At 48.2% G+C, this 72,089-nt stretch overlaps 2 protein-coding genes across 2 annotated transcripts; one reads left to right on the forward strand and one right to left on the reverse strand.

Moving 5' to 3' along the window:
* The first annotated feature begins 20,490 nt into the window (after positions 1–20,490).
* On the forward strand, positions 20,491–21,757 carry LOC128298064 (zinc finger protein 239-like). Its single transcript, XM_053033796.1, has 3 exons — positions 20,491–20,648; positions 20,728–21,416; positions 21,492–21,757. The coding sequence occupies exons 1-3, from the start codon at positions 20,505–20,507 to the stop codon at positions 21,619–21,621; spliced, it is 963 nt and encodes a 320-aa protein (XP_052889756.1). The 5' UTR covers positions 20,491–20,504; the 3' UTR covers positions 21,622–21,757.
* Positions 21,758–24,627: 2,870 nt separating this feature from the next.
* On the reverse strand, positions 24,628–59,312 carry LOC128299679 (disco-interacting protein 2). Its single transcript, XM_053035702.1, has 17 exons — positions 55,676–59,312; positions 46,116–46,193; positions 41,180–41,524; positions 38,816–39,373; positions 35,108–35,236; positions 33,535–34,492; positions 32,510–33,468; positions 32,302–32,438; positions 31,679–32,234; positions 28,957–29,066; positions 28,370–28,835; positions 27,946–28,036; positions 27,378–27,540; positions 26,786–27,283; positions 26,404–26,640; positions 25,986–26,337; positions 24,628–25,899 (listed from the first exon to the last, which is right to left on the reverse strand). Exons 1-17 carry the CDS (start codon positions 59,310–59,312, stop codon positions 25,796–25,798), a joined length of 9,378 nt encoding a protein of 3,125 aa, XP_052891662.1. The 3' UTR covers positions 24,628–25,795.
* Between the last annotated feature and the right edge of the window lie 12,777 nt (positions 59,313–72,089).

Consider the following 72,089-nt stretch of genomic DNA (forward strand, 5'->3'; position numbering starts at 1 on the left):
ATGGCGGACAAAATGGCGGACAAGAAGGCGGACAAGATGGCGGACAAGATGGCGGACAAGATGGTGGACACAAGATGGCGGACACAAGATGGCGGACAAGATGGCGGACACAAGATGGCGGACAAGATGGCGGACAAGATGGCGGACAAGATGGCGGCCAAGATAGCGGCCAAGATGGCGGATAAGATGGCGGACAAGATGGTGGACAAGATGGCGGACAAGATGGTGGACACAAGATGGCGGACACAAGATGGCGGACTAGATGGCGGACAAAATGGCGGACAAGATGGCGGACAAGATGGCGGACAAGATGGCGGACAACATGGCGGCCAAGATGGCGGACAAGATGGCGGACAAGATGGCGGCGAAGATGGCGGACAAGATGGCTGCCAAGATGGCGGATAAGATGGCGGACAAGATGGCGGACAAGATGGCGGACAAGATTGTGGACACAAGATGGCGGACACAAGATGGCGGACTAGATGGCGGACAAAATGGCGGACAAGATGGCGGACAAGATGGCGGACAAGATGGCGGACAACATGGCGGCCAAGATGGCGGACAAGATGGCGGACAAGATGGCGGACAAGATGGCGGCCAAGATAGCGGCCAAGATGGCGGATAAGATGGCGGACAAGATGGCGGACAAGATGGCGGACAAGATGGTGGACACAAGATGGCGGACACAAGATGGCGGACTAGATGGCGGACAAAATGGCGGACAAGATGGCGGACAAGATGGCGGACAAGATGGCGGACAACATGGCGGCCAAGATGGCGGACAAGATGGCGGACAAGATGGCGGCGAAGATGGCGGACAAGATGGCTGCCAAGATGGCGGATAAGATGGCGGACAAGATGGTGGACAAGATGGCGGACAAGATGGCGGACAAGATGGCGGACAAGATGGTGGACACAAGATGGCGGACACAAGATGGCGGACTAGATGGCGGACAAAATGGCGGACAAGATGGCGGACAAGATGGCGGACAAGATGGCGGACAACATGGCGGCCAAGATGGCGGACAAGATGGCGGACAAGATGGCGGACAAGATGGCGGCGAAGATGGCGGACAAGATGGCGGACAAGATGGCGGACAAGATGGCGGACAAGATGGCGGACACAAGATGGCGGACAAGATGGCGGACAAGATGGCGGACAAGATGGCTGCCAAGATGGCGGATAAGATGGCGGACAAGATGGCGGACAAGATGGCGGACAAGATGGCGGACAAGATGGCGGACAAGATGGCGGACAAGATGGCAGACAAGATGGCGGCGAAGATGGCGGACAAGATGGCGGACACAAGATGGCGGACAAGATGGCGGCCAAGATGGCGGACAACATGGCGGACAAGATGGCGGACAAAATGGCGGACAAGATGGCGGCCAAGATGGCGAACAACATGGCGGACAAGATGGCGGACAAGATGGCGGACACAAGATGGCGGATAAGATGGCGGCCAAGATGGCGGACAAGATGGCGGACAAGATGGCGGACCAAGATGGCGGACAACATGGCGGACAAGATGGCGGACAAGATGGCGGACAAGATGGCGGACAAGATGGCGGACAAGATGGCGGACAAGATGGCGGACAAGATGGCTGCCAAGATGGCGGATAAGATGGCGGACAAGATGGCGGACAAGGTGGCGGACAAGATGGCGGACAAGATGGCGGACAAGATGGCGGACAAGATGGCGGACAAGATGGCAGACAAGATGGCGGCGAAGATGGCGGACACAAGATGGCGGACAACATGGCGGACAAGATGGCGGACACAAGATGGCGGACAAGATGGCGGACAAGATGGCGGACAAGATGGCGGCGAAGATGGTGGACAAGATAGCGGACACAAGATGAAGGACAAGATGGCGGACAAGATGGCGGACACAAGATGGCGGATAAGATGGCGGCCAAGATGGCGGACAAGATGGCGGACAAGATGGCGGACCAAGATGGCGGACAAGATGGCGGACAAGATGGCGGACAAGATGGCGGACAAGATGGCGGACAAGATGGCGCACAAGATGGTGGACACAAGATGGCGGACACAAGATGGCGGACACAAGAGGGCGGACAAGATGGCGGACAAGATGGCGGACAAGATGGCGGACAAGATGGTGGACAAGATGGCAGACAAGATGGCGGCGAAGATGGCGGACAAGATGGCGGACAAGATGGCGGCCAAGATGGCGGACAAGATGGCGGACAAGATGGCGGACAAGATGGCGGACAAGATGGCGGACAACATGGCGGACTAGATGGCGGACAAGATGGTGGACTAGATGGCGGACAAGATGGCGGACAAGATGGCGGACAAGATGGCGGACAAGATGGCGGACAAGATGGCGGACAAGATGGCGAACAAGATGGCGGACAAGATGGCGGACACAAGATGGCGGACAAGATGGCGGACAAGATGGCGAACAAGATGGCGGACAAGATGGCGGACAAGATGGCGGACAAGATGGCGGACAAGATGGCGGACACAAAATGGCGGACAAGATGGCGGACATGATGGCGGACACAAGATGGCGGACAAGATGGCGAACAAGATGGCGGACAAGATGGCGGACACAAAATGGCGGACAAGATGGCGGACATGATGGCGGACACAAGATGGCGGACAAGATGGCAGCCATGATGACGGACAAGATGGCGGACAAGATGGCGGCCAAGATGGCGAACAAGATGGCGAACAAGATGGCGGACAAGATGGCGGACACAAGATGGCGGATAAGATGGCGGCCAAGATGGCGGACAAGATGGCGGACAAGATGGCGGACCAAGATGGCGGACAAGATGGCGGACAAGATGGCGGACAAGATGGCGGACAAGATGGCGGACAAGATGGCGGACAAGATGGCGGACAAGATGGCGGACAAGATGGCGGACAAGATGGCGGACAAGATGGTGGACACAAGATGGCGGACACAAGATGGCGGACTAGATGGCGGACAAAATGGCGGACAAGAAGGCGGACAAGATGGCGGACATGATGGCGGACAAGATGGCGGACAAGATGGCGAACACAAGATGGTGGACAAGATGGCGGACACAAGATGGCGGACAAGATGGCGGACAAGAAGGCGAACAAGATGGCGGACAAGATGGTGGACAAAATGGCGGACAAGATGGCGGACAAGATGGCGGACAAGATGGCGGCCAAGATGGCGGACAACATGGCGGACAAGATGGCGGACAACATGGCGGACAAGATGGTGGACAAGATGGCGGACAAGATGGCGGACAAGATGGCGGACAAGATGGCGGACACAAGATGGCGGACAAGATGGCGGACACAAGATGGTGGACAAGATGGCGGACAAGATGGCGGACAAGATGGCGGGCAAGATGGCGGACAAGATGGCGGACATGATGGCGGACCAAGATGGCGGACAAGATGGCGGCCAAGATGGCGGACAACATGGCGGACAACATGGCGGCCAAGATGGCGGACAAGATGGCGGACAAGATGGCGGACAAGATGGTGGCCAAGATGGCGGCCAAGATGGCGGCCAAGATGGCGGACAAGATGGCGGACAAGATGGCGGACAAGATGGCGGACAAGATGGCGGACAAGATGGCGGACAAGATGGCGGCGAAGATGGCGGACAAGATGGCGGCGAAGATGGCGGACAAGATGGCGGACAAGATGGCGGACAAGATGGCTGCCAAGATGGCGGATAAGATGGCGGACAAGATGGCGGACAAGATGGCGGACAAGATGGCGGACACAAGATGGCGGACAAGATGGCGGACAAGATGGCGGACAAGATGGTGGACATGATGGCGGACACAAGATGGCGGACAAGATGGCGGACAAGATGGCGGACACAAGATGGCGGACAAGATGGCGGACAACATGGCGGCCAAGATGGCGGACAAAATGGCGGACAAGATGGCGGCCAAGATGGCGAACAAGATGGCGGCCAAGATGGCGGACAAGATGGCGGACACAAGATGGCGGACAAGATGGCAGACAAGATGGCGGCGAAGATGGCGGACAAGATGGTGGACACAAGATGGCGGACAAGATGGCGGACAAGATGGCGGACAAGATGGCGGACAAGATGGCGGACAAGATGGCGGACAAGATGGCGGACAAGATGGCGGACAAGATGGCGGACAAGATGGCGGCGAAGATGGCGGACAAGATGGCGGCGAAGATGGCGGACAAGATGGCGGACAAGATGGCGGACAAGATGGCTGCCAAGATGGCGGACAAGATGGCGGACACAAGATGGCGGACAAGATGGCGGACAAGATGGCGGCGAAGATGGCGGACAAGATAGCGGACACAAGATGGCGGACAAGATGGCGGACAAGATGGTGGACAACATGGCGGATAAGATGGTGGACAAGATGGCGGACAAGATGGCGGACAAAATGGCGGCCAAGATGGCGGACAAGATGGCGGACAAGATGGCGGACAAGATGGCGGACAAGATGGCGGACAAGATGGCGGACCAAGATGGCGGACAAGATGGCGGACAAGATGGCAGACAAGATGGCGGCGAAGATGGCGGACAAGATGGCGGACACAAGATGGCGGACAAGATGGCGGACAAGATGGCGGACAAGATGGCGGACAAGATGGCGGACAACATGGCGGCCAAGATGGCGGACAAGATGGCGGCCAAGATAGCGGACAAGATGACGGACAAGATGGCGGACAAGATGGCGGACACAAGATGGCGGACAAGATGGCGGACAAGATGGCGGACAAGATGGCGGACAAGATGGCGGCGAAGATGGCGGACAAGATAGCGGACACAAGATGGCGGACAAGATGGCGGACAAGATGGTGGACAACATGGCGGATAAGATGGTGGACAAGATGGCGGACAAGATGGCGGCGAAGATGGCGGACAAGATGGCGGACAAGATGGCGGACAAGATGGCGGACACAAGATGGCGGACAAGATGGCGGACAAGATGGCGGACAAGATGGCTGCCAAGATGGCGGATAAGATGGCGGACAAGATGGCGGACAAGATGGCGGACAAGATGGCGGACAAGATGGCGGACAAGATGGCGGACAAGATGGCAGACAAGATGGCGGCGAAGATCGCGGACAAGATGGCGGACACAAGATGGCGGACAAGATGGCGGCCAAGATGGCGGACAACATGGCGGCCAAGATGGCGGACAAAATGGCGGACAAGATGGCGGCCAAGATGGCGAACAAGATGGCGAACAAGATGGCGGACAAGATGACGGACAAGATGGCGGACAAGATGACGGACACAAGATGGCGGTCAAGATGGCGGACAAGATGGCGGACCAAGATGGCGGACAACATGGCGGACAAGATGGCGGACAAGATGGCGGACAACATGGCGGACAAGATGGCGGACAAGATGGCGGACAAGATGGCGGACAAGATGGCTGCCAAGATGGCGGATAAGATGGCGGACAAGATGGCGGACAAGATGGCGGACACAAGATGGCGGACAAGATGGCGGACAAGATGGCGGACAAAATGGCAGACAAGATGGCGGCGAAGATGGCGGACACAAGATGGCGGACAAGATGGCGGACAACATGGCGGACAAGATGGCGGACACAAGATGGTGGACAAGATGGCGGACAAGATGGCGGACAAGATGGCGGCGAAGATGGTGGACAAGATAGCGGACACAAGATGAAGGACAAGATGGCGGACAAGATGGTGGACAAGATGGCGGATAAGATGGTGGACAAGATGGCGGACAAGATGGCGGACAAAATGGCGGCCAAGATGGCGGACAAGATGGCGGCGAAGATGGTGGACAAGATGGCGGACAAGATGGCGGACCAAGATGGCGGACAACATGGCGGACAAGATGGCTGCCAAGATGGCGGACACAAGAGGGCGGACAAGATGGCGGACAAGATGGCGGACAAGATGGCGGACAAGATGGCGGACAACATGGCGGACTAGATGGCGGACAAGATGGTGGACTAGATGGCGGACAAGATGGCGGACAAGATGGCGGACAAGATGGCGGACAAGATGGCGGACAAGATGGCGGACAAGATGGCGAACAAGATGGCGGACAAGATGGCGGACACAAGATGGCGGACAAGATGGCGGACAAGATGGCGAACAAGATGGCGGACAAGATGGCGGACAAGATGGCGGACAAGATGGCGGACAAGATGGCGGACAAGATGGCAGACAAGATGGCGGACAAGATGGCGAACAAGATGGCGGACAAGATGGCGGACAAGATGGCGGACAAGATGGCGGACATGATGGCGGACACAAGATGGCGGACAAGATGGCAGCCATGATGACGGACAAGATGGCGGACAAGATGGCGGCCAAGATGGCGAACAAGATGGCGAACAAGATGGCGGACAAGATGGCGGACACAAGATGGCGGATAAGATGGCGGCCAAGATGGCGGACAAGATGGCGGACAAGATGGCGGACCAAGATGGCGGACAAGATGGCGGACAAGATGGCGGACAAGATGGCGGACAAGATGGCGGACAAGATGGCGCACAAGATGGTGGACACAAGATGGCGGACACAAGATGGCGGACTAGATGGCGGACAAAATGGCGGACAAGAAGGCGGACAAGATGGCGGACATGATGGCGGACAAGATGGCGGACAAGATGGCGAACACAAGATGGTGGACAAGATGGCGGACACAAGATGGCGGACAAGATGGCGGACAAGAAGGCGAACAAGATGGCGGACAAGATGGTGGACAAAATGGCGGACAAGATGGCGGACAAGATGGCGGACAAGATGGCGGCCAAGATGGCGGACAACATGGCGGACAAGATGGCGGACAACATGGCGGACAAGATGGTGGACAAGATGGCGGACAAGATGGCGGACAAGATGGCGGACAAGATGGCGGACACAAGATGGCGGACAAGATGGCGGACACAAGATGGTGGACAAGATGGCGGACAAGATGGCGGACAACATGGAGGACAAGATGGCGGACATGATGGCGGACAAGATGGCGGACAAGATGGCGGACAAGATGGTGGACACAAGATGGCGGACACAAGATGGCGGACACAAGATGGCGGACTAGATGGCGGACAAAATGGCGGACAAGAAGGCGGACAAGATGGCGGACATGATGGCGGACAAGATGGCGGACAAGATGGCGGACACGAGATGGCGGCCAAGATGGCGGACAAGATGGCAGACAAGATGGCGGACAAGATGGCGAACAAGATGGCGGACAAGATGGTGGACAAAATGGCGGACAAGATGGCGGACAAGATGGCGGCCAAGATGGCGGACAACATGGCGGACAAGATGGCGGACAACATGGCGGACAAGATGGTGGACAAGATGGCGGACAAGATGGCGGACAAGATGGCGGACAAGATGGCGGACACAAGATGGCGGATAAGATGGCGGACACAAGATGGTGGACAAGATGGCGGACAAGATGGCGGACAACATGGAGGACAAGATGGCAGACATGATGGCGGACAAGATGGCGGACAAGATGGCGGACATAAGATGGCGGACAAGATGGCGGACACAAGATGGCGGACAAGATGGCGGACACAAGATGGCGGACAAGATGGCGGACAAGAAGGCGAACAAGATGGCGGACAAGATGGTGGACAAAATGGCGGACAAGATGGCGGACAAGATGGCGGACAAGATGGCGGCCAAGATGGCGGACAACATGGCGGACAAGATGGCGGACAACATGGCGGACAAGATGGTGGACAAGATGGCGGACAAGATGGCGGACAAGATGGCGGACAAGATGGCGGACACAAGATGGCGGACAAGATGGCGGACACAAGATGGTGGACAAGATGGCGGACAAGATGGCGGACAACATGGAGGACAAGATGGCGGACATGATGGCGGACAAGATGGCGGACAAGATGGCGGACAAGATGGTGGACACAAGATGGCGGACACAAGATGGCGGACTAGATGGCGGACAAAATGGCGGACAAGAAGGCGGACAAGATGGCGGACAAGATGGCGGACAAGATGGCGGACAAGATGGCGGACACGAGATGGCGGCCAAGATGGCGGACAAGATGGCAGACAAGATGGCGGACAAGATGGCGGACAAGATGGCGAACAAGATGGCGGACAAGATGGTGGACAAAATGGCGGACAAGATGGCGGGCAAGATGGCGGACAAGATGGCGGCCAAGATGGCGGACAACATGGCGGACAAGATGGCGGACAACATGGCGGACAAGATGGCGGACAAGATGGCGGACAAGATGGCGGACAAGATGGCGGACACAAGATGGCGGATAAGATGGCGGACACAAGATGGTGGACAAGATGGCGGACAAGATGGCGGACAACATGGAGGACAAGATGGCGGACATGATGGCGGACAAGATGGCGGACAAGATGGCGGACATAAGATGGCGGACAAGATGGCGGACAAAATGGCGGACAAGATGGCGGACAAGATGGTGGATAAGATGGCGGACAAGATGGCGGACAAAATGGCGGACAAGATGGCGGACAAGATGGTGGATAAGATGGCGGACAAGATGGCGGCCAAGATGGCGGACAAGATGGCGGACAAGATGGCGGACAAGATGGCGGACAAGATGGCGGACAAGATGGCGGACAAGATGGCGGACAAGACGATGGACAAGATGGCGTACAAGATGGCGGACAAGATGGCGGACAAGATGGTGGACAAAATGGCGGACAAGATGGCGGACACAAGATGGCGGACAAGATGGCAAACAAGATGGCGGACAAGATGGCGGACAAGATGGCGGCCAAGATGGCGGAGAAGATGGCGGACAAGATGGCGGACAAGATGGTGGACGAGATGGCGGACAAGATGGCGGACAAGATGGCGGACAAGATGGCGGACAAGATGGCGGACACGAGATGGCGGCCAAGATGGCGGACAAGATGGCAGACAAGATGGCGGACAAGATGGCGAACAAGATGGCGGACAAGATGGCGGACACAAAATGGCGGACAAGATGGCGGACAAGATGGCGGACATGATGGCGGACACAAGATGGCGGACAAGATGGCGGACAAGATGGCGGACAAGATGGCGGCCAAGATGGCGAACAAGATGGCGAACAAGATGGCGGACAAGATGGCGGACACAAGATGGCGGACAAGATGGCGGATAAGATGGCGGCCAAGATGGCGGACAAGATGGCGGACACAAGATGGCGGACAAGATGGCGGACAAGATGGCGGACACAAGATGGCGGACAAGATGGCGGACAAGATGGCGGACAAGATGGCGGACACAAGATGGCGGACAAGATGGCGGACAAGATGGCGGACAAGATGGCGGACAAGATGGCGGACAAGATGGCGGACACGAGATGGCGGCCAAGATGGCGGACAAGATGGCAGACAAGATGGCGGACAAGATGGCGAACAAGATGGCGGACAAGATGGCGGACACAAAATGGCGGACAAGATGGCGGACAAGATGGCGGACAAGATGGCGGACACAAGATGGCGGACAAGATGGCGGACAAGATGGCGGACAAGATGGCGGACACAAGATGGCGAACAAGATGGCGAACAAGATGGCGGACAAGATGGCGGACACAAGATGGCGGACAAGATCGCGGATAAGATGGCGGCCAAGATGGCGGACAAGATGGCGAACACAAGATGGTGGACAAGATGGCGGACACAAGATGGCGGACAAGATGGCGGACAAGATGGCGGACAAGATGGCGGACAAGATGGTGGACAAGATGGTGGACAAGATGGCGGACAAGATGGCGGACAAGATGGCGGACAAGATGGCGGACAAGATGGTGGACACAAGATGGCGGACACAAGATGGCGGACAAGATGGCGGACAAGATGGCGGACAAGATGGCGGACAAGATGGCGGACAAGATGGTGGACAAAATGGCGGACAAGATGGCGGTCACAAGATGGCGGACAAGATGGCAAACAAGATGGCGGACAAGATGGCGGACAAGATGGCGGCCAAGATGGCGGAGAAGATGGCGGACAAGATGGCGGACAAGATGGTGGACAAGATGGCGGACAAGATGGCGGACAAGATGGCGGACAAGATGGCGGACAAGATGGCGGACACGAGATGGCGGCCAAGATGGCGGACAAGATGGCAGACAAGATGGCGGACAAGATGGCGAACAAGATGGCGGACAAGATGGCGGACACAAAATGGCGGACAAGATGGCGGACAAGATGGCGGACATGATGGCGGACACAAGATGGCGGACAAGATGGCGGACAAGATGGCGGCCAAGATGGCGAACAAGATGGCGAACAAGATGGCGGACAAGATGGCGGACACAAGATGGCGGACAAGATGGCGGATAAGATGGCGGCCAAGATGGCGGACAAGATGGCGGACACAAGATGGCGGACAAGATGGCGGACAAGATGGCGGACAAGATGGCACACACAAGATGGCGGACAAGATGGCGGACACAAGATGGCGGACAAGATGGCGGACAAGATGGCGGACAAGATGGCGGACAAGATGGCGGCGAAGATGGCGGACAAGATGGCGGACAAGATGGCGGACAACATGGCGGACAACATGGCGGACAAGATGGCGGACAAGATGGCGGACAACATGGAGGACAAGATGGCGGACATGATGGCGGACAAGATGGCGGACAAGATGGCGGACAAGATGGTGGACACAAGATGGCGGACACAAGATGGCGGACTAGATGGCGGACAAAATGGCGGACAAGATGGCGGACAAGATGGTGGACAAGATGGCGGACAAGATGGCGGACAAGATGGCGGACAAGATGGCGGACAAGATGGTGGACACAAGATGGCGGACACAAGATGGCGGACAAGATGGCGGACAAGATGGCGGACAAGATGGCGGACAAGATGGCGGACAAGATGGTGGACAAAATGGCGGACAAGATGGCGGACACAAGATGGCGGACAAGATGGCAAACAAGATGGCGGACAAGATGGCGGACAAGATGGCGGCCAAGATGGCGGAGAAGATGGCGGACAAGATGGCGGACAAGATGGTGGACAAGATGGCGGACAAGATGGCGGACAAGATGGCGGACAAGATGGCGGACAAGATGGCGGACACGAGATGGCGGCCAAGATGGCGGACAAGATGGCAGACAAGATGGCGGACAAGATGGCGAACAAGATGACAAACAAGATGGCGGACACAAAATGGCGGACAAGATGGCGGACAAGATGGCGGACATGATGGCGGACACAAGATGGCGGACAAGATGGCGGACAAGATGGCGGACAAGATGGCGGCCAAGATGGCGAACAAGATGGCGAACAAGATGGCGGACAAGATGGCGGACACAAGATGGCGGACAAGATGGCGGACAAGATGGCGGCCAAGATGGCGGACAAGATGGCGAACACAAGATGGTGGACAAGATGGCGGACACAAGATGGCGGACAAGATGGCGGACAAGATGGCGGACAAGATGGCGGACAAGATGGCGGACAAGATGGTGGACAAGATGGCGGACAAGATGGCGGACAAGATGGCGGACAAGATGGTGGACACAAGATGGCGGACACAAGATGGCGGACTAGATGGCGGACAAAATGGCGGACAAGATGGCGGACAAGATGGCGGACAAGATGGCGGACAAGATGGCGGACAAGATGGCGGACAAGATGGCGAACAAGATGGCGGACAAGATGGCGGACAAGATGGCGGACAAGATGGCGGACAAGATGGCGGACACAAGATGGCGGACAAGATGGCGGACAAGATGGCGGACAAGATGGCGGACAAGATGGCGGACAAGATGGCGGACAAGATGGCGGCCAAGATTGCGGACACGAGATGGCGGCCAAGATGGCGGACAAGATGGCAGACAAGATGGCGGACAAGATGGCGAACAAGATGGCGGACAAGATGGCGGACAAGATGGCGGACAAGATGGCGGACATGATGGCGGACACAAGATGGCGGACAAGATGGCGGACAAGATGGCGGACAAGATGGCGGCCAAGATGGCGAACAAGATGGCGAACAAGATGGCGGACAAGATGGCGGACACAAGATGGCGGACAAGATGGCGGATAAGATGGCGGCCAAGATGGCGGACAAGATGGCGGACAAGATGGCGGACCAAGATGGCGGACAACATGGCGGACAAGATGGCGGACAAGATGGCGGACAAGATGGCGGACAAGATGGCGGACAAGATGGCGGACAAGATGGCGGACAAGATGGCGGACAAGATGGCGGACAAGATGGCGGACAAGATGGCGGCCAAGATGGCGGACAAGATGGCGGACAAGATGGCGGACAAGATGGCGGACAAGATGGTGGACACAAGATGGCGGACACAAGATGGCGGACTAGATGGCGGACAAGATGGCGGACAAGATGGAGGACAAGATGGCGGACACAAGATGGCGGACAAGATGGCGGACAAGATGGCAGACACAGGATGGCAGACAAGATGGCGGACAAGATGGCGGACAAGATGGCGGACAAGATGGTGGACAAGATGGCAGACAAGATGGCGGCGAAGATGGCGGACAAGATGGCGGACAAGATGGCGGACAACATGGCGGACAACATGGCGGACAAGATGGCGGACAAGATGGCGGACAACATGGCGGACTAGATGGTGGCCAAGATGGCGGACAAGATGGCGGACAAGATGGCGGACAAGATGTAGGACAAGATGGCGGACAAGATGGCGGACAACATGGCGGACAAGATGGCGGACAAGATTACGGGCAAGTTCGCCATCCTGTGTCCGCCATCTTGTCCGCCATCTTGGCCGTCATCTTGGCCGCCATCTTGTTCGCCATCTTGTCCGCCATCTTGTGTCCGCCATCTTGGCCGCCATCTTGTGTCCGCTATCATCTTCGCCATTTTGGCCGCCATCTTGTCCGCCATCTTGTCCACCATCTTGGCCACCATCTTGTCCGCCATCTTGTCCGCCATCTTGTCCGCCATCGTGGCCGCCATCTTGTGTCCGCCATCTTGTCCGCCATCTTGGCCGCAATCGTGGCCGCCATCTTGGCCGCCATCTTGTCCACCATCTTGTCCATCATCTTGTCCGCCATCTTGTCCGCCATCTTGTCCGCCATCTTGTCCGCCATCATGGCCGCCATATTGTCCGCCATCTTGTCCGCCATCTTGTTTCCGCCATCTTGTCCGCCATCTTGTCCATCATCTTATCCACCATCTTGTCCGTCATCTTGTGTCCGCCATCTTGTTCGCCATCTTGTCCGCCATCTTGTCCGCCATCTTGTGTCCGCCATCTTGTCCGCCATCTTGTCTGCCATCCTGTGTCTGCCATCTTGTTCGCCATCTTGTCCACCATCTTGTCCGCCATCTTGTGTCCGCCATCTTGTCCGCCATCTTGTCTGCCATCCTGTGTCTGCCATCTTGTCCGCCATCTTGTTCGCCATCTTGTGTCCGCCATCTTGTCCGCCATCTTGTCCGCCATCCTGTGTCCATCATCTTGTCCGCCATCTTGTCCATCGTCTTGTCCGCCATCTTGTCCGCCATCTTGTCCGCCATCTTGTCCGCCATCTTGTCCACCATCTTGTGTCCATCATCTTGTCCGCCATCTTGTCCATCATCTTGTCCGCCATCTTGTTAGCCATCTTGTCCGCCATCTTGTCCGCCATCATGGCTGCCATCTTGTCCGCCATCTTGTCCGCTATCTTGTCCGCCATCTTGTCCACCATCTTGTTCACCATCTTGTCCGCCATCTTGTGTCCGCCATCTTGTTCGCCATCTTGTCCGCCATCTTGTCCACCATCTTATGTCCGCCATCTTGTCCGCCATCTTGTCTGCCATCCTGTGTCTGCCATCTTGTCCGCCATCTTGTCTGCCATATTGTCCGCCATCTTGTCCGCCATCTTGTCCGCCATCTTGTCCGCCATCTTGTTCGCCATCTTGTCCGCCATCTTGTCCATCATCTTGTCCGCCATCTTGTCCATCGTCTTGTCCGCCATCTTGTCCACCATCTTGTTCGCTATCTTGTGTACACCATCTTGTTCGCCATCTTGTCCGCCATGTTGTGTCCGTCATCTTGAGTCCGACATCTTGTCCGCCATCTTGTCTGCCATCTTGTCTGCCATCTTGTTCGCCATCTTGTCCGCCATCTTGTGTCCGCCATCTTGTCCGCCATCTTGTGTCCGCCATCTTGTCCGCCATCTTGTCCGCCATCTTGTCCGCCATCTTGTCCGCCATCTTATCCGCCATCTTGGCAGCCATCTTGTCCGCCATCTTGTCCGCCATCTTGTCCGCCATCTTGTGTCCGCCATCTTGTCCGCCATCTTGTCCGCCATCTTGTCCGCCATCTTGTCCGCCATCTTCGCCGCCATCTTGTCCGCCATCTTGGCCGCCATTTTGTCCGCCATCTTGTCCACCATCTTATCCGCCATGTTGTCCACCATCTTGTCCGCCATCTTGCCCGCCATCTTGTGTCCGCTATCTTGTCCGCCATCTTCGCCGCCATCTTGTCCGCCATCTTGTCCGCCATCTTGTCCGCCATCTTGTGTCCGCCATCTTGTCCGCCATCTTGGACGCCATCTTGTCCGCCATCTTGTCCGCCATCTTGTGTCCGCCATCTTGTTCGCCATCTTGTCCGCCATCTTGTCCGCCATCTTGTCCGCCATCTTGTTCGCCATCTTGTGTCCGCCATCTTGTTCGCCATCTTGTCCGCCATCTTGGCCGCCATCTCGTGTCCGCCATCATGGCCGCCATCTTGTCCGCCATCTTGTTCGCCATTTTGTGTCCGCAATCTTGTATCCGCCATCTTGTCCGCCATCTTGTCCGCCATGTTGTCCTCCATCTTGTCCGCCATTTTGTGTCCGCCATCTTGTCCGCCATCTTGTCCGCCATCTTGTGTCCGCCATCTTGGTCGCCATCTTGTCCGCCATCTTGTCCGCCATCTTGGCCGCCATCTTGTCCGCCATCTTGTGTCCGCCATCTTGTCCGCCATCTTCGCCGCCATCTTGTCTGCCATCTTGTCCACCATCTTGTCCGCCATCTTGTCCGCCATCTTGTCCGCCATCTTGTGTCCGCCATCTTGTCCGCCATCTTGTCCGCCATCTTGTCCGCCATCTTGTCCGCCATCTTATCCGCCATCTTGGCAGCCATCTTGTCCGCCATCTTGTCCGCCATCTTGTCCGCCATCTTGTGTCCGCCATCTTGTCCGCCATCTTGTCCGCCATCTTGTCCGCCATCTTGTCCGCCATCTTCGCCGCCATCTTGTCCGCCATCTTGGCCGCCATTTTGTCCGCCATCTTGTCCACCATCTTATCCGCCATGTTGTCCACCATCTTGTCCGCCATCTTGCCCGCCATCTTGTGTCCGCTATCTTGTCCGCCATCTTCGCCGCCATCTTGTCCGCCATCTTGTCCGCCATCTTGTCCGCCATCTTGTCCGCCATCTTGTCCGCCATCTTGTCCGCCATCTTGTGTCCGCCATCTTGTCCGCCATCTTGTCCGTCATCTTGTCCGCCATCTTGGCCGCCATCTTGTCCGCCATCTTGGCCGCCATGTTGTCCGCCATCTTGTCCGCCATCTTGTCCGCCATCTTGTCCGCCATCTTGTCCGCCATCTTGTGTCCGCCATCTTGTCCGCCATCTTGTCCGCCATCTTGTCTGCCATCTTGTCCGCCATCTTGTCCGCCATCTTGTCCGCCATCTTGTGTCCGCCATCTTGTCCGCCATCTTGTCCATCATCTTATCCACCATCTTGTCCGTCATCTTGTGTCCGCCATCTTGTTCGCCATCTTGTCCGCCATCTTGTCCGCCATCTTGTGTCCGCCATCTTGTCCGCCATCTTGTCTGCCATCCTGTGTCTGCCATCTTGTTCGCCATCTTGTCCACCATCTTGTCCGCCATCTTGTGTCCGCCATCTTGTCCGCCATCTTGTCTGCCATCCTGTGTCTGCCATCTTGTCCGCCATCTTGTTCGCCATCTTGTGTCCGCCATCTTGTCCGCCATCTTGTCCGCCATCCTGTGTCCATCATCTTGTCCGCCATCTTGTCCATCGTCTTGTCCGCCATCTTGTCCGCCATCTTGTCCGCCATCTTGTCCGCCATCTTGTCCACCATCTTGTGTCCATCATCTTGTCCGCCATCTTGTCTATCATCTTGTCCGCCATCTTGTTCGCCATCTTGTCCGCCATCTTGTCCGCCATCATGGCTGCCATCTTGTCCGCCATCTTGTCCGCTATCTTGTACGCCATCTTGTCCACCATCTTGTTCACCATCTTGTCCGCCATCTTGTGTCCGCCATCTTGTTCGCCATCTTGTCCGCCATCTTGTCCACCATCTTATGTCCGCCATCTTGTCCGCCATCTTGTCTGCCATCCTGTGTCTGCCATCTTGTCCGCCATCTTGTCTGCCATTTTGTCCGCCATCTTGTCCGCCATCTTGTCCGCCATCTTGTCCGCCATCTTGTTCGCCATCTTGTCCGCCATCTTGTCCATCATCTTGTCCGCCATCTTGTCCATCGTCTTGTCCGCCATCTTGTCCACCATCTTGTTCGCCATCTTGTGTACACCATCTTGTTCGCCATCTTGTCCGCCATCTTGTCCGCCATCTTGTGTCCGTCATCTTGAGTCCGACATCTTGTCCGCCATCTTGTCTGCCATCTTGTCTGCCATCTTGTCCGCCATCTTGTCCGCCATCTTGTGTCCGCCATCTTGTCCACCATCTTGTGTTCGCCATCTTGTCCGCCATCTTGTTCGCCATCTTGTGTCCGCCATCTTGTTCGCCATCTTGTCCGCCATCTTGGCCGCCATCTCGTGTCCGCCATCTTGGCTGCCATCTTGTCCGCCATCTTGTTCGCCATTTTGTGTCCGCCATCTGTGTCCGCCATCTTGTCCGCCATCTTGTCCGCCATCTTGTCCGCCATCTTGTCCGCCATCTTGTCCGCCATCTTGTCCGCCATGTTGTCCGCCATCTTGTCCGCCATTTTGTGTCCGCCATCTTGTCCGCCATCTTGTCCGCCATCTTGTCCGCCATCTTGTCCGTCATCTTGTGTCCGCCATCTTGTGTCCGCCATCTTGTCCGCCATCTTGTCCGCCATCTTGTCCGCCATCTTGTCCGCCATCTTGTCCGCCATCTTGTCCGCCATCTTGTGTTCGCCATCTTGTCCGCCATCTTGTCCGCCATCTTGTCCGCCATCTTGTCCGCCATCTTGATCGCCATCTTGTCCGCCATCTTGTCTGCCATCCTGTGTCCATCATCTTGTCCGCCATCTTGTCCATCGTCTTGTCCGCCATCTGGTCCGCCATCTTGTCCGCCATCTTGTCCGCCATCTTGTCCGCCATCTTGTCCGCCATCTTGTGTCCATCATCTTGTCCGCCATCTTGTCCATCATCTTGTCCGCCATCTTGTCCGCCATCTTGTCCGCCATCTTGTCCGCCATCTTGTCCGCCATCTTGTCCGCCATCTTGTCCACCATCTTGTCCACCATCTTGTCCGCCATCTTGTGTCCGCCATCTTGTTCGCCATCTTGTCCGCCATCTTGTCCACCATCTTGTGTCCGCCATCTTGTCCGCCATCTTGTCTGCCATTCTGTGTCTGCCATCTTGTCCGCCATCTTGTTCGCCATCTTGTGTCCATCATCTTGTCCGCCATCTTGTCCGCCATCTTGTCCGCCATCTTGTCCGCCATCCTGTGTCCATCATCTTGTCCGCCATCTTGTCCATCGTCTTGTCCGCCATCTTGTGTCCACCATCTTGTTCGCCATCTTGTCCGCCATCTTGTCCGCCATCTTGTGTCCGCCATCTTGTGTCCGCCATCTTGTCCGCCATCTTGGACGCCATTTTGTCCGCCATCTAGTCCGCCATCTTGTGTCCGCCATCTTGTCCGCCATCTTGTCCGTCATCTTGTCCGCCATCTTGGCCGCCATCTTGTCCGCCATCTTGGCCGCCATGTTGTCCGCCATCTTGTCCGCCATCTTGTCCGCCATCTTGTCCGCCATCTTGTCCGCCATCTTGTGTCCGCCATCTTGGTCGCCATCTTGTCCGCCATCTTGTCCGCCATCTTGGCCGCCATCTTGTCCGCCATCTTGTGTCCGCCATCTTGTCCGCCATCTTCGCCGCCATCTTGTCTGCCATCTTGTCCACCATCTTGTCCGCCATCTTGTCCGCCATCTTGTCCGCCATCTTGTGTCCGCCATCTTGTCCGCCATCTTGTCCGCCATCTTGTCCGCCATCTTGTCCGCCATCTTATCCGCCATCTTGGCAGCCATCTTGTCCGCCATCTTGTCCGCCATCTTGTCCGCCATCTTGTGTCCGCCATCTTGTCCGCCATCTTGTCCGCCATCTTGTCCGCCATCTTGTCCGCCATCTTCGCCGCCATCTTGTCCGCCATCTTGGCCGCCATTTTGTCCGCCATCTTGTCCACCATCTTATCCGCCATGTTGTCCACCATCTTGTCCGCCATCTTGCCCGCCATCTTGTGTCCGCTATCTTGTCCGCCATCTTCGCCGCCATCTTGTCCGCCATCTTGTCCGCCATCTTGTCCGCCATCTTGTCCGCCATCTTGTCCGCCATCTTCGCCGCCATCTTGTCCGCCATCTTGGCCGCCATTTTGTCCGCCATCTTGTCCACCATCTTATCCGCCATGTTGTCCACCATCTTGTCCGCCATCTTGCCCGCCATCTTGTGTCCGCTATCTTGTCCGCCATCTTCGCCGCCATCTTGTCCGCCATCATGTCCGCCATCTTGTCCGCCTTCTTGTCCGCCATTTTGTCCGCCATCTAGTCCGCCATCTTGTGTCCGCCATCTTGTCCGCCATCTTGTCCGTCATCTTGTCCGCCATCTTGGCCGCCATCTTGTCCGCCATCTTGGCCGCCATGTTGTCCGCCATCTTGTCCGCCATCTTGTCCGCCATCTTGTCCGCCATCTTGTCCGCCATCTTGTGTCCGCCATCTTGTCCGCCATCTTGTCCGCCATCTTGTCTGCCATCTTGTCCGCCATCTTGTCCGCCATCTTGTCCGCCATCTTGTGTCCGCCATCTTGTCCGCCATCTTGTCCGCCATCTTGTCCGCCATCTTGTCCGCCATCTTGTGTCCGCCATCTTGTCCGCCATCTTGTCCGCCATCTTGTCCGCCATCTTGGCCGCCATCTTGTCCGCCATCTTGTCCGCCATCTTGTCCGCCATCTTGTCCGCCATCTTGTGTCCGCCATCTTGTCCGCCATATTGGCCGCCATCTTGTCCGCCATTTTGGCCGCCATCTTGTCCGCCATCTTGTCCGCCATCTTGTCCACCATCTTGTGTCCGCCATCTTGACCGCCATCTTGTCCGCCATCTTGTCCGCCATCTTGTCCGCCATCTTGTCCGCCATCTTGTCCGCCATCTTGTGTTCGCCATCTTGGCCGCCATCTTGTCCGCCATCTTGGCCGCTATCTTGGTCGCCATCTTGACCACCATTTTTTAATGGGAAGTGGGGGAGGGGGATGGAAGATGTTACCTCTTGAACAACATGCTCTCCTGGTATCGGAAATCTGAAAACAGCTGGTTTGTATGAAAAGTTAGTGTATAAACATTGCATACCTTTCGGCGCATTGCTTTGCAAGTCGATTGCATACCTTGCGGCGCAGTACCAGGAGCTACCTCTTCCGTGCATGCTCTCCTGGTACTATACATTCGGAAACTGGTAGTTTTCGTAGAAATTTTTCACAACCAATGGGAAAGTTAGAGTTTAAACATTGCATAACTTTCGGCGGTTTTTGAGCAAAATTGCTGCAAAATTTGACTCGACCAACGGGAAAGTTAGTGTTTAAATATTGCATACCTTTCGGCGGTTTTCGACCAAAATTGCTGTACAAGGTGCTACCTCTTCCGTGGATGCTTTCCTGGTATCGGAAACCGGAAAACAGCTGGTTTTGTATGGAATTTCGTACCAGCCGACGGAAAGTTTGAGCGAGATGAAGGATGCTTTCCGTTTTATCGATTTTTCTTACACTAGCGGGATCGCTCACACGGGTTTGATAAGATGCAATGCAATAGGGATAGGAAAATTTGTCCCAAGCTGCAGATGTCACCTCTTGAAAAACGTGCTCTCCTGGTATCGGAAATACCTGTAATCCCTCCTGGTAGCATGATGCCCCGGAAGTATGATTAGAAGAAGGATATACATTTAAACGCAGATCACACAAAATCACACACAGCATAACATATATAACAACATAAGAAATGTTATAAATATTTCTTTATATATCTTAAATGAAAAAAACATTGTTTTAAGTTTTTATTAACTAGCTTTTTATGAAATTTATCAAGAATACATTCTAGCATAAAAGAATTCTACATATGTACATATGGTGTAAAAGCTTTAAGTAATAAAGCCTTTATTCCATACAATTGCATATTTATTGCACTCTACTAGAAAACAGCCGAACGGTACTCTAGGGCGCTGTTTTGTGGTATCCTTCTTGAGTCTGCTTATTAAGAGGGCTCGCTAAATTTGTCAGTTGGGAATTGTGTGTCGCAACTGTCAAATGTGTTTGGCATTTGTTTGTTTACTTTTCTGCGTCAACTTCAGAGCGGTGTACGGTTGTGTGGCGCGCGGAAAGGATGGACATCGATTCGGAACGATTGCGGTTAAATTTTGAAAATGTGTGCCGGTTTTGTCTTTCGGAAGAGAATTGCTTACCTTTGTTCATTGAATCGACGTTCAATGAAAGCTTGTTGGATGCGGCAGATGTGCTTGTACTAAAGGTAGGTTGATTGCTAGTGTCTGCATAGCAAAGCATGTCGGGTGTAACCGTATGATTAAAACCGTTCCAATAATCCGTAGGTCGACGAAAATGATGGACTACCGAACTGCGTGTGCAGCGAGTGCCATCGTACGATGGCCGGCTTTGTACAGTTTGAAGCTACCGCCCTAGAAGCGTACAACAGGCTCGAAAGTTTCCTCACTCACCTTGCCGAGGTGGGTGCGTACACTGATGACGATCAGCAATATGATAGAGAACTGCTTCGGGATAACGATCAGCTAATAAACGATGGAAAAACCATGGAAAACGAAATGAAGCATGAGTTGGAAATGGTCGCAAACGAAACTCACCATCCCGCACATGTAGAGGAGATAGAAACGGAAGGTTCCAAAGCGATGAAAAACAAAGCCTGTCCCGTGTGCGGTAAACTGGTATCGCAGATTAGCAAGCACCTGCAGGTGCACAGTGGAAAGAAAAACTTTGCCTGCGACCAGTGCGACAAGCGGTTTATGCATCGGAGCAGCTTGCAGAAGCATCTGAACATACACCGCAACATCCGCAACTATCGGTGTGAGCACTGTGCCCAAAGTTTCTGCGATCGGTCCTCGTTGCGCTACCATCTGGCCAAGCATCGTGGCGTGCGGAGGTTTCGGTGCGAACACTGTGACCGACAGTTTTACACCTCGAGCCAGTGGAAACAGCACCAGAGTTTGGCCCACCGGGAGCGTTCGTTCCGGTGCGAACTGTGTGGACAAATGTTTCTGTTAAAGTACGTGAGTTTGATGTGAGAGCGATTGATTGTTACCTTTCAATATATCCCTTTATTTATAATCGGGTTTTGTAGGCATCATCTGATGGAACACAGGCAACTGCATACGGATGAGCGTTCGTTTGAATGTGATGTATGTGGAAAGACGTTTAAGCGGTTGCGATACCTCATCGTACACAAACGGCAGCACAGTAAGGAAGGATAAATGGACGATAGAGTACGCGGATAGTTGATATTATGGTCAAGTAGTACCCATTTTAATAGACTCAATAGAGCTCTATCTGACGAAAGATTCATCTAGCGGTAATATATATCAGTGTATTGGGTTTGGATTGTGGATACACCCCAAATGTTCTTTTTCATTCATTTAAATTGTGTCTTTCTTATGGGCTTGCGTTAAAGTGGTAAGTAATTCGATTGTAGATATCGTGCGGAAATGGATGACAAATAGAATTCGTCTAAATCGATCTGTTTTACTTCCAATATTGATCACTTTCCCCTTAAAAGATAAGCTCGATATCATCCATTTGCAGGAAAAATAATTAATAGGAAAAAGAGAGAAAGGATACATTTTATTTCATCTCTCTTACTTGCACCATCGATCACATGCAAGTGTTTGATGGAATGCGAAAGTGATATGGGCAATGGATTGGAGTCCAGGGGTCGGCCAAGTTTGGCCCGGAAGCCAAATCCGGCCGGCCAGCTGATTTTACGATAACATTATTTCAGGGCAGAAATAAATGTAGTTTTTGTTTATTTACAAATGTAGTATTAGTGAATGGAATGAATCATATTGAAATAAATTTACTAAACATTTTCATCTGTTGTTGTTTTGTACTACATTTATCCAAATTATGCATGATTTTACTATAATTTTATGACATCACCTTATTCATATTTTTAAAAAATAGTGTAGGGGTATATCTGGACCGTTTTGAAAAAAGTGTGCCGACCCCTGGATTGGAGGATCATTCGATCACGCTCAATGATAACACGCGAGAGCGAAACAGGTGTGTGCACGCTAGAGGGGAATTGATGTTATCTCCTGCTTTGGATGCTCTCTTGGTATCAGGAATCGGAAAACAGGTTGTTTGTATGGAGTTCCGTATCACGCTCAATGATAACATGCGAGAGCGGAACCGCTGTATGCACGCTGGAGGAGAATCGATGTTATCTCTTGCTTTGGATGCTCTCTTGGTATCAGGAATCGGAAAACTGTTCATTTGTATGGGATTTCGCATCAGCCTGCAGGGGAGTTTGAATTTTTTCCGGTGGTTGGATTGCATACTTTTCGGCGCTTGGATTGCATACTTTCCGGCGGTTTTATCAAATTTCATGCTGAACAAATATTATTTCTGGAATGAATTGACAGAAAGGACAAAGAACAACCTGAAAACACTTCTTCAGTAAATAAATATAAGTTAACGATGTGTGTGTGTTTTTTTTTCTTGAAATACATTTATTTTCCTTTCTAATTGCTAAACAGGTCCTGCTCACTATTGACGGTCGCAGTCGGGTGTCCCGTGTGCCGTGTATTTGTGTATTAATATGTGTGTGTGTATGTTTGAGAGTGTGTGTTTGTGTGTGTACATTTTCTAAACCACACCAACAGTCGGGATACTGCGTTTTCTAGCCTAGTAACCGACACGAAGCGCGGGAAACTCTCTCTCACTCTCTCTCTCTCTCTGTGTCTCTATCATTTCGCAAACAAAAAAAGAAGATCACGTGTACGCAAATGCGCTTCCGCTTCCGTGCATGTCCGTTTCGTGGATTGTTTTGTTTTGTTTTACTAAATTTCTATTCATATATGAGCACTAGAGAAAGATGGATTAGATGTACTAATAAGTAGTAGGGGTATTTGAGTGCGTTAAATGTATATGCTCAGTTTTCGTGTCGTGTCTGCGTTTGTTATCTTCTTGCTTTTTTTTATTGGGATTCATTTTCCGCGACACGACTATCCTTTTATCATCTGACAGTGGGTGATATTTGTTTGCTAAACGAAGGGTGAAAAACTTAACAATGTACACTAAAAACAAAAGTAAAGTAAAGAAACTCTAAGCAACGCTACACAATGGACGAACTTTCATACCCCGGGAAGAGCTCGATCGGCATATTTGTTTGATTAAACAAAACAAAAAAAAACCATTCTTAAACAATACTGTTTACATACATACAGCAAACAAAAAACAAAGAGAGATGGTTGTCGGAAACAATCGGGCAGACTAGAATGTGAAAAGCTGGTAGAGTAAAATAGCGTGTGTCGCAGACGTTTAAAAGTAAATTGGGGGTTTTGAACCAAACAATACAATAATATAAACATTAATGGCTCTATACAATTGTTACTGCGTTAACTAATGCTACTATAGTATGCGTGTCTACGTGTCCTGTCCTGTCTGTTTCCTGCGTTTTCTACCCACTAATCCAGGGGCCATATTCAAAAACCCCATTCGTCAACCAGTTTCTATATGCTTTGTTGTGTACAACCATTGTTCCGTTGTGCGTGAAAAACCAAAGTGAAACACATTTGCGTAAAGATAAAACCAAAACAATACTGTTTAACAGCACGTATATGTGGCAGAGCTAAAGAGATAATTTCGTTCGTTCTGTGCGAAATGTTTCTGTCGGTGTGGGTTTGTGTTACTAACCTAATTTACAAAGAAGTTAATAGTTTTCAGTACGTTCTCTAAAGCATAAATACACACGCACAAAGGGGGAACATACAAACAGTATACTGAAACAGGAAACAGGAGATTTGTTCCGTGTATTTAACCTGAATTTAGTCCTTTCTACTGCATCATCATCATTTCTCCACACTCACAAATTGCCGTTTAGTGTTCTATAGCTTAATAATCACAAATAAAAGGAAGTAGTTTAGTGTCAATCCTACCCAGTAAACGTGCGTAAACCTACAAAATCGGGACAGTCGAAAGAACGTGCGGAGCAGCAAGTGGGTGTAAGCAAACATTTTCTTCTAATAAATCTTGGCAAAAGGACACAAAAAACAGCTGTTTAATCCTTTCACGCGCACACATACACGCACACGTACCCACATACAAACACAAAAGGTACGGTAATATATTTATGTACGCGGGCATTGTAATATAAAGTCATCGTTCACTTACAACACGACGAGTTTTGCGATAAAGGATCGCAACACAAATGTGTGGAAGAGCGTGAAAGAGAAGTAAGAGCTCAATACTAATTTGCCTATTTGCACGCTCCGTTGAAAGGTAAGTGTGCACGTGTATGTGTGCGCAAAAATGTTTTTTTTTCCGCTAATTATGCTTCTCCCTGCTTGCTAATGCCCTCCTAATAATGGTATGTACAGAATAAAGCTTACCAGAGAGTACGGTGTTGTGTGTTGTGCTTTTAGTAGTAATGCACCGCCAGCATAGAATGTGTGGCTACTTTTTTCATTCCCTTCCCTCTAAACTGCTGCCTTTTCGTACAAACGATTTCGTATTATTATGCAAAACATCCAAATTCCCTCCAACACTTTAAAGAAGGATTCGCTTATCAGGTCTTGAACAGCTTGTAAACCCCATCTTGGTGGTTTTCGTAACGAACACTAGAGTCATGTAAAAGGATTTCTTACGCTCGCTTTCTAATATTACCTACCGAATAATCACAAAAAGGTAGATATTTCATTCTAAGAAATTAAATTAACACTACGAGAGAAGAAGAATGACTGTGAAGTGGGGAGTTTTTTTGAAAAAACGGCGGGAAAGGCCAAAACACAAACCTGGTGCACAACTTCACCTTCGCCACGTGTCCAATATGGTTGCATTTGCCAAAATGTACATTCGGTTTTCATTCTTTGCAGCTATACCTCCGCTTGACGGAATAGTTTCCCGCTATCGTTTGGCAGTAGTAGTAGTAGTAATCAATCGTATAAGATTAGAAAGAATTATATGGCTTAGTATTAGTACGCGCACCGCGCAGAAAAATTTCCAATCTGGCTGAGTTGACTGTCCCTCGAACGCTAGCTCTATGCCTTTTCGTTACCGTCCTGCGTAGCTTTCAGCCCGGTCTCTTCGGTACATATTGTATTATGAGATGGGTTTAAATACTAAAAACGAAGATTTGTTTTATATCTGAACGCAACCCACACTGCACTACCGTGAGCAAACATTGTTTTTCGTGTTTTTCATTGTGCGCTTTGTTTCGTGTTCGCACTGTTTAGGCACGCACCGGAAGTTGCTCTTCCCGGTCGTTTGCGCCTAATGTTGTGTATCCGTTCCCTCAATTCTACTACTGGGCAAAACACGCGTGTGTCGTCGTGAAAATTGGAAGCCACCTTCCGGAGTTTGCGGCATGAGATGTCGTTCCGAGAAGGTGTCCGAAGTTCTGCCGGTCTGCACAAATCACAAATGGTGTGTTTACATGTTGTAGGCAACGTAGATGGGATCGAGCTGATCGGCGAGGAAACCATCCCGCAGATGCATCCGCTGTTTCTCTCCGCGACTGTTGATTGGTACAACGCCTGTAAGAAAAGCATTGCGTACAACATTATTAGGATGTTAAAAAGAATTTGCTTTTAGGATTAAAAATATGCTCCACACTACATACCGGGATCGACGACAACGACAACACCGACGATCAGCTGATGCTCCTCCAGTACGGTGTTTGTAACGAGCGGTACCAGATCGAGAGCTTCCGATTCGTTTCCGTCCAGCTCGACCACCACCACCAGCAGGTTGGTCCAGGTGAAGACCGCACACTCGGCAATTTTCTTGTGGCAGCGCAGCACCGAATTCTCGATATCGATCGGATGGTAGTTCATGCCGCGCAGCGTAATCACCTCATCCAGTGCGCCGACCACGTACACGGCGTCGTGCAGTTCCTGTTCGTTGCCCGCCACGACCGCGGTCGTTGCGTTGCCTGCATTCGAACTGGTCGTTGAATTTAGTGTGTTGTGACCCTGCGAAAGGAACGGTTGTGATGAATTTTTGGATGTTCCAAAATAAGCAAGAGCGTTGCACACTACCTGTGAGTGAATTGATTCGGTATCCGAATCGCGACTAGCTATGCTCGGTGTGGTTTCGTCCAGTATCGAGCCGGCCTGGGAACACTCGGTGCGCCGCAGGAACCCAAGGTAACCGGTGCGGGCCCACGTATCGTTGGTCGAGCAGCCCGTCACCAGTTTGGCGTTGAAATGATCGTTGTAATCAGTTTCGTCGCCGTAGATCGTGAAATAACCGTTGGAGTTGTGCGGTGATTGGACCTAAATTGGATGCGGGAGTGACAATAAATTTAAATCGTGTAACAGGAATTCAAAAAATTAATTGGTTTTCGAGATCAAATGTCAAAGTTGTAAGTCATTTTTTTCGCATTAATTTGACCTCAAAAAAAAATGGTCAAAAACTTACCCAAATCTCTCCCAGATGGGAGTCGCCACACTGTCCCTTGGAGTCGGGATTGGCAATGATAACCTTCACGCCCGGCAACAGTTTGCCCGACTCCACCAAGCACAGGGAGTTCGGGGCACCACGTTCCACCAGCGCCACCCGATTGTTGCGCAGTGCCCGCAGATCCACATACACCTGTGCACTTTCGGCCGAGCTGGCACCCTGCACACAGATCGCCGGATTGACGCGACACCCGAACGAGGTCGACACACAGCGCGTATTCAAACCGAGCGCCTGGAACAGCTTGCAGAACTGTTGCGTCAGCTGCACGCGTGGACGTTCCTCCGCCACGACCACACAGGTGCGCACGCAGCCCAGATTAATGTTGCGCTGTTTCAGTGCCTGGATCGAGTTGCTGAGCGCCTTGGTGCACAGTTCGATTACGCCGTACGAGCAGAACGTATCCCGCACGCGGTACTGGGACAGAGTGCTCAGCCAGAGACTAGGATTGGCTTCCACCTGAAAATTGGATGGAAGAGAATTAATTAATATCAACTGTTTTTTTGAGCGGTAGGTTGAGCTGATCGTTGAATGATCGTAGGACACTACGTACCTCGTACGGTGCAATCAGTATCGAGTGATGACCACTGTAGACACTGATCAATGTCCACATCGAGAAGCCAAGGCCACAGTACGGATCAAGACAGAGTGCTACATGACGACTAGGGTATAGCTCACAGGCAAGCTTCAGACTGGCACAGAGACTCGAAAGGGAACTGTTTTTGTGGTTGTCGAAAGAGCAAACGATTTCATTGATTATTTAATATATCTCTTACGAATACATAGTTCTCGACATGACATGCTCAAACTAATGCTGGATTCTTTTCAAGTTGAACTAGAACTGGTTCTGAGATCGTGTGAGATTTTTCTTCCATTTTGAAAGATGCTTTTGCAAGATCGATTATGTACAAAGTATTCTCAACTCATAGAAGTTGATCCGCTTTTTAACGTGTCTGTTAAAGAGACTGAGTACAGAACTCAAACTCATTTTGAAACATATCCATAAAGAGGAAAAGATCCCTCATAACTCTCTACATATTCCACTTCAACTCGCCATTCCTCCAATTTGCATCTGCTTGAGCACGATCAGATGGAATAAAACAAACAGAGGGATAACTAACCGATGCGTGATGATGACGCCACTTAGCCGGCCACAGGTGGACACACTGAAGTCTAGATAGGCCGTCGAATCGAGTGTGCTGTTAGCGATAGCTGTAACGAAACGAGAAACATATCAGGAAGAGTTCCAAAACGCCACTTTTGAAAGTCCAATTCTAAGTCTAAAAATCTTCATTCGTGTTGGGTGAATCTGATTCAGATTCACGATTCTGAATGATTCTTTAAATTGATTGAATGAATCGTGACATCTACTCTAGATATTCCTGAATTCCGAATCATTAATCTTCAGGAGATCTTGGATCATCTTCATAAATCTTCGGAGATTCACGAAGCATTCAAATGTCGACTAGTGATTCAAATGAGCAAGATTCAACTGAATAATGCTTCCCAAAAGAGCACACAGTTAAGCACAGAACTATTCCTTACCGGCCAGCTTCCGTTTCGGGTTGTCCTCAATGTCCAGTATGGTTGGCCAGCTCTTTGGATCGATGGATGTGGCCGCTTCGCGCGACTTTAGCAGCTTGATGATGCTCTGTATCGACAGGATGATGCCACTCTTGGACACGTCCACGATCATCCGCACGGTGGGCAGTGTGGTGATGAGATTCTGTGGATGCGGTGGCCGGATAGTGACCGGCACTGCGCCCAAATACAGACAGCCGTAGAACGCACAGATCAGATCCAGCCCGGGCGGGAAGATTAGCGCCACATGGTCGCCCGGGTTCACCTTGCCCCGTTCCTGCAGCAGGGCGGCAATCTTTTCCGCCCGCTTGTGCAGCTCGGAGCAGGTGAGCGTTTTCGCGACGGCACCCTTCGCGTTGAGCAGCGTGTACAGGACGTGATCGGGCGATGAGTTGGCGCGCCATCGCAACACGCCAGTGATAAGCTGATGCTAAAAGGTGAAGATAGGGCGGGAAGGTGAGTGTAACGTGAGGTGAGCGAATGGTATACGAGCCCGCCAGAGGGTTCTGTCCATCCACCCTTGGTGATCCGTAGTACGAGCGCAGACCTACCTTACGTTCGTTATCGTCGGCCAGACCGATATCGCGGCCCTGAGCAGAGGCAAGCCTGTTACCCTGCACCAGGTTACCGACCATTACCGAAGCCGGACCAACGGAGGCATCTGCACCGCCGCCCCCACCAGCCGTACCCGTACCGCCGGTACCAACCGGGCCCGCAACAAGTCCACCAACGCCGCCAATGTTTGTGGCAGAGGATGACGATGACGTTCCGGAAATTTGAAGTTGTTGGATAGAGCCTGATTTTAGTTGTGTGCCAGATATTGTTTTCGTTTTTCGTAGTTTGTTTTTTTTTTGCGATGAGATGAAGTGATTTTGAGGGGGAAAGCGGAGATCATTTTCCCCGGGTCGACAAACCGGTCAACAATTTTCAATCCCCAGCACCCGTGTGGCGAGTGTGTCGTGGTGATACAGGAATGGTTTTGTGTACAGTTTGCAGTGCGTATTAATTGTTGTCCAGTTGTGATGGGTGTGTGTTTTTTTTGTTGTGTACAATTCGTATAAACAAAAGTATATGTGTGGTGATGATGACGGTGTAAGTGTTGTCGTGGAACACGTATACAACGCAACATACAAAAACACAATATCATTGTAATTCGCATGTTTTTGGGTGATTTTGTTGTGATTAATGTTGTGATGTACAGCAGCACGGTATCATATGATTCAAATAATACACAAATGATGGTGTAATTAAACGTGATATGTACATTTGTGGGTATGGTGAATATAAGCGTATATGTAATGTACGAATAAATGTTGATATGGTTGATAGTTGATGATGATGATGATGATGATGACGGCAAATTGGTTTAGTGATTGAACGTTAGAATAATTTGCAGCCACAAGAATCGACACAACGCACAGCCGAAAAGACACACCGTCGTGTTGGGTTTTGTGTACCACCACCCCCGCAAAAAAAAAACCATTAGAAGAGCGTTGTGTTCGTTGTGTTTCGTCCGCATTGTTGTGGGTTAGTTCCAATAGTACCGCGATTAGCAAACGAAAATTGCATAGCGAATTATTATTATCAAACAAAAAAGGAGGAAACCAAACCATCAAATGCCAAACACACACAATTAGTGTACGCAGCAGCATATGGGTGTGTGTTTGTGTGTGCGGTAAAACGGTTGAAGATTTTTATATTCCAGCAAAGAGGTCAGGGAATCCCATCACATTGCGGTTCGATTAGTACAAGAATTGCATATTATCGCAAATACGGTTACGGCGTTTTGAATGCATTAGTAGTTTTGGTTTGTTTTGTTTTGTTTAGATTCATTATTTTTGTTTGTGAGGAGCAGAGCAGCATTTTGAAAAGAAAATTAAGAAAGAGAGAGAAGAGAGAGAGAGAGAGAAAATGATATTAATTTTGAGGAAATGAAAACCATACGAAATCAATCGCAACCAACGGATTATGAAATTAACTAGTACACACGCCAATTCATTTGTGGAGCAAGGAGAATGGAGCTTTGAACGTGGTTAAAGGGGGGCAGGAGCGAGGGGGAGGGGTGTTTGAGGTAAAGACATTTCCGGGATGGTGATGATTACATTGTAAAGGCCAAAACCAGATGCGATCAGAAATGTGATTGGAAAGAGGGGGGGTTGGGGGGTTGGGGGGGGGGGGGGTTTGGTTAAAATTTGTGTCAATGCTAAAAAAAATCCATCGAAACATTTTTGTTCGTTGCAACACAGCGAAACGTTTTGGTAGTGGTGACATTTAAGTTTGCAAAAAAGAAAATAAAAACACGATCTAGAAATAAGTCACCTTGCCTGCCTACAAATGTTACATCGATGATGTTCTACGTGAAGGCGATTGCGATCCTACGGTTCTAGCTGTTCTAGATGGTGCATGCATAACTTAAAATTGTTAAACGTCCCGCAACCGAACTGACTGAGGTTTTGTGACTTATTTCTAAACTCTATAAAACGAATGAAAACGTTACGTGAATGAGTAATGCAAACAATCCAAACCAATAAATAAAAGCACATGTTATGTTACGTTTCGTAATGATTCTCGAGCAACGAAGTAAATGAATATATATGCGATTCTTAATTTAATTCGTGGCATTTTTGCTATGAAATTTGATACAAAGTTATTAAAAAATATTTTAATGTTTGTCAATATGCACATTAAAGACAAGCACTGATACCATAAAACATTTTTCTGAAAATTCTGAATATTTTTGTATTTTTAAATCTGTGCTCGCTCTGTGCACGTGGTGGGAACCATTGAGAAATTGTGTATTACGTGCCGAAAATGCCACTCAAGAAATTAAAATTCTCATATCTAATATTTTTCGTACAATGATATGGTATGTAATGTGTCAATCATGTTAAAATAATTTTTTTGTCGTAATGTTTAAGATTTGTTGTCATAAAACTCAAACACTGTGCAAATGTCGATGCAATGTGCTCTACGTTAATGCGCAAAAAGGATCCAAAAGGATGTGAAATAAAATGGAAATTAACGAAAAATCTTTTAAGCACACACGAATCAAGCATACGTTCGCACACCAAACACTTAAGTGCTTTGAGTGAGTCGAAAGCTCCATAACATTATAATGCACCGATCGACGACGATCGGTGGAGAACTCACACGCACTGACGCACATATATAAACAGATACACACTGAATGATATGTGATGGGATTGCAAGGTGCAGAAGAGAAAGGGAGTGTGTAAAGATAATCCTGCCTTACGCACGGTTCATGGTACATACCGTGGTGAATTTCGCGTGGTTTTGGAAGATTGGTTACGCAGGTGTGCGGACACATGAGCACATTGGCCGGGTGTAGCGATCCCTCGAGGAACCGTCGACGTGCCTCGGTCAGATGGATACCACCGAGCGGCGTCTTTGGCAGATGGTTCGGTGGTACGAGCGCCAAACAGTAGATGCCGACCTGGTGGATCGAATCGACCGCCTGCAGCACCCGGGACATCCACTGGAATGATTCTTCCTCCGAGCAGTCCGGTCGCTGTTCGGCAATCACACAGACACGCTCGTCGCGCAGCACCTTAATGCTGAAGACGGCGATACGGCCACGATAGATAAAGCGCATCGGTTCGACGGCCAGCACCGTCGCGATAATGTCGTCCGAGTTGTGTTTGCGCCCGGTGACGGTCATTAGACCGTCCCGCGAGCCACACACAAACACCAGTCCACCCGGACCGAGGAACCCGAGCAAACCACTGCGCACGTAAACTTCGTCGCCGATCGGTTTGCCAGGAATCGTTTCGCCATCCTTCGTGATGGGTGCTTCAATGAGGGGTTGAACCTGTAAAGAGAAATGAGAACGATTGGTATTTGGTGTAATAAAACAAAGTCCGCTATACGATTCATACCTTGAAAGTGGAATTTGTCATTCCTTCCAAACCATAGTACGCTGTACCGCTCGAACCAGAAGTTACGCAAATTTCACCAACTTGATCCGTTTTGCACAGAACCGGTGAACCATCAGCACTAACCACAACCATTGTAGCTGTAACGATAAATATTGTACGTTAGAAAAAGTCTCCACCGATCTCGCGTCCTCTTCCAGGTCCAACGTACCACTCGGCATAACCTGACCACAGTCTTGCAACGTAAGCGATGTAAGCGAATCTTCACTATCGACCCGTACCACACCATGGGACAGCGCAGACATCGAAAGAACGCCACGGCCGGTGGCCGACTGATTGTAACCGCCGGCTGCCGACCGTCCTGGTCGGCGGAGCGACACCGTAAACACTTCCGAGCTGCTTGCGCACGGACATATCGCATCCGGGCGGAGACCCTTCGACTGGAACACACTGAGGAACTGATCGCAGCTAGACAGTGACCAAGGATTGGCACCATCCGCCACCAGCAGCATCCGCAGCGATGAGAGCGAAATTTCCTTGTGATCCTTCGTTGCCAGCAGACCCCAGTGTAGATCGCGACTCTTCACCAGACAGCACGACGCTCTGTACTTTGTGATGAGCTGCATCCAGGAGGACGGTCGCAGCTTCATCAGCGCGTACGGTATGAACAGCACATGCATACCGTTCAACACCGACGTGAGAATGCTGTGCCACAGGCCGACCTCGCGCTTAAAATCCAACACACACACGATCGTTTCCCCCTCGGTGTAATGGCAGGCCATCGTTAGCGCCCGGCAATGGTTGATCATGGCTTGGCGCGTTACCGTAACGCCCATAACGCTACCCTCCTTGTCCGTCGTGTACTCGATGTACGCGTTCGAGTCCTCGCTGATGCGGTTGTTGTTGGTGTTGAAATCTTTCGGCACCTTCGGCAAATGCTCCGTCACAAACCAGTGCAATCGGGGCCAACCCTTCAGCTTGGCCACCTCGCCGGTGGATGACTTCGGCAGACCCTTCAGACAGGCTTCCGAGGTAAGTGCGACGTGTACACCGCACGAGCTGAGCAAAAATCCAACCTGCTGCGGTGGTGAGTCCGAGCTCGAGAGTGGCAGTTCGATCGGGAGTGGAACGAGCCCACGGAACATACAACCGTACCAGGCGGTTAGGAAGCTGCAAATAAGACAGACGATTAGTGAGCTGAATGCGCAATAGGAGGAACCCGTCGCGTGTACTTACTTCAGTGGGTCACTGTTCGGGTAGACCAGCGCGACACGATCGCCCGGTTTGAGCGATACCTGTTCCGGTCCCTTGCTGAAGACCTTCGTCGAGAGAGCGTAGGCAATTTTTTGCGCCCGAGACAGCAACTTGCCATAGGTAAGCGTGGTCGTCATTTTCCCGTTCGGGTCCAGCACCGTCGCCATCGGTGCCTTGAACGAGCTCGTACCATACCGCTGCAGGGCCGCTTCGAGCGTACGCGGCAAACCGGACGGCACGATCAGCTGCTCGCCCTGCACCGGTGTCATCACACTGCCCTCCGGTTTCGGTGCGTTCGGATCCTTCGGGTTGGCGGCAATCTCCAGCTCAATATCGTTGTCCTCGTAAAACTCGGGCAGCGGGCGCCGCTTCGGACGCTTCAGCGTGTTCAGCAGCTGCTGAATCTTGGCCGACACCTTCCACCGGCCGGCAGTGCTCGTATCGCCCGGTTCCTGGTTCGCCAGATTCACGTAACGCGTCACACGATCCGCACCACGCCGCGTGTTGGCACTGAACTGCGTAATGTCCGGGGCGGCGTACGGCGTACGCTGGTGCGGTTGGAAATCGTTCAGATCCGTAATGTCGTAGCTAGACGGTTTGTTCTGGTACTGGTGGTTCCGGTGCACGGCCGGCGGTGAACCGGCACTCGACGTATCGGACAGCGTCGCGTGCTGTGTGTTCGCCGGCTGCGTCGGAATCGTTTGGGGTGGCCGCCGGTCCAGGTGGGTTTGCTGCTGGGCACCGTGCTGGGACGATTGCTTTTGCGGTGGCTGCGGCAGCGGTTGGGGCTGCGAATGGTGGTGGTCCCGGGACGAGGGCAGCTTCATCGGTTCCCGCGTGAGTATGTGATCACGGGGCAGATTGTAGTTGTCCCGGTCCGGTGTGGATATTCTACCCAGCATACCTTCCTCCGGTATGGATTCATCTTCCGTACTGGAGTCTAAAACGAGATCACATTAGTGAGCAAGAACACAACGCGATTAGAGATATCGCAACGATATTGTATCATTTAACAAAGACAAGTAAACACGTCTAAAGCAGGCATTTTAAAAGATCTCCGATCACTTCTATTGCTGTTGGCATTGTTGTAATAGTGAAAGAAAAAAAACAAATGACCCAAATTACAAATTACAAAGGACAAAATTTAATTGTCTACATTTAGGCGCAAAAATGGAACTATGGAACGAAAGAGTAAACCATTAGATTTAAACAAAAAAGCTGTGATCCAATTGGCTCTATAACTGTAACACGGGGGAAAAAAGATTCAACATTGTGTACAATCATGACGATCATGACGATCAGTAATAAATTAGAGTTAACGATGAATTTTGGGCAGGAAACTATGCAAAGTATTCCACTGTGTGTAAAAATGTAACCGCAGGTTTCGTGCAATGGATGGGCCAATTAAGCGTGAATGAACACATTTGATTGCTTTCTTGTTTTCCCTAGAAGCCTGTGCAGTTCACCAAACGTTGAAGCGATTTACCGAGAAAGCGTTGTTGCCTGCCTGTGCCTGTGACTGATAATGTAGTGTATGTTGACCGGGAGCATTTACCTGAATCGTCATGATCGCGCTCAGGACTGCGGTTAAGCACCGAGCTCCGTTTGGATGGCATTGGCAAGCTAGGTTTGGGGCGATTTTTGAGTGCAGCTAATGCTTGCTGTACCGCTTCCTGGCGTACTTCTGTGTGATATGATTCGAAGATGGAATCCAAGTATCGGTATGTGGTGTTCGCGTGTACGTGTGTGCATATGTGTGTAGTGTGTCAAGCCCGCATTATGATGATGGTCGGGTTTTGTTGATCGAATACACAGTCGGGATACGTAGCATGTATTTAGGCGCATTTGAAATCCGATGATAAGCAGCGATGATGAGTTGCAAGGCGATGATGAAGAGAGATGATGGCGATCATGATGATAGTGATGATGACGAGGGGGGGCCACAATACGATTTGCACGTACACGATGCGGGATGCAGCATAACAAAGAGCAGGAGAGGGAGAGAGAGAGAGAGAAAAAGAGCAAACAAAAAAAAGAGGGAAACGATGTAAAAATGAACCATTTTACCATTCGGCGGCAAAAACGCTTATTCCGGGACACAACATAGAAGGAAATATTATTCATTTTAGGGTGGTACGATGAGAAAATGAAACCCGAACGCTTATTGCTCTGAGTTATTAAAGATTAAGCTTTCAGATTGACGAATCTGATGAAAGGGGCTTGTCACTATCGCATCTACTACCCAACAACTTCGAGATGTGTCGCGTGTCTTTTATTCGAACTTCAGCACCCCAGGGATCTGTCAAGGGTAATTGATCAACCGACGATCAACATTGTGATGGGTTAGCTACAACAAGATTGCCAAAAAAGATGGCTAAATGAAGATGTCAACTAGACATCGTAGCGAGCGAGCTAAAATCAGTATTTGAGGTCTTCATTTTCATCTTCTAGAGAGTCTTTATAATTTAGGTGATCTTCTTCAGCTGTCATATCTATCCGTATGGAGATCCGTAGTTGGACAACAGATCAAGTGGCTTCAAGATTTGCAGGCATTACACATCAGTGGAGTTATAGTTGTAAAACAATCCCTCACGATCACGAATGACGTAGAATAAACAAAATGTCCACTTCAGAGTGACTAAATAACCAACTCCGTACGGACCCCCTTTTGGATGGATGGATCTGGACATCGGCAACTATTAGCGCCCACCAATAAGAGATCTTGGACTTTTAAAAATATAAAAATGATTTTTAAATTTGTTAATAAATTACCCGGCTCAAACTAACTGACACGCTACTGCTAATGCTAAGCCAGCTGTTGTTGAGGTTACATCCCATGTAGGGATACTGGCGGAACCTGTTCCACACACCGGAGGTACAAAACAAAATCACGTGTATATTGTCTTTCCATTGCGTTCAGTTCGCTAATCACCTGCGCAAAGAATGTTTTAATGTTTGTGCGTAGGTTTTGTAAAAATGGTAGAATCCTAAGACATCAGGTGACTTCACCCACGCTTGGGGCGCGCTTTAGTTGAGCGATCCAACCGGCACGCCGATGAACTTGATCGTCAGTTGTCAATCAATCCCAGGACACCGTAACTCGAACGACGATCAAGGAGATGCTGTTAGTTAGACGCTTGAGGGAAGGTTCAATCAACGCGCCCGTCTCTGACATACGGATCATTGGTGTCCGTTCGCTTTCCTCGTGATGGATCTGTTCATTCGAACGTGTTTAGCCTCTAAGCACCCCACACATCGCTTCGTCCAAGTTGAACGACTTCAAAAACCCCGTTAGGGAGTGGATTAAATGGAACTAAACGACTAATATTGGCTATAAAACAAAAACAAGAAAAGAAAATGTACGCTTCAACTCAACTTTCATGCATCTAAACGATGTGTAGTGGTAGGTAGTGTAGTAAAAAAAAAGAAAGATACGTAACATGCAAAACGAATTGAACCATTTACAAAATGCACTGAGCGTCACAAACATGCACAATTTCTCCTAAGCTTTTAGCTTCACTTTTTTTTTCTTGGTTGGTTTGTTGGCAGTGTGGTGCACCTCATTAGCGAATAATTGTGGTGGAATTAGATCTTCCATGTGATCGCGAAGGTGCGGCCACTAACACACCGGCCATGTTGGTGGTAAATTGTGGAGATTCTTGACCAATAACTCCCCCACAAACAGCGTCTCGACGGGAATATTTGGCTATCGGTTGTCGGGGAGAGCAATGTTGCTGCAATAAAGCCGCTCCGTACGTGCCGTGTACTATCAATCAAACGTAGGAGTCGAGTTGAAACAAGCACTTTTTTGTGTGAGACGCTTTAAAGCCCACGTTCCAGAGGTCTCCAGCCTGAAGTCCGCGTTATCGATGTAACATACAACAGGCGGCTAAATGGCTAACAAGCATACGAAACACAACATTAACGATGTTGTAGCACCTTACGTAGTAGGGCATTTGCCATCGGCCTGGTGTAGTGGCGGAGTTTGATGCCTTTCGAAAAGGTAATAAAAATTATAGATCACACCTCGAAGCTGAACAACACGCACAGCACTACCTCGTTACTCGTGGGTTGCTGCCGTGTGAACAATCGTTCCCAATCGATGTCAGCAAAGTGGCCGCATGTTATTACGTGCGTTTATGGTGGTTTTATAACACATCAAGGGGTCTTTGGTCAGTATTCAAAATGAACCAGTAAATGAAGAAGTGCTGATGAGAGGTTCGATTTTTTTTACAGTCCTACGTGAATTTGATTGAGATTTGTGAACCTGAGTGAACCTCAGAAATAAAAGAATTACTTTGAATATCTACGATGAAGGAGACTCCTAAGAGTTATTATTCTCTAAGGATTCTCCAAGAATTCTCCAAGGATTCTCCAAAGATTCTGCAAGGTTTCTCTAAGATTTCTCCAAGGAATTTCCAAGGATTTTTAAATCTTATTTTCAAAAGCTGGCGTATTTTTGTGTACGAAGAATTACTCTGAATATCTACGATAAAGACTCGTAAGAGTTATTAATCTCCAAGGATTTTCCAAGAATTTCTAAACATTATTTTCAAAAGATACATGAATGTCAGATTTTTTTTACGCTTTTTATGAAGCTTTAGAAAAGATGAATACTCGTAAGAGTTATTAATCTCCAAGGATTCTTCAAGGATTATTTCTAAAGATTATTTTAAGATTATTTTCAAAAGTTGTCGAGTATTTTCAAAAGCTGGCGTACTTTTGTGTGCGAAGAATTACTCTGAATATCTACGATGAAAACTCCTATAAATTATTAATCTCCAAGGATTCTCTAAGGATTCTCCAAGGATTTCTAAGGAATATTTTAGAAAGATACATGAATATCAGATTTTTTATTCGCTTTCTATGAATCTTTAGAAAAGATTCCTTCTTTTCTATGAATGACTCTACATAGAAGATTCCGATAAACGACTCTTCTCCAAAGATTCATTCAGTACAACACTCGCTTGTTGATCTCCTAACGATCGCACTGTACATTATCGAAGCAAATTTAATTAAAAAATGGTTGTTAGTAGGACAGTATTATTAAATAGTTTAAGAAGAGTAGAAAAATAGAATAGAATAGTACGGTACGGTGAACAGACACCGAAATAGAGACCAAACACCAAACTCCAAACAGAAAAAAGATAGCTTGCGAGTGAGTGAATTTTGAGAACGGGATTTAAGGAGCTTTGTTGCCCTGCACATATTGGGGGGATTTGGGGTCATAAGGATGCATAACAGGTCGGTTGCAATAATTTACCACTGGTGTAGCGACTCTCGTGCCGTCCGATTCTTCTATTATTTCTACTATTCTTGCCATCGGCCGCCCCACCATTCGACGGATTATTACTTGTCCGATCCGTTTCGGGATCCGGCTGCGGCGGCGGCTGCTGTACGGCGGCCACCGTCGGCTCGGGGTAGGCTTTCGGCCGCATTATCACAGCGGACTCCGGTGCGGCAACGGCCGGCGGCTGCGGGGAGATACGCATCGCCTTGAACAGTGCATCGGCGGCGGCCGCAACCAGTGCGCTCGAGTACAGTCCGGGTTGTTGCGGTGGTGCTGCGTGCTGCGATCCACCCAACGATGGCACAACTTTGGTGGTTGCGGTCGTGTGCTGTTGCTGTTCCTTGCCGGCGTGCTCTCCGGCGGGGATGCTTATACCCCCCGACGATGTGGAACCGGACGAAGGGGTTGCGGAGAGCAGTGCGTGCCGCTGACGTAGAAGGTGCTGGTGCTGATGCACCGGAATGCCTGAACTGGGGGCAATCGCGGGCCGCAGCAGTTCTTCCGGCTGAAGCACATCGGGTCGTCCCGTTGCTATGATGGACGCGACGGTGTGCCAAAGCGTGCATAGAGGTGCGTATGTGGAGGTCCCATTAAGATGAAGACGACACAGGATGGACATTGGGTGCGTGTGTGTGGGTGTGAGTGCGCGCGCGATCGGTGCAGTGTGTGTGTGATTGTAGTTTTGTATTGCCGGTGTTTTTTTTTATTTATATCACACCAAGAAGCATTGAGATGGACAGTTTGATGTACAAAACGCAACAAAACACAAGTGACAAATGGAACACCACACAGCGCATGCACGACAGTTTAACCAGAAGAGAAAAGAAACGAAAATATGAAAGAAAACAAAACACACGTTAGAATAAACAAAAACAAATCAACTTAACAAAATGAAACAGAGTCTGTAAATAAATTTGTGATTTATGTTTTACTGATATTGCCGAGTGTTTGTCTAAAGTTATTTCAGAATTTACGAATACGCATGCTTCTACATCTACATCAATTAGGCGCTACGTAACATAAATATTAAGAGAGAAAATAAAAATAAACCATCCCTAACTCTAGTATACGAAATTCATGTAAATTTATTCCACCATGCCTGAAAAAGCGCCACCACTGACCACTGATCTGGTAGGATGATGAACAAATGAGTCGCATCAATCAATAGCAGTAATGTGCCAATGAAAACCCCTACGTGGACCCACTAAAAAAATCAATGCTCGGGAACTCCACCAAACATGGTCACAATTAGCGCTAAAGATTTATGCGCCAAAGCCTCAAAAGTCTTCAAACGATCACGTAATATAAATTAAAAAAAAAACCGCACCATTCGGGTGGGATTTAACCTTGTCTTCTGGAGAGTTCTGGGTAGGAGATGCATCCCACAAAAATACCACGTCTCATTCGGGGAAAAAAGGGCTAGTTTAAGTTTCCTGGCATTCTTCAAGGACAATGTGCGGTTTCTAAAGAAAACAAAGGAACGAAACATCCACAACAACATGGATGTCCCCCCCAAAAAAACACAAAAAAAACATGAAACCCATCTAACACTGGCAACACTGGAAGATCATCATCATCTGCGCGCGCATTTAGTTAAGGTAGCAATTAACCGCTAGGGGGGCCCCGTGACGTATCTCGTCTATTTCTCTCCCCCGAAAACCCCGCAACAAAATTCAAACAACACATAAAAAGAAGAAATATATAACACACAGCAAACCTACAAAATAACACCGCTACAAGGCTCCGTATCATAAACGGAACTAAAAATCTAGCTAAAAAAAACCCCACGGGAATAACAGAGCTAACTCCACTGATTTGAGGAAAAGACTTTGAAAAGAAACTCGTTAGCGAGCGTGGCAACCCCTCTGTAGCCTGCGCCGAGAGTTGTGGCACGGATCATCCCCAAAATATCTACTCTCTCTCTCTCGGCAAACATTCGGATTAGTCTGGTCCGTGTCAAAAGTGGGGTTTTGGAAGAGCCACGAGCCGCAGATCGAATGAAAGACCATTCCGAGGTACGATTTGTGATGAAGATTTAGCTTTGACTTGGCAGGGGGGTTTTGTGCCCCAAGAAGATCTCACCCCCCTCTAACGGGATGGATTCTGTAGCTCCGTTAGGAGGGTTTAGATGCGCATAGTTAAAGGAGCATTATGACACACGGGCTATAGTGATCGTACAACAGAAAAGCTGGCAAATTAAGCGGCAACTTGCGGCTAACATTGGGTACATACGGTACCCCAGCTACAGGGCGTCTAGGTGGTTGCAGAGATCAAGCGGTCCTAGCTGACCGCAATTTAAAACTACGCGTGGTTGCAATACTGTTATCGTTCTCTAACCTGAGTGATAGCGCTTCTCGTTGTGCGTTACTTTGCGTTGCGTACTGCGACGCGTGCGATTCTGTTGCAGTTGCTGCTGCTGCTCCCGTTGCTGGTGCGATGAGGAATGATGATGCCCGCCACCACTGCCACTGCCGGTACGATCATTTCTGTCCCTACTTCCACCACCACCACCCCCTCCACCACCACCTCCTCCTCCACCTCCGCCACTGCCCGAGGAGGCAAAGATGTTCTGCTTCTGTTGCGATGCTGGATGATGCAGATGCGACTGGATGTCATTAACGTAACCGGGGTTATTTCCACCCCCGCCGCCTCCTCCTCCTCCACCACCACCAGCGCCACCGCCTATAGTTAGAAGTTAGTAATTAGGATGAAACAAGCACACATACAAACACGCACACACACACCCACACATAGATATATACACCCAACACCACTCTAATATACTTTCCCACGACATCGAGAAATCTACATCGGTGCATCCTAAATGCACCGGATCGGATCGGCTACAAGCACTGAAAGCAGTTGACGCTAAAAAAAACACCCCTTCGATCGCGACATGCATTAATACCGCCCCCAAAATACATCCCCCTTTTATGTTACGATTACGATGCGCGTCATTTAAGGTTCTTTCTTTCGTAAAACTTTATCTAAAAAAATAAGCTTTAAGGTCGGTTTGTCTCATGGAAGGATCGACATCAGGCCGTGGCGTTGTCATGGACCGGAGCTGACGGAGGATCACTTCACGAGCAATATTGTTGGCAATTTTCCACTTTCTTACACACCTAATAGCGGAGCGATACGATACGGCTTAGCGTGTGTGCGGGATGTATGTTGAATGAATGAATGACTTTACGTCCATAAAACGAGTGGGGGATATTTTTTTTCTGTCTTGCTGCAATAAACAACCCCCACCCCACACACAAGAAGGTTTAATTTGAGGACATTACTTTCCGTTTGCGAGTAGTTAAGCTGTAACGGAGGCAAAAAATGCAAAAGCAATGTTGTCATTTTTGTTGTTGTGTGATTTATGCTATACAATAGCTACTTAATTGTGTGTATTTTTTAATGTGTAGAGAAATCGGGCAGCTTTTTCTGTTTTTTATAATTTTCCTCCCCCCGGGTACAGTAGCATTTTCCGGAAAGTGTGACATTTGCTTGACACGAGCTACACCTCATTCCAGAAAGATTGATGATCAAATAATTTATTGCACTATAAATCCACACTGTAACTACCAGCAGTTCGTAAATCCGTTGGCGTGTGCCCCCACCCAAGCTGCGTGATAAACACACAGATTGGGGGGCGCCAAAATCAATACCAAAACGCAACACGCAAGCGCAGAGCGAAAGCTAACAAAAACCCCCAAAAACCGTAGCATTGCAATTAGTCAACATATGCTGCCTCTGATTGTCATTTGTTCATCCCGCCGGTCGCCGGTCGCGACCTAGGAAGGAAGTCATAAGCAACCGCGCGCGCTGCATTCATAACCATCGTTTCCTCAATCAATGTTTTGTGTTTTGTGTTTGTTTGTTTCTTTTATAATGTTTTTCTTCGGTCACAAACAAACCAAGTTGCGTGACTAGCTGCCTCTTCCTTTTCAGCAAGAGGAAAGGGTGACGTGATCGTCACCGGTGTGTCTACTTCCTCGTGAAACCAGCTTAGATGGAGCCATTAAAACACGAATCGAACTTTGGCAGCTAAATATCAACCAGAAATGAAAGGAAAGGAAGTCACTTTCGGCACCATGCAGCAACACCCGAGCGCGCCTACCATTCCGTGGGGGGGGGGGAGGGTGCTGTCTGCCCCATTGGGTACAGTTAGTTCTGGAAGCGATCATCAATTCTAATCAAGACCTCCGATGGATGTGTACTGCAAGCGAGCGAGCGAGCGTGCGACATAAGCAGCAGACACACACTCTTTGGTTTTGTGGAATTCTTGTTTTATGTCCCGTCATACATGTGCAATACGTTCACTTTGACCTAAGACATTCAGTGACTTAAATGACAGCAGGAGAAAGGTGTGTTATGCTTATTGCACTTCGTCCTACACATACACAGCGGACCAATCGCTGCAATATTTTAAGCGCCCTCGTCGTAGCAATGGAGAACTAATTTCTACAGACTACGCAGCTAATGTTGTCACACTCGTCACGCTTGCTGGATGGAGTGAAAGCTAACATTATTTACCAGGTTTTGATCATTACAATAATCTAAATACTAACATAAATGTCAACAATGCTATTCACACAACACAATACTTGGATGATATTCTGACAGTTACTTGGGAGTTACTTAGATATCTCTCTGATGATTTTTAATGACTTTGTGCAATACTTTTGCATATTTATGGGAGATTTCACAGCGGAATAACAGGTCGGCTGATAATTGTTTGACCTAACACATAGATCGTGTTAGAAGATTTAAATCCATATCATTTTTAGTTTGTTCCAACCTTCAAACGAATACTGTCAAATTTTGACAGCTCTCGGAAAATAATCTAGTAGGCTAGAGCGTTTTGTTTGACAGCAACTTTTGTGTTTTGAGTAATCATGGAAAAGAAGGAATTTCGCGTGATGATCAAGTTTCGCTTTTTGAAGGGGAAAAATACAGTCGAAGCCAAACATTGGCTCCACCAAGATCAACCTTAAAATTACCGTATGTTACATTTAAATGTGGTAAAATGAGCTATGAGGACGGTGAACACAGTGGAAGCCCAAAAGAGGTGGTTACTGAGGAAAACATTAAAAAAATCACAAACTTATTAAAAGCAACCGTAACGTGAAGTTGATCGAGATAGCTGACAGTCTAAAGATGTCTAAGGAACGTGTTGGACATATCGTTCACGAGTGTTTGGATATGAGATAGCTCTGTACAAAATGGCTGCCGCGCGAGCTCACAGTTGACCAAAAACAACAACATGTTGATGATTCGGAGCAGTGTTTGGAGCTGTTTGAGCGAAATAAATCCGAGTATTTGCGTCAATATGTTACCATGGATGAGTCTTGGCTTCTCCACTTCACTACAAAGTCCAATAGACAGTCATCCGAGTGGACTGGACGCGATGAACCTGCTACAAAGCAAGGGGAAAACGCAACAATCAGTTTGCAAGGTTATGGCGTCAGGTTTTTGGGATTCGCAAGAAATATTCTTCATCGACTATCTTGAGAAAGTAAAGACCATTAACAGCGACTACTATATCATGTTATTGAAACGTTTGAAGGACGAAATCGCCAAAAAAACGGTCACATTTGAAGAAGAAAAAGTTCTGTTTCATAAAGACAACTCACCGTGCCACAAAAAAAAGTGAAAACAATGGCAAAAATTCATGAATTAGACTACGAATAGCTTCCCCACCCATCGTATTCCTCAGATCTGGCCCCCAGTGACTAACTCCATTACTCAGATCCCAAAAGGATGTCCTTTGAGAAGACATTTTCAGAAGAAAAATCCTTGGATGCAGAGGTGATTGTCGAAACAAAGGCCTTTTTTAAGGCAAGGAGCAAATACTACTACAAAAATGGTATCGAAAATTTGAAAACCGGTTATAATCATTGTTAAACCCTTGAAGGGATGTACGTTGCATAATAAAAAAAATAATTTTGCCAAAAAAACAAGTGTTTCACTGCCGTAGGCCAAACAATTATCAGCCCACCTGATAACTCACGACAGGTGGGATTTTAACAATAAGTTGTGTTATCATATTTAAAGAAATCTCAATTTGTAGAATAACTAATTTGATGATCAATATCGGGTATGATAACACCGCTAGGGACTAAACTGAATCATGGCTCTATAATGTAGCAGTTAAATCAACTTCTTTACACAACATGAAGATTCTTTTAAAGCTCTTTTGAAGAACAAAAATCGAACTCCAGCCGATTTGCTAATAATAATTCTGTACATAAAGAAATAACAAACTTGTGCGAGAGAGGAAGAAAATCTTGCGGATACAAAAGTGTGATGTTGACATTCAATTCTTGACCCAGCGAAACCCCTAACAATTCAGCATAAAGAATACGGAATTAAAACTCGATCCCCGTCGACGAGCGGATTAAATGTTCAAAGGGGGACCGCGCGCGCGCGATACCGCCACTTTAGCGTGGATCCTCAACAAGTACGATGGCATTTGGCAAAAAAAACCCCTATCGGGGGACTGTCTGTGAGTAATTGTTTCGCAAAACTCCCGAGTGCCGCCCAGCCTACCATAAATCAGTATTATCCCCGTACGGGATAAAAAAAAAAGCTTATCGAACAGACGCTGCTGTCAACACACGCTGCATTCCTGTGCTTTGGAAGACTGCCGCTGCGATCGGGAGTCTTCCGCATATGTCGGCACGCATCTAACGGTGCACAAGGTGACCGTAAGGTCAGCGGCAACGGTGCAAGCATACAGAAACATAACATACTTGCGACATTAAGTCATTAGTCGCGTCAACGCTATCTATCGGTATTAACTGCATTTTTAGACGGCTTGATCCGTTACGCTGTGTGAGAAAGTGGAAAACATTTGCTAACAAACATTAATGGTCGTAATGGGGGATTTTTTAAAATTCTAGTTTAGAAATGAATTAAAAAAAATATTAATGTTATTTACAAAAGAGATTTGTATCGCAATTCATTCCAAAAAGTGTCACAATAAACATCTTTCCCGTTGTTTGATTAATGGCATCACTGGTAAGTGATCCGTCTTTATGAATTGCCATGTTTTGAATTGCGCTAATTGACGCAATTTAAACCGCGCTCCCACACATTGCGCGCGCGTGGTTTACGTTTGAAGCTAGTAAATCATACCATCACCCTGGGTGGTATACGAGCGGAATGTTTTGTTTTACGTTGTTACTTTTTTGTTGTTGCTGGTGTTTACGAAAGTGGACGAATATCAGCCATCTAACCAATGTTAAAAGTTAAGAATACAAGCGGCATCTCGGTTACTTACCGTGCTGCACATTTTTGGACAGATATGGCTGCAAGAGTCTTGTTCGCTTCTTTTCGTATCCTTTTTGAGTGATGTCGCCTGCAAGAAGAAAAAAGTGTAGAGGTGGAAACATAAATAACGCTGCAGAACAATTATAGCTTTGACAGGGAAAATTTACTGCAATAAAACAATAATGTAGTTTAACAGCGTCTTTTAAAGGGTGCCCCCGAAAGTATAAGCACGATTTAAAAATTAGACAAAAAATAAAACCTGTTCCAGAAACTGAATGTTTATTTGATAAATTGAATTTGTGGAGTGTTCTGTACTATTTCCCAAGAAAAGAAAATTTTTAAAAAAATAATCGTATGCTAATGATCGCACTTTTGATCGGACGCCTCCCACCAGGTTCAGCACAGACTTGTCCCGAAAGATTTTCGACACTTTCTTCCAGTCTTTTTGAAAACTGTCGATGTTCTCCGCAGCCTTGGTATGAGCCCAAAATAACTCAATCGGTCTGGCTTAAGGGCAGTTCGGGGAATTCATTTCCTACGGCACGTACCGTACCTCATGTTCTTCATACCATGCGATCGTGTCTTTGGCATAGTGGACAGAGGCCAAATCTGGCCAAAACAACACTGGACCAGTATGTTTTCGTATCATGAGCAGCAAACGTCGATTCAAACACTCCCGGATGTCGGAATCGGTCCTCATCGTCTCCGTTCTTACTAAACGATTCGGACATCATACCGCATTCGCAAATGGTTTGCCACCCCATCGCCTTTTTTCCGAATTTTTCGGGAAATATAGATTTGTTGGCTTCTTCGACGTCCTGGCTTTCAGGCACGGTGTAATATTGACTCCCCGGAAGAGTTTTGTAGTACGACTCATCGTCCACCACGATGCATTAGGATTGATTCGTTTTTTTGCTTGAACGCTTTTGATATATCCCGGTCCAACCGCTAATCGACAGGACCAGGATTTCGGCCACATTTTGGCGCATCCTCAAAGCTGGACTCCTCCCGAAACTTTTGAATGGCGGTTCATACGGCTCCGATACTCATACCTTCCGATTTCGCTAATTGACTTAGCGAAATGTTAGGTGTCGAGCTTCATTTGTGCAGAATGCTTTTGCGCTTTTCGACGGAAATGCCTCGCATTTCAACAGACGTTATTGAGAAAAAAAGTTTCATTGCACTAGCTACTAGCTCTGAATGTAAACAATCAAGCATATCAAGAATGAGTGGTTTATGCCCTCCGTTTACTAGAAACGTCATTTAGAAATCATGCTTATACTTTCGGGGACACCCTGTAAACACATATTATTCGTGATCATTATAAGTTTCATGGCTATTTTAAAGATGAATTAAAAAATAGAATGCAAAAAAGTCCTGTACGTAAGGAACTCTCACGTAACCTTTCACAATATGTCTCACAACCTGTCTTACGTTTGTGCCAAATTCTACAAAACATATAATCAAAACTTTACAACTTTGGATGCTCCGAAGGTACAAATTATACCCCGAGTGAGGGAGGCAACCTTGCCAAATTGGGGATGCTCCATTGGGGGCATCCCTTTTCACATCGCCTACCTCACTTAGCTGCAAGAACCTTCAAAACCCAATCTTCTCTGCAGCAACAAAAAAAATGGGAGAGGGATGCGTCACCCCCAGCTGAGCACAAGCGCTAGCCCGTGGACAACATTACACCCGCGGTCCATAAAGCATAACGCTGCACTACTTCACTTATTAGCTAGATAGATTCACTGCCGATCTCTTGCCATCTCACAAGGCAAAACCAATAATGGAGAGCGGACCACGGCACGGATGTGCGAGAAAGCGCAACTTCTCATCTACGTACCGTAGGGGTGCCTTGGCAAAACTTGCGAAAATTGATCGAATAATGCTCCGCATGCTAATTGGAGCATTCGTTCGCGGCAAACAAAAAAAAACCGGGCAGGCGGTCGACTTCTGATCGGAATCATCATCTCCCGATGCTTTTTTTTTCGAAAGTGGGCAAAGTACTGAAGGTTAGTACTTGCGTCTACCGGAGAGCACACCCCGTACACATGTGCATGGCGAAGATTAGTTACGATTTTCCTTCCTTCCCCAGCGCTCCTTGGTGGAATGGAATTGAGCTATCAATATTGGGCATATTGTGGGAAACGATCGGACGGGAATTTGGGGCTAACACGGGTAGCCATGTTCCGGCGTCGAAGGAAGTTGATTTCTAATTTCCACGCTAAATTTGACCACTATTTCCGTCCGCCATGTAAGCTGGGCCCGACCGCAGACCAACCAGATGGCTTTTGTACGGTTAGCCATAGCTGCGCATGTGAAGACGCACGGAACGGATAGTTACTCCAATTTTAGCTAAGCTGCCCTGCTAAACTGGATTTGTGTGGACTGTGCTGATGCTTTTTTTCTTGCAGCCAGGCAAAGCTGGGGAAAAAACTGTAGATGAGTAGCACAGCTTTAAGATGCAACCTAACCGATCTACTTTCCCAAATGTGTTCATGGTCAGCGATCGAGATCGATTCTCGCGTGAACGATAATTTGCCACTCTCAGTGCGCTCGACCACCGCAACCCAAGACCGGAGGTTACCTACCAACTGACTAACGGGGTTGGATGGTTGGTTGCAACTGCGCGCACTTACTCAAAACCATTCCCTCCAAAAAAAAAACCTCACCTTGTAGTAGTGGCCGACAATTCAATCTTCGTTGCAGCGGCGAAGAACCTTGATTAAAGTCCACAGACACACACGAATTATTAATTTCCACTGGAAGGTGCTTTTTTCGCTCATCATACGAGGCTTGAGAGACAATGTTCGTTCATCGATCATCAAAACGACGGTCGGAAGACACTAGCCGAACGGTAACCTTGACTTAAAAGGCTGCACAAACACCCGGTATAAGAACCCGTCCGTGGTCTAGCCACCCTGTGTTCCAAACGCGTCCCAGGGAGTCTCGAAGGGAGGCCTCAACAGAGCGTTGGATGTTCTTGGAACAGAGGCAGAGGACGGTAATGAGCAGGTTTATGCATGGCAAGATGCCTCCTCTAGCAAAGCCCCGGGTATGCATGAGACTGTTGCATTTATAACGGTTGCAAACTCCAATGTCCAACCAATGTCCGAGAGAGCTGATCGGTGTACCAACGCTGACCGAGACCAGACCCAGACCCAGACCGGTATCTAAAGCGATGCGTGGATGTTGCGACTCGTACCCCGTGGTGGTGCGCTGTTCGCTCGATGCAATCTTCCTCACGTTGCAAAAAAAACCCCACGCGCGTGCGCTTGCAATGGCCGATGGCTTCTGCAGTGCATTGTTTTGTCATGCGAAGGGAAATTGAGATCGCGCACCGCTGTGTTCGCTGTTTATTGGCATTTTTAATGTTTGCTAATTGGCACACCGTTTCTCTGCCTCAGCTCGGGCAGGTTGTGCGTGATGATACCACCAGGCAGGGAATGAATTCGGTTTGCTGAGGTGGGTGTGAATGGGAGCGATCTCTCGTTAGAATCCGTTGCCACAGTCCGTGCATTCTGGTGGAGGGCAGGCTGAGGTTTTCAATCGAATCCAGCCGGGAGGAGATGCGTCCATTCTTTGCCCGAACAATTGAAGGTTGCGCACGCTAAGAAGGGCAGTACGGCGGACCGGTAAATGACCGTTTTGGGTTGAATTTTTGCCTTAAAGTTCAAACCAGCTCCCCCAACGCATCTGGACGCACAGCTTAACTGAAGATTCTCCCGCGTGCCTGTGCAATTGTGATGGACATGCGAAGTGTAGGCGATAAACATACATTATATGGTCGACGCTAGCTAGTCTCATCATTACCACACAATTATTCTATCCTACTTTACATTTCTAACCACCAGCATCGAACATGGCGCCATAGCATTATGAATTTACTTACTGCAAGATCACTATTATTTTCCTACGCGAGCCTAATGAAGTTTACCTCGATTGTCGCCTTAGAGGAGGAAGTGGCATGAGAACACCCCCTCCAAAGGTAGGTCGTGAAAGAAATAAATGTACTAGCAAAAATGGGGATGCCATCTTCCTCCCACCCCACATCAATTGTTGCCTTCATGCGTACAGCGGCACGGCGGTGGTGGTGGTGGTTTTACGTATAAGCAGAACACATTTTAGCACGTACCAAGTAGGAAAAACCTTCACGGACCTTACACAGTCGGTCAGCTATTTTTCATTGCATAATGTGGACACCGCGCGGTGCGGAAATGAAAACCGTAATTCAATTTGACCGTCGTGAAACAGATGCTCAAATAAATGTCTTCAACCAAACGTGGCCGAATGGTGGCAGGTAGGCGAAGGTGGTGAGAGATCTTGGCGTTAGACACCCAAACAGGTTGTAAATCAATAAGAGTGTGTCGATGCGTTGCGTTGTGGTTTTGTCTTTAACATATTTTGTGTAAACATTTGAGAGGTTGTTGGAGGTTTTTTTTAAATTTCTGTTCAGAGCTCTTGTTAATCGTAATATAAGTCGTCTTTATTTCATGCTTTCACCATCGGGAGAAAAAATGTTGTACAGGCAGTCCCCGAAATACGCGGTTCCTCTTATATGCGGATTCGGAGATACGCTGTTGATGGAAATTTGACAGATGAGCTAGTTTATAGCACAAAATTTAAACAAAAAGGTGAAAAATTGGTCGAAAACATCTTTTATGTCACATAAAACAGTTGTTTTTATTTTATTTTAATGTAATCTTTCTAAAAACCGTCTGATTTGCTGCATATTTTCAATGCAGAGAAGGAAGTCGACTCTGTGACTTTGAGGTATAAACGAAATTGCACCAGGATTCGACTTACGCGGAAATTCGAGATACGCGGATTTTCCCCGGTTATGGCGGTCCGCTATAATAGCGTATCTCGGGGACTGCCTGTACTTGTGAGAAATCTCGCAAATTGTTTGAAATTGAAATTGAAATTTCGCAAAAAATGTTTCCGTAAACCGAAACCCAACAACACGTGTCGGACAATCTCCGTGTTCTATTTGCTACCGTTTTTATTCCGTTGTCTACTTTTTCTTCCAAAGTTCCTAAAATTCATTAGTCATTAGGAGCAATTAGTCTAACGTGAAGTACGTGAAACCTTTCATGAAACCTTTCATGCAAAAATAATTCCAGTAATTCCAACAGTACTGAAGCAGGCAGAAATGTGTAAAATATCAACTTATACTTAACTTTACAACACATTATGCTCAGCAGATATTGCTGAAAGTCAAGAAAGAAGCAGTTTAATTGAATCTACCATAAGACAAACAAAACAAACAGTTAAAGGTAGTCAGCTGACTCCTTGTTCCCATATGGGTACGAACTATTTGTCAAACACGAGACAATAATAAGGCATCCCATCTATCTCACTTTCCTGCATATCCTTTCCCATGGCCGCATTCGTATTGCGGAAATGTGCAACAACACGAACCAAGCACACTACTGGCAATTGTGCAATGCCGAACTAATTTCTTACGGCATAATTACTACCGCGTTTACTGTCGCGCGCGCTCTGGGAAGCGCGCAAACGTCTCCAAAGCACAGCTGCACCGCGCAAGTCTCATTATTTTGTCCGGCAGTTGTCGCTGAGTTGCATCCAAAAATAATGGTCCATGCGCTCCCTTACGTAAGCGGCTGCTCAAAACGAGCACTCAAATTACACGCCGAACTGGAGCGCACCAGCAGCGGCCCAGGCCCAGAGATCTGCTTCCGCGCGGCAAAGGGTAATGTCCGAAGTAATCGGTTCTTGGCCATGCTTCGGCCCTTGTGGCAAGCGTAAACTATCGACCCGAAACGAGTTGTTCGGGTGTGGGAAGTGGTCCAATCCCCTGTCCGGGCTGCTAACCGGAATCATTTCATCCCAAACACACCGTGCGTCGATTTCTGCGACATTTTAAGATCGTCTTTTTTTTCTTTTTTGAGGGTAGAATAGCTTCGTCCAAGCAATTCCAAGGCGGTGTGATGGTGTGATCTCCCACGAAAAAAAAAACCGAAGCCTTCAGAGAAGTTCGAGTTGTCGAGCGTGTCTAACATCAGCGAACGAAATACGGCTAACGTGCGCAAATCAAAGCTTAATGGTCACAATAAAAACCCGTTACCATGGAAATCATTCAAAGATGCTAGAACCGTAAGTTCTCCAAGATGTCTGGAGGCACCTGGACGTTGTTACTTAGTCGCGTTAGCGATTTCGGGTTTGGGATCACTTTTGTCCGGAGATCTGCCTACCCCGCTAATTCAACTGAGCACTCGAAACATTGGCATCGAGTACAAACGGTATTTCTTCCCGGTTTACTCCTATTGAGCTCAATGTCAGGCTGAACTCTGGGAAAGTAGAAAAATTGTACGACGTTTTTTTGTTGTTTTAAATCATTGGAAGCCACACAAACTCTTGCCCAGTTTATTTCTTTCGCTCAGCAGTTTTGACAGCAATGTCGAGCAATCAATCATCGACACCTATCGGATACCTCGGCGATTGCGTTCCGGTGCGTTCCCGGTAACTCTCGTCCAGGGTGGGGGGGCGCAATGTTGCGGAACGGGCAAGCACTTTTTGAACCAACGAAGCATACACACACGCACATAAGCCTTCTTGTCGACATGCAAATACAACCACCTCCAGCGTTGCAAAAAAAAATGTCTCCTGGTGGGAAGGGAAATTATGGCAGGACAAGAATTATGCCCCCAGAGTTCAATTCATTTGCGACGGCGGATCGGCCCCGTTCTGGCGTGAACCGTTGCGAAAGACGTGCGTCACACGTAACAACGGCAGGGGAGGAAAAGCGAACTTTTCACGCGCAAAACCCCAATGGTAAAAGGTGGTTAGGTCGAATAGTTTATGATGATTCACCGTAACGGCCGTACGATTTCTCTCATGCGCAGGGCACCCATCTACGGCACCAACCGAGCCGTCGAAGCCGTCGCTGTGGATCTAAATCCATAAATTGTGGCACTCCTCTCCTTCGCGAAGAATTCATCAACAACTTTTGCAACCCAAAAGGGTGGGTGCGAGACCGGATAGAATAAAATTAGTAGCTCTGGCGAGGATTCCTTCACAGTTCTTACACATAATCGATCGGATACGGAATATGGTAAAAAGTTTAATCCATATTAAACGTTCGGAACACTCCCAAACGCCCTCACCGAGATGCTAATACGATGCGATTTAGTGGATTTGAAGTATTATGATAGAACCGATTGATTTGCATGCATTTAGGATAGCTGCGGAGAGCAGGAAAAATTCATCTTTCCCCACCTTAATAAATGGAATTAGTCTTCTAACATGAGTTCAATATGATATGCCGAGATAAGTTTTAAAAAAATCCACCGAATGGTGGCCGGAAACGAGACGATATTTTAATATATTACCGTGCTTCATCGCCCGAAAGCAAATAACATGCCTATCTGCAGTCACAAAACTTGTGGAAACAAGCACTTTGATAGGTTTATTGATCGTTAAACAAAAAAAAACATACTCACACACCCAGCTCTACAACCAAAACCAAACCGCCAGCAGTGCAAGCCCTCGGGCACTGCCAATGAATGGCGACCGCGTTGTACTGTCTTACACCCACGACTTCTTCAACATTATTCCTGCATAGGCGGAACGATGCCGAACGGAATGTACTACACTTCTGCATCGCACACATCTGGAGCTGGTGGGAGCATGATGATGTTTGGCTAGACTGCGGACTTGCGCCATTGACCTTGACTAACGACGATCGAACGGATTAACACAAATGTGATTGCAGCGTGGAGTGAATTAAAGGTATAGTTTATGGGAAGTGTCACGTCAAGCAACGCGACGAATGTTGATGTCGTCTGTTAGGTTTAAAGGCGCAAGAGCCTCGAAGAAACCGAATGCTGCAACATTCAACAGGGATTCGAAACTTTGAAGTTGAAATTCCAAAGGATTTATTAAACCAAAAGGTTTTGTGATGCAGAACTAAGCGGAAGGTTATCTTAAGATTCGTTTACTTGCTTCATTGTAGTACTGTATCTTCGGTTTTAGGAGAGATGCATCTAAATCTTCTAGTAATCTAAGGTTGGGGCCACTTTGTTTGCTGCACGGTAGTCCGGCGACACTCTCATAACCAATTCTTGCCCTAGACTTCGTCATTGTAGCGTCTTAACGGGTAACTCAATATATTTAAATGATGTTTAGAAATAAGTTCTTCACAAATGAGTTGTCTTTGAATAGTGCAAAACATAATTGGGGAGTTCTCAAAAATAAAATTATTTTGTTGAATAAAATTCCCTAGGTCTCTAGCTGTACGAATAACGCGTGAAACTCGAGATCTTCAAACGCAACTCCTTGGCGCACATTCTTGATAACAATTTGAATATCCTACTGCTTATTATCTGAGATTTCATTATTATGTAGGATGTCTGACAAGCTTGGTCGAATATCTAACGCAGATCTAAGGATCGTTGGCAGGAATTTCAGGAATTCAAGGATTTCTCAGATGTATTTGTCAAATATGTCTTATGTAACATGCCATTATTCAACAAGGACATCTTCATGATGGAGTCAACAATGGACACAGTAAGAAAGATAAAGTATCTGGAATGTATAACTTTCGCTCTTCCTATCGAACCTTCAAGGCAATTCAAGGTTTATACAGTGATACATAAATATGCACTATGACCTCGCAAATAAGTGTGGCATTTATTTGTTGATCCTCCTTGGCGACCAAACCAGTGACCAATTAGTGACCTGGGAGGGTTATACTACAAACTTAATTTCATAACATTATGATACACGCTATTGTCGGAGATAAGCGAAAAGACCCATGTGCCTTTCGCACCGAATCACTTAGCTACTTCTATTTCCTGCCTATACACTATTCGCGGCATTTGTAATGCAGATGTTGCGGGGGGAGGAGCGCTATATTTGGGGATGCGCATTACAATTAACGGCCGAAACAATACAGCAGCGATTTTACGCCTGACTGGAACCGACACCCAATGCCAAATACAAAAACTCTCGGGTGGACGAACCACGGGCGGCAGAAGCTTTTTGAAAACAACCAAAAAGAACGTGGGACGATCGTGTAGCTTTAAATTGATTTCTTTTGCACGTTAAACGTTGTGCGTCGTTTTTTTTTTTGGTTGTTGGCACGGTAGCTAAAACAACTTATCATTTCCGATTGCAAACCATCCGGCAGCCATTTGTCATGGTGACGGCGAAAGACTTAAAATGGTTGCCTCTATACGGTGGTTGCTAAATGAACGTGCACTAATGATGATCGCCTTTGACTATGATCCGTCCCGCTTCCCAGGTGATGTGGTGCAAGTGTGGTTTCTTCGAAGCAAACCTCATTCGCTCACATCGCTCACGTTAAACTCCGAAACAGTTGGGCCAATGAGAAACCTCTCCACCCAACATTCAGCTGTCACACAGCCAAGTCAAGACGAATAGCTCGCAAAAGTTCATTTGTCTGCGCGGCTAATCTCATCTCTACGCGTGACCGTGGCTGATTTACTCGATGATTTATTACAAACCTAAGTAAAATGCACCTTTATCACAGCAAAATGCATCATAAAAGCAAAAAAATAACCCTTCACCCCCCGTTTCACTTACCCCAGTAGCTGCCACGCCGCAGCGTCGAATGGTTTTTCCGCACGGTGCGTTTTTTGGACTTTTTTCGCTTCACTTTCTTCTTGTGGTTCACGTGTATGATGTTGATATCGTTATAATCAAACACATCACAATAGTTTTCATCATTCTCGTCCAACTCGTCCTCCTCCTCGTCATCGTCATCGTCCTCTTCCTCTTCGCCGTTCTCGGTAACGTTCGAGCGGGATTTCTTGTCATCACCCTGCTCACCGACTATCACTACCTCACCGTTTGGACCGTACTCCCGTTTCGCACCACCCTTCAACCGTGACCGACTCGGACGGCCAGAGTCCTTCCGTTTCGGCGATCCCGAATCCGAACCCTCGAAACACTCACAGTCACTGTTCATCTTGTCGCACCGCATGCAGTACAGATTGTCACCCAAGCTGTTGATCAGGAACTCATTCTCGCTGAACTCTTCATCATCGTCCTCCTCGTCGTTGTCATCCTCTTCGGGATCTTCATCGCTTTTCTTTCCCGCATACCGATGGCGCACTGCACCACCGCTAGCTTTATCCCCGTTTACCGACGGGAAGACACTCGCCAACGAAATTTCATTCTGAATCGAACCAGACGATCGTATCCGCTTGAGCTCATCCCCAGGGGCGGTCGTCAGCTGGAAGTTTGAGTCACCGAACGGAGCCGAAATCGAGCGCTTGTAAACGAACGAAGGTGGCTCCTTGTACCGGGTCACGTGCACCGACTGATTGCGCTTGCCGAGCAGACTCGAGGAGTCGTCCCGCAGGAACTCCTCCTCGGTATAATGCGCACCACCCCCGGTCAGTGGTTCCAGAGGGCTTCCGTATGGGCGAACTTCGTGAAAAAGTTGCTTCCGACCACTAGCCGTCGTCGTCGAGTGGGCACTCCCGGTGCCGGATTTGGCCGCTTTGGTCGACTTCCCCTGCCCGATGGAACCACCGGATCCGCCGGCACCGCTTTTGCGCTTGTCCGGATGGGGAAACACAAACTCCAGACCGGCATCCGTCTGCTGAAAGTACCGCTGCTGGAGAGCATTATTCTTGAAGCGAATCGTCTCATTCTTCGTCACTATGAACGTGTCATAATAGTCGTTCTCTTCATCCTGCTGCTGCTCCCCAACGCCGGCTGGGACGGTTCCGGCACCAGCACTGTCCGCACCAAGTATCGCGGCCCGACCCGCTCCATAATCCCGATAGAACTCCTTGATAGCCGCTTCGTTCATCTTCTTCTTCTGGATGTAGTAATGCCGCAAGCGCTTCAGGTGCTCCTCGTAGAACGCTTCCAGGTCGTGGATTTCCTGATTGTAGCGACGATCGTTGCAAAAATTTTCAAAATCACGCGCAAAGTCCGGTGCCTCCGGTTCCAGCGTACCACCCACTGCCGGTGGTTCGGCCGAGAAGTCATCGCCCAGCTTGCTCCAGTTTTCGTCGTACAACTCGCGGAAGATATCCTTCCCCGCGACACGCTGCTTGCGAATGGATTTCTTGCGCTTGGACGAGTTGCGCTGCACCACCATCACCCGCTTGAAGTACCCGTCCCGGCTAACGGCCAGCTTGGGAGGTTTGCGCCGCTGCAGCAGTGTCGCCTTCTTCGACTTGCGGCGGAACAAATTTTTTGGCTTGGTTAGCGTCAAGCTGAAGCCCGAATCGCGGGACGACATCGATTTGAAGGATTCGTTCTTTATCTTGGGCGGTGGTACCAGGCGTGGCCCGGCCGTTGAGAGGATCGAGTCCTCTTCCTGCTGCTGCCCCAGATTCAGCTGCTTCCAGATCCGACCGGTGTTGATCGAGTAGAACTCCTTGTTCTTCGTGAAGGGATTTTCCTTGATGCGCAGCGCGTACGGTATGCTGTTCTCCGGCGATGGCAGTTCCGCCTCATCCGCGTACAGCGTCTGATCGTAGAAGATGTTGTTCTCCTCCTCAAAGTAATTGTTGGGAAAGATAAACTTCGGTTCACTGGCCGCATCACCACCCTTCGGGGTGCGCTGAAGTTCAAAGTTTTCGTGGCTCTTGTACGTACTGAGGCTCGCATCCTCCACGTCCAGCGTGCCCGTCTTACTCGCGGACGCCTTTTTCGCCTTCTTGCGGTATTTATTTTTTTGGTTTTTCAGCTCTAGCGTACCGTCCGTCGCCGTGCCGGTCAAGTTCTGTGTCGAGCCGCCCAAACCGTGGCGCAAATCCTTCTCGTCCACCTTGATATCGACGTCGATCAAATCGAGCGCGGAATCGTTGCTCAACTGTCGGTTTAGATTATCTTCCGGCTCCTTCAGACCACCGCTGTCCGACTTGGAACCGGCGTGCTCGACCCCATCCGTCTCCTGACCATCCATCGCCGGGATTCGTATTACGATCCCATCGCGCGATTTGCTGCGTATCATTTTGAACGTTTGCGTGTTAATCCTTGGAATCCGCGACGGACTCCTTTGTCGTTCACCGGTGTTCGTAGCGGACGGTGGTGCCACGGCAGGTGCTAGCGTCTCCTTTACCACCTTCACCACCTGCGGCTTACGCTCCCGACCGGGATCGGGCTCCTGAGGGCAGTTGTCGAAGCTGGTCTCCAGGTACCGCTCGTTGACATGGGTAGTCGATTGCATCAAGGAGTTCGGCTCGCAGTACGTCCGAATCGTAACCAGCGTGGGCAATTCGTTGGTGGCCGTTTTGCTCGTACCGGTGCTGAAGCTACTTCGGAACGATTTTTTCGACGAAGCAATCGTGTTATTGTTGCCCGCGTTCGTCAGCGTATTGCTCTCGATCGTGAACGTGCTGATGCTGTAGAATGACTTGTCGTCCGCCGTGTCGTCGAGTGCCTTTGGACCACGCAACACGCCACCATCGTGCCCTTCATCCTCCTCAGGGATCGCGTCCGAGCTGACGTTTATGTTAACGTGTGAGATATTCTTCACCCGCCCGGCACTACCCGTAGAATCTTGGCCGTTCGGGAGTTTCGTCAACTTCCCCAGCCGTTCCTGGGAACCTGCTGACGTGAACGGTTTGCTGCTGAGATCATTAGTTTGTACTTCGTTGTCGAGCGCGTTCCTAGGATCGGCGTGCTGTTGGGACGCACCACCTACCGACTGCTTCGAAGGTCTGGGCGGTTTCTTGATCTTGATCTTCTCCACCTTCCGCGAGACCTCGTACGTCTTCTCCACGAGATTGCGGTTCTCATTGATGTACCGATCGTTGATCTCCTGCAGTGCGCGAATCTTTTCGTCCAGCGACGCATCGTTCGATTCTAGCTTCTCCTCGAAGGAAAGTTCCGCCGGACCGGACACTCGCTTCGTGATGGAGGAGGACGCCCCCCCGCCCGTCTTCTCCGACGCATGGACCTCAAGCCCATCCTTCGGCTGGATGCCTTCCGCATCACCGTTCAGCTTGAGCTTCTCCGGTCCCTTCACAACCGTCGCCTGATCCTCGAACTCATTGATGTTGACCAGATTTTTGGTCGAACCACGGAGCACCGCTGCCGCATTGCGTTTCCGACCCCGCTCGAGATAGCTCTTCCGGATGCTGATGCGCTTGAACGAGTCGCTGCGTTTGAAGCTTTGGTCGATGTTGGATTTGTCCTTCTGCTTCTTTTTCGTCTTCAGCAGATTCCGGATCGATTCGAACGTGATTGGCTTCATGGTTTATGCGCCACCATGCCTGGAACGTGGAACGGTAACGAGGGATATCCACTAACTTCGATGGTGCTGCAGTTTGGGTGCGGAATTCATTTTTCAGCTGTACACCTTTGTACGCATCTGCGATAAAACTCCTCGCGGGCTCGGGAGTCTGTTGGGATTAGAATGGGGTTTGAGGGTATTCGGAAAAAAGTCGATAAAGAAACACTGCTGTCAACTTCGATAGATGTCGCTCTATTGCAACGACACGGCGACCACAGGTTTGTTAAACGCAAGTGACAACTTCAAACACAAACACACACACTACCAGACGGGGGAGAGGTTGTCCCCGTTCGGTAAGAACGCGCTTCAAAGACTCTATCACATACGCAGCGCAGAGTACGCGACTAGAGCCGCTCGCGGACCGATCCTTCCTCGTTATGACCTTGACGCGGACTAACCGTTAGTGGCGTCCGGCTGCCTTGGCAAACAGACGCACACACGCCAAACGGTAACCAGCGGGAAAGTGAGCGAGATCTCGTGCGCACACCGGGGTACGCACAACGCATTTTTTTCGTTCACGCATTCGCAACATTCGCCACTTTCCTTTTGCCTCACGGGGCGTTACAGGTATCGCTCTCTGGCAGGTGATGAAGTCCGTGCCCCTGGCCATGCACTGGCGCTGCATATCAGCAACGACGGGGGAAAACTGTACATGGCCACCATCTTGTAAAGGGGGGAGGGAAAAGTTTCAAAGCAAAACAAAAAAAAAACTAAATAGTGCACCCCTCTTCCACCGTGCTCCGTCGCGCTCCGTCGCGCGTCTTCACGATGCGCGAAACAACAAAAACCAAACAAACCTTCTCCACCTTCGGCCGCGCGCACATCACCTCATCACGCGTAATGAGCGTTTTGCATGTACGATCCGGAGTAAAACGCAAATGTGATCTGCTTTTTGTCGGAGCTAATGAATGAAAAACTTCGACCAACTGCAAGCCTCCAACATGTACGTGTGTTCGACTGCTCGGGCCTCGGAAGAGAAAACGTTGGGTGGCGGACGCGCGTCTGAAATACTTGTGCCACGATCTGAGACACGGTACGATGTAATACATTCGGACACAACAACCAAAGCCTTTGACCGATGTAGCACAACTACGGCAGCTGTAGCGTGGTCCGCGTGTAAGTTGTTGAACTCGCGAGACGTTGTTCTCCCGTGCCTTACCCTCCCATAACCCTGCCGAGCCAATGAGCTTACGGTCATTCGCTTCCACTGGGGGATTTGTTGAAGTTCGGAGACAACCCCAACACAGCACACTGTCCAGCTATGTGTGTAACCTTCAACGTTCTGAGGTTCTGACATATAGCGCGATCACAAAAAAACGGAGAACAAAAAAAACGAGATTCCGAGCGCGAAAACGGTAGATTTCCGCCATACTTCGCTGACCAGAACACAGCATATGGCCACCCCCCACGGGTTGTTGACTCATAAACCCGTTCTACAAGACTGCCCGATTGACCGTACGGTACCCCCGAGACCCGATACGCGGGCTTCCCTAATGGCGAGCCTGCGGTCGCCACCGAAATTAAATTCCGCGTGCAGTCAAATATATATCGCGATCGCCGTATGGGGTGCGCCTTTTGCCACTGACGCGTCTAAATATGGCGTCTGGCGGTGGGTCTAGAATCACGCTTCAAGATGTTTATCGAAACATTTCGCAAAACGATGCAGTGTGGGGCACGAAAACTAAAGTTGCAGCTCTGTAAGCCTAAGGTGGTCAAGGTTCTGGCAGTTGTGATGCTGACGGACTAGTAGTAAGCAATATGGATTCGTGCAATGTTTAACAGGTCGGCTGATAATTGTTTGGCCTATGACAGTAAAACACTTTTTTTTGCCAAATTATACAAATTATTTTTATTCAATTTAAATTTTTATATTCCATTTTTGTAGTAGTATTTGCCCCATGCCTCAATAAACTCCTTTGTTTCGGCGATCACCTCTTCATCCGACGAAAATTTCTTCCCAATGAGCATCCTTTTGAGATCCGAGAAATGGAAATAGTCACTGGGGGTCAAAAGTAGAATACGATGGGTGGGGAAGCAATTCGTAGTCTAATTCATGAATTTTTGTTCACCTTCATCCTTCATCCTTCAAACGCTCCAATAACTTGATTTAGTAGTCCCTGTTAATGGTCTTTCCTTTCTCAAGATAGTCGATGAAGATTATTCCTTGCGAATCCCAAAAAAACCGACGTCATAACCTTAGCAACTGATTGTTGCGATTCCTCCCGCTTTGGAGCAGGTTTATCGCGTCCAGTCCACTCGGATGATTGTCTATTGGACTTTGGAGTGAAGTGGAGAAGCCAAGACTCATCCATGGACACATATTGACGCAAAAACTCGGATTTATTTCGCTCAAACAGCTCCAAACACTGCTCCGAATCATCAAATCGTTGTTGTTTTCAGTCAAATGTGAGCTCGCGCGGTAGCCATTTTGCACAGAGCTGTCTCATATCCAAATACTCATGAACGATATGTCCAACACGTTTCTTAGACATCTTTAGGGTGTCAGCTATCTCGATCAACTTCACATTACGGTTTCTTTTAATAATTTTGTGATTTTTTTATGTTTTCCTCAGTAACCACCTCTTTTGGGCGTCCACTGTGTTCACCGTCATCAGAGCTCATTTTACCACATTTAAATGTAACATACGGTAATTTGAGGGTTGATTTTGGTGGAGCAGTGTCCAAAAACTCTTCATCAAGCCAATTTTTAGCTTCAACTGTATTTTTTCCCTAAAAAAAACCAAAACTTGATCATCACGCGAAATTCCTTCTTTTCCAAGATTACTCAAAGCACAAAAGCTGCGTCACACAAAATAACACTGATTAGGTTATTGTCCGATTGCTGTCAAATTTTGACAGAACTCTTGGGAAGTTTGGAACAAACTAAATATGATATGGATTTAAATTTTCTAGCACGACCTGTTAAGTGAGAGAGGCATGCAAATGGAAGCAACCCTCACTGGAAGTAAATTTGCAGGGATAGACTGTTTACCACAATTTAAAAGTCCGAAAGTAAATTTACCCAGGGTTTAAAGTCCAATCTTGCTCGTATCTCGAATTAGACAACTGGCCCTACAACCAAGCGAGGGCAGTTATCATGCCATCAAACAAAGTTTCTTTTCCAAAACAGCGCCCATCTCTGGGTCATCTAAACACGCATGCCACGCATCAGAAAGTTATTACCAAACCCGCTTGAGTCTGCGGGTCGATGTTTATCTTCCAATCATTACTTACAAATTTTCTCTCTCTCTTGGCTATCTATACGGTTACAACGATTACCGAGATGTGCGCGAGTGTACGGGAAAAGTATTTCCCGCCGTTACCCTAAACGCTGCGCTATCATTGCATCCGATTCTAATTTCCCATGGCGCTGCTCCAGCGGACATTAGGCACCCATCTTGGACATCAGCTTTGCGGGTTTCTTTTCCGTTAATGAGTCTCCGTACACGGGAGACACGAAGCCATAGCGCAAATGGTTCTATATTGAAACGCGACCCCAACAGCTCAGACATTCGTCCTCCCAGCAGCTCTTGTCCAACTTTGAAGTGCGTACGAAATGAATCAAACTAGAAGCAAAACACCGTTCCACAACTGCAATGGTTTTTTTGTCTGCCGTACTCGCACTGGGGCACCAGCCAAAATGGCGTGGCGTGTATCCCAACTACTGGGAACCAAATATAATTAGGTCAGTCATGAAGAAGTCTCGTGAGGTACCTCAAGCTATGCAAGCCATGCAAGCGACCTCGCTGAGTGGGTAATGAACGACGAAACGAACCAAAAAAAAAAACAAAACCGAAAGCACAACTAAAACTAGGTTCCATGAAAACAATCACGAACCAACGCGGACCAGCTGGCCGGTTACATCAAAGGCCCGGTTTTAAAAATTACTCTTCCTCGCCAAACGGAGGTTTCTAAGCCCTACGGAACAACAGCAACAAAAAAACCCTCGTCCGCGCGCGAGATGTTTTGCGAGTAGCATAAGTAACGTGATCTCGTGGCGTGGATCTTTGATGGATGATGGATTTTGTTTTCCTGTTTTTTTTTTTGTTTTTTGGCGCATCGATTCGATTTGATCGATTCCGGGTGATGTTGGCTAACTGGGGGCTAGCTTTCCATCCCTTTTTGGACGCTCGACGCTAACTCGGTCGATGTCGAACCCCTGGATGGTGGTACCTGATCACCAAGCATCGAGCATCAATTGTACCAAACCCTTGGTACATGATCATCACTTCAACCGATCACTTCACCAGACGCAAGGACGTAAGTGCTTTGCGGAAGAGTTTTGCACCGTTTTCCAGGAACGTTTTAACACCCCAAAAAAACCGAAGTCTTCGGGGGATACCTTCGAAAAGATACCGTTAAAGAGATCGGCCGTTTTCAAGAGATCTTCACCAACCTGCGGACCCTGTCTGTCGTAAAACAAATCGAATAAAAACGTTAGCGCGGATGTGAAATGACGAACTGTTTTGCCGTGCGGGGAAAGCAGCAGCTGGCGAAAAACCTGATGCTGAATATCTTGCCGTTGGAAACCGTTTGGAGAGTTTAGGTCAGCTCTGGGACGGCGGAAGTGGAAAGCAAACCTTCGCAACAAGGGCCGTACGACGGAGTCTCGGGGCAAGACCACAGCACTGCTACAGCGTCCGGTGTGAAGGATTGTATAACAAAAAAAAAACCGCAGCAAAGGCCAACACACACACACACTCGTTTTGTAGGTCACACACACTCTTCCCCCCGCTTGGGCAACGGAATTCGCTAGTGGCGAATGATTCGACACTATTTTACGAATTCTTGCGAGGTGTTACTTGGGTCGTGAGCATAATGTTACGTCAGACAGATGCGGTTTTTTTTTTAAAGATCATCTTTCCTTTAACAATTAGCACGTGTAAATGTCACTGCCAGTCAAATTATTGCTTAGAATGTACTCCGCTTCAGTACAGTAGGGTCCATTTCCCAATGGGCTTTAATGAAGTTACCAGCTCTCGCATCTCTCGAGGAAAGTGATATCGGAAATTATACACCGGGAATAAAGGTTCCCCCCAAAAGCACCCCCCAGTTATGATCTCTCCCTTCCCTCCCCTCGTTCGCACACTTTCCCAACGGGCTGCGGATGTAATCGAAACCAGCACAGTGTGTCGTAAGACGCTTATCGCTCAATTAAGTCGCATCTTCGGCCCAAAGTGAAACAACGACAGAACCCCCGAACAAACATCATCTGGGGTGCACCGGAAACACATCGGTGCCTCTCCGTGAAAGTGTGTGTGTGGAGCGGAACAAGTGTAATGATCTTTGTCGGCGGCACTGCACGTACTTGAACCGATCGATACATGCATATCGGGCTCCGATGCGCCACACTGAGATTATGTGCTCCACAACACATTGACAACAGCCGGCCGGGGCCCGGGATGGGTGTAGCACACTTTTCCGCTTAATTTGAATACTTGTAAAACCGCGTCATCCACGTGTGAGGAGTAGGCAAAAAAAAAACAAGAAGCCACCCAACAGGGTGTAACACTGGGCAAGAAAGTGGAGTACTAGGCTACACAAACACACACTGCAGGCTTTGCAAAATGTATCGAGGAGAAGCGATCGGCAGATAAGCAACAAGCCGTCGAAAGATGTCGAAGATGGGTCGGGTAAAGGGAGATGAATTTCAATTAAAGTAAGATCATGCCCAGAAGGGCACACACACACGTAGGAACGGTAGGAAAAGCCGTGTTGATAACCAGACCGGAGCCCTACATCATGCGCTCGCGAGAGGGTCTTGGAGTGGAGGTTTCTTTTTGCGGTTTCGTCCTTGGTTAGATTTTCCCCCCTTTCGGAGGGGGGAAATGAGATTTATGTATATCAACGCGATGGCTACCGCACAGCACCATTGTTAATAGGTAAATAAATCAAGCGCTCGTTACATGCACTTATGCATGCACTTATCAAGACGACGAAGTGACGCCAACTGTTGGCTGGATTTGTCTCATTTGGTTTTTTTGCCCACCACTTGCCCTGCCTCGCTTTCTTTATCTCTTCTTCCCCCCCAGGGGTGCGCGTAGCTTTAGTGAAACATATGTTCTTTATGCTCGCTATACACCGCAGATGATCATCATCCGTCTGCCTGATTCACACTGTTTTGTGTACGCTCCCACATATACGTCTGGTACGTCTGGCTAGCGGGGGGGATGGAAATGAGTTCAATGCATTTTTCATTAAAAATGTTCAATGTCCCGAGGCGAGCGGGTGCGAAAGCGGTGCACCGGTGGCAAAATCTGCAAATTCAATCGTTTACAAACTAGAGCATATGTACTCTATACATATGTGGTGCATACTCCGATTGTGAGAGTTTTGTAGTTTTGTTGCCTTTCTTATCATTGTGCTGCTTTACTTTGATTGATTGAGGTGCACAAGCAATTTGCATTAGTGTTGCATGTCCGATGGTCGATTTGTCAGTGTTGAAACTGTTTGCCTTTTTTGTTTTGTTTTGCTTTGAAGTGAAATATAAGACAAATTTCTCTGATTAATTTGCTTATCAACTGATATTATTAAAAGTATTATAAAAGTAACGGAAAAGCTTGATAAACATATTTAAAATTAATAGGAAGAATATTGCTCAACCTCTGAAGAAATGCCTCGTGAGCAGTGTACTCACTCTAGCCTTAGCCGCGTAATAACCGTACGACGAAAAGCCATCATGCTAAGTTTAAATAAGGCTTGATTCATTTAGAAATGGGGCACTTTGATTTATTTATAGTGGCGCCTCCTTGTGGATAAAAATGGAAACTTTTGACAGCGTTTTGTAGGCATTAGTAAACACTTCGCTTAGTGGACATTTCACGCAATTTTAACAAAATATTTAGTCAACAAAATTAAAAAATTTTGTGTTTTGCTGCTCCGAGCGAAAACTGATAGTGCTGACAACTATCTGCAAAATTCAGCAGTGTCATCTCGGAAGCTGGCAAAACGGTCAAGTTTGCCTAACTCGACTGTTGCGCGAGTGATTCAAAAGTACAAGGAGGCACTCACTTCACACACTTCGGATTTGAAAGCCTACGTGAAAGCCGAGTGTTAAATTTTATAAGCCTTATGCTCGCAGCAACGTCCCCAAAAGCTTCAAATTTGGTTTTGTCGATAAATTTGCTAAAAAAAAATATGATTTGGCAAGGAATCTGCTCATGTGACAACAAGACCAACGTGTTTGTGACAAATAAGAACATAAATTCGGATTTGTATAAGAATGAGTGTCTTAAGAAACAGTATTTTGCCATTGATTAGGTCTCATCATGGGCCAGTAATGTTTTGGCCTGATCTAGCAAGCTGCCATTATAATAGCAAGGGCGTGTGCTACAACGGTACAACGATAATGGTGTGAAATTTATACCAAAAACGCTGAATCCACCAAATTGCCCCTCAGTTCCGTCCAATAGAGCGATATTGGGCAATAATGAAACAAAAACCAAAGAAAAAGGGTGCATTAACTAAGGACATAAGGCAAATGAAGAATTGGTAGAATTTACTGGCCAGGATAGTGACTGAAGCAGCTGTGCGGCGGTTGTTGCGCGGTATCAACAGAAAAGTCCGCAAATTTGTAGCGGAAAGCAAAGTTTAGTTTTTTTCTTTCAATTTTTTTTTAAATATATTATCGAAAACCTATGATTCATTCATACAAAGTTTTTCAATTGGATTATTGGTGTAAAAGATACCCGCTGTGCAAAGCGCCCCATTTCTAAATGGACCAAACCTTAAATATAATATCGAAACGTCTAGCATTTGAAGCTAGAATAAATAAGAATTCGCAAAAGTCCCTACTCAATTCAGACTCAGCGTAGATCTAATAATAGATCATTTATTATGAGTTGAAAGCTATTATTCTACTGGGAAAACAGCTCACCGACTGAAGTGAGCTGGCGATTTATTTGAAATTTTAAACACTCTTTCGCAAACAATCGTTTACGCAATAAAAGAACGGCGAAATTTCGATCATACGCTGACTGTCGACAGTGCGACTTCACAGTGAAGAATTTGTGTGTTTCGTCATCATTCACAGTCATCACTTTTCACCAACAGCAAAAAATCCCGTCTGCCCCAAAAACGAGATCATTTCTGCAGATTCATTTGAATGATTGATGTGGAATGGTGATCTTTTTGCCCTGCGAGTGTTTCGGTCACGATCGATCACGAAACGGTGACCTAATCATGTCGATTAAAGATCATTTGAGAGAAATTATTTTGGTATTTATTGGAGAGAATATGTACGAATATTACGTAGTTGTATAATTCTCAAACAATTAAAAAGATGTAATACAAATCTGAAAAGACTTTTAATTGCTCAACAATTAAAACAAACCCTCCAATTATCCATGATATGCAAAATCTTCTTGCAAAACTGAGACATTCCTGCTACAAAGCGTATGTCCACCATTGCGATCCATGCATTATCGTGTCTCGCACGACGCGAAAACAACATTGACCATTCGCCGGCCGTCCTGGCGCAGATATTTTGATGAGATTACGGTACGCGTCTCGACGGTGACCGCGCTAGTTTTGCGTTCCGGTTTGGGAGAATGCGAAATGATTAATGCATCTTTGGGAATGAAACCGGTTGGTGCCCGGTTCCTTCCCGTGCCATCACGGAGGAGGGGGGCTAAAGAAGCTCAGAAGCGCCAGCATCCTTTGCATCGCGTCTAGAGATTACCGGTTCTGGTTCGGACACTGTTCGGTGACCGGTATATCGCTGTGTGCACGAGGACGCGCGTGGATTAAAATTGTTTGCCCCCATGTACACTTGCACACGAATTGTAGGCCACGCTTCTGACAGCGGGTCTGTCCGGCTTGGCATATTACGGCACCAACACCACCGGGGCACCATTATGCATCATTATCTAACTGTGCAAAACGGTACAATGCAACAGCATCCAGCAACAACGGGTTCGGCGAGAACGTGTGTAAGTTGTCCAAATGCCTGGCTGTAATGGCGGCTCGTAAGCGCTACTAATCGATTAATATTTTATAGAGGACAAACTATTCTTACTGCTGCCATCGCTAGAAAGTAATGTGCCGCCAGAATCGGTCAAGATAGGTTCCGCTTGTACTGTGTGACAGTTAGGCTAATTTAAAGTCAACACACAAAGTCAAATATTCCCCCAACGGTACACGGACATGGATCGTAAACTTCACCTGGAGTTCTAAGATATCTTGAGCTTTTGAGCTCGTCCACAGTACTTCTTGAGCCGCGATAATTATTTCAAACAGTGAAGAGCTGTATTTGCTCACCCGAAAAACTGCTACCGTTAATGGAAGTGTAGCGTGTAAAAAGTGATACAAAGTTGGGGAGAGTCTTAAGAGCGCGTACTCCATATCACAGTTTGAAGATGTTTGTTTGAAATTCTTAAAGACACCCAAAAAAAACCCGTAACATCTCTACTAAAACAACTCAACCGTACAGAATCGAGTGGTGAATACTTGAAGGCAAGCATTCGCAACCGTGTGCACGTACGTGGAACAAAATCTTGGCAAAACCCTAGATCCCAACGACCACTGTGCACAGTGCCACAATTAGCATGGCTTATTTGAAGGAGCACGTTTTTTTTTTCGGCGGAACGAATAGAGTAATAGAGGGCACTGAGAAACACGCTGGGGACAAAACATCTTGCACCCAATTCGGGCTCGGGATGTGCGGAAGCATTATTCGTGCCTTCCTATTCCCTCCCCCCAAAACCCGGTTCCTTTTGATGGTGTGCTTGACATACAGGAGGAGGCTGGAGGAGTTTGCCCTAGAAAATGGCATCGACTGGCCCCCGGTCGTCAACATTATGCACGATGCCCAAACGATGAAATACTAACCCTCAACCAAAACCGCCTAAACAACCGTCCGTGACCATTCTTCACTTTTAATGTGATCCCCCTGTTCTGCACCCTTTTTCGCCTCCCTTCATCCCCTTCTATTTCTCCCGTTAGCTAAGGTTTAAGATCTAGGTCTGTGAGGCACCACAAACAGTTTGCCACGAACTTGAACCTCGCAGCAAGCGGATTCGCAAAACCACTTTAGCTACGCTTATTATGCTTGACGGTAGACCAATGACCATTGGGATACGCACACACACACCGCAAGAAGTACCCGAAAAGCAGAAGGTTAGGATGAGTGGTCTAATTAAATTATGTTACCTTTGAAACAATGAAAGTGAATTTATTTAGCACAAATCTTTTTGTGAAACCGTACAATGGAGGTCATACTTCTGGGCTGTATCACAACGTTAATGTCCAGCATTTTCCCAACCTCTTCCACCCCCAAAAGAAGCTCACCGAAGAAGTCACCAGAATTGGTGTCGAAATTTGCTTTTTATTTGCAAAATCAACCACATTTTATCGCAAGCTGGTGGGTTAAATTGTTAATCATTTGTAAACTGAGGACAGGGCAAGATCTGTCAAAATGGTTTGATGAAGCAAAAACACAAGCCAACGATGGTCGCGTTTCTTTCGCGAGTTGTTAATTTTGTGCGTAATAAAATGGTTAAATAGGAAGAAGTGAAACTGATGATGATAAATTTTGTTCTGTTGAGTATCGTTGAGCGACACGTATTGCTGAAATAAGCAACGTTCGTGACGCACCTGTCAGTGTTGAGGAATATAATATAAGTGTCATGGAAGTTGCCGTGGAATTTTTTTTTTTAATGGACCGTATCTGACAGCTGGTGGATAATAGGGTCGATAAAGAGTCGTCCTTATTCAAATTATAAATTAAATAATCTGGCAGATGTTATAGGTTTTATTAATTCACTCATTCTGAGTACTTTGGTCGCTTACTTCAATATGGCAGTGTAATGGAGAGTTTGATCATACTAAGGAGATTACTTTAAATCATCTAATTTAATCGTCTCTCTTATCATTTATTCTAATATCTCCATTTTTCTTTTGGATCACCAACGTTTAACGTAAAAGCAAACATAAACTAGAAAACAAAACTCGAAAAATTTCGCTTCGAATCTTGATGGGTTAATTCCAATATTTGATAAAAATAAAAAAAATGTATATAATAACTTGTATATAATAATTAATTGTATACAATAATTATAAATAATTGTATAATTGAATATAATAAACAATTCATGTTTTTAGGCGACAAAATACTTTGTCCTTTTTTCCACATACACGAGAACAAAATTTGCAGTGTATAAAAAAGTGATAATTTTGTATACTGATATGTGATAAGTGTATAAAACAGTGATAAATTAAAAAAAATATTTTATACCTATAATAACAAATTCCTGTATTTTAGGCGACCAAATACTTCGTTCTTTTTTCCACATTAGCCAGAATAAACTTTCCAGTGTATGCAAGTCCATTTGACAACGTAATTTCATCATTTAAATGTGCTTATTTTACTTTATATAACCCATAGTGGCAGAAAAAAAGAAACAAAAGAAGTAATAAATTTTAGCAATAAGCGTAAATTATCAATTAAACCAGCATAACTCACACAACCTAATGGTGCACGCGTATAAGGCACAAACACAAAAGGCACGTGAAGGAATGTTAAGCGATATAATCGGAACAGGTCATATAATTCACTTTCATTTATATGAATCGCTCATTTCCGCTACACTTTAAAGCCATCGGCACAGCACACCAGAAATAAAGTAGATGAACTATCTTAACCTCATTTATTAGCGGCCCTACCGGCCGGACCGGGGCGTGGGGGGAGGGGGGGGACGACTCGGCGCCTCCCATAAACAACCGCTCTGACATAATTCTCACACTAATTGGCACGGTACGCCGTGCAGTGGGTCCACCCGCCAAGGCTTCTTGTGGTTGCTTTATGAGCTGCCATACATTTTGTTTCGTTTTTCGTTGCATCTAAAAAACTGCACACAAATGTTGTTCCGTTGCGTGTTCCGTCCATATGACCCACCTCGTATTACAGAGCCGAAGGGATTCGTCATAGTATTTTGCAATTCCATCAAGCTCTGGACAAAACCCTCGTGCATGTGGGGTGACGATCGAGGTGTTGGTGCTGGTGGTGGAAATTTATTTTGTTGTTTTTCCCCAAACAAAACGAACGACGACGACGCCCCGTTCATATTGCTGTCACTTCTCCCCCCGGGGGGGCCATATCTTTCACGTCTCCGTAAATTAAGCCACTCACAATTGGCTTGTAGGCGTACGACGATTGCTTCACGCCCGAGGGTTCTTTCTGGTCCGGGATTCCGCGGGACTTTACTTTCACGCAAGCGAACATTGCAACCGACAATGCATTTGGGTTTGGCATTACTTTTTGTGTTTTTTCGATACACGAGGATATGCATTACACGTTGACAAACACTGCGGAACTGACATCATGCGTTAAAAAGGGCAATCAGGGTGGAGAAAGCAGCTGTGTCAGCAAATGTCACACCGGTGAGTGCAGCTTCTTGCATAAATACGTTGCAAGCACAGCACAATGTTGCACAACCTTTAGCATCCTATTCTAGGAAGTGGCCCACCACCACCTCGAGCGATCCGATTTCGCAAACGGCCAACGCAACACACCCCGCTTTCGATGCCATTTTTGGGACGGCAGTGTAAATTGTGTGCACATCATCAGCGACACGAGAGCGACAGCCCGATATGGTAAAACTTGCATTTTAATTTGCTTCACTCCACACGCGTCACATCGCATGCCGGGTTTGGGTGCGTTTTTTTGGTGCGCGACTCTCGACGTGTCTCGCGGCTGCGGTGTGCACCGGTTTTGCATAAATGTGTGCAGCTTGGCAATGC

The sequence above is a fragment of the Anopheles moucheti genome, chromosome 2, assembly GCF_943734755.1.
Source record: "Anopheles moucheti chromosome 2, idAnoMoucSN_F20_07, whole genome shotgun sequence".
In the NCBI taxonomy this organism is placed as follows: domain Eukaryota; kingdom Metazoa; phylum Arthropoda; class Insecta; order Diptera; family Culicidae; genus Anopheles; species Anopheles moucheti.

What these genes read in the sequence shown, in the direction of transcription:
- LOC128298064 (XM_053033796.1), top strand. Translation starts at nt 20,505, where the DNA reads ATGGACATCGATTCGGAACGATTGCGGTTAAATTTTGAAAATGTGTGC. An exon ending in CAGATGTGCTTGTACTAAAG is followed by an intron (nt 20,649 to 20,727) that starts GTAGGTTGATTG and finishes AATAATCCGTAG; the next exon opens with GTCGACGAAAATGATGGACT. An exon ending in GGACAAATGTTTCTGTTAAA is followed by an intron (nt 21,417 to 21,491) that starts GTACGTGAGTTT and finishes CGGGTTTTGTAG; the next exon opens with GCATCATCTGATGGAACACA.
- LOC128299679 (XM_053035702.1), bottom strand. Translation starts at nt 59,312, where the DNA reads ATGAAGCCAATCACGTTCGAATCGATCCGGAATCTGCTGAAGACGAAA. An exon ending in TGGTCAGGTTATGCCGAGTG is followed by an intron (nt 32,439 to 32,509) that starts GTACGTTGGACC and finishes TTATCGTTACAG; the next exon opens with CTACAATGGTTGTGGTTAGT. An exon ending in ACCACGCGAAATTCACCACG is followed by an intron (nt 29,067 to 31,678) that starts GTATGTACCATG and finishes GCGGCGGTGCAG; the next exon opens with ATGCCTCCGTTGGTCCGGCT.